The following is a 72089-nucleotide window of genomic DNA, read 5'->3' as shown; positions in this document are numbered from 1 at the left end:
TTCAACAATAATGATAACGAAACAACCTTAAAACAGAAAATTAATTTACCAACAAAATTATAAATACAAAAGTACAATCGACTTTTAAATTTCCTAGTTGACGATAAATTTAAAACTTATTGTAGTATGGCTAAAAGTAAACTAAGAAATTTAGAAGAACAAGTATATAAACAATGTTTCAAAAGAAATAATTTGAATCTAAAACTTAGAACTGCTTTATATGATTTAAATACAAAAGTGAAAAATAAAGAAATACTTATTTGTAAATCAGACAAAGACGAAAAGCTGATTGTTTTAAACCATGATGATTATAAACTTATAATGAATCGCGAACTGAAAACCTTTTAAAAAATAGACGCATTAAACTCAAATAACATTGAAAAACATTTTGAAAATATTCGTAATAAAGTTAAAGACTAAATGATTAGTTTACACAAACTCAATTGCATAGATGACAATATCCTAAAACACATAGTCGGAATAACAATTAAAAACGGAATCTACACCAAAATCAAAGGTACACTAGCAAAAAATTTTCAATCTAATGATCCAGCCTACCCTCTATTTAAAACAAACAAACTAAAAAATTTCAAATAGGTAAAACAAGAGTGCTTGACAATGTCAAGTTGACATACCCGTATGCCTAGTACAGTCTGCAGGTAAAATAACCATCACCAAAGTAACCAAAGCTTTTAGAACTATTTGTTGAACCGATTTTAAGTAATATTTGTAAATATGAAGTTTGAATGAATATTGCAAGGGAGGGTAGTAAAACATATTTAGAAGAATTAGCTAATTTGAAAAATAATTTAAGCAACACGAAAAATAACAATGAAACCCTTTACTTAGCAGCTGCAGACGTTGAAGGTTTGTACCCTAACTTGTGTCGATAACGAGTAAAAGCAGATATTTTTAATGCTCTTCAAAAGTGCACAAAATACATCATATAAACCAGAAAAGTTCTGATCGACCTCACAATTTTCTGACTTGAAAATATTGTAGCTAAAAACGGCAATTTTTTCTACAAATAATCGAAAGGAATTATAACTGGTGACAACAACTCAGTGTCAATTGCAAATATTGCACTTCACCACGTTATAATGCCGGTTGCAACTACAATAAAAACAATAAAACTCTTCAAATGCTACATTGACGATATTGTCTTTTTATCTGAGATATTAGATGTTACAGATACAGTGCTTCCTCGCTAATCCGGTCCTCGCTAATCCGGTTCCTCGCTAATCCGGCCGGTTTTAGTCGAAAAGTCGACTTATTTACTTTAGAGGTTTTAGCGTTTAATTTCATTTTACTTCGAAAAAGTATTCAATTTACGTTTTATAAGTATGCAAGCAATATATTGCTACGTCATAATAAAGTATCATTTGTATAATAATTTGTAATTATTTTTTTTCATACTTATCCCGCTCAGTTGTAACAAATTTGTTTATTATTCATTTGCAATTTTTCTGTCTTTGCTAAGCAAGTTACACTTTAGTATACTACAATCACCATATCTGGTTAAAAAATGGATAAGACAGCAAAGAAGCGAAAACGCGTTTAACTAACAATTGAAAACAAGTTAAAAGTTTGCGAAATGGCAAACAATAATGTGCCTAAAGCTGTTATAATGAGCCAGTTTACATTAGTAAGTCAACTTTAAATGACATTTTGAGAGGCGAAGAAAAGTTCTAAAAGTTTAAAGCCGAAAAGGAGGAGCTGGGACTAATTGGAGCTGCTAAAACGGCAAAAAAAGTAGATGGAGGCGTAGATAATTTGTAAAAATAGCGATATTTTGTTCTTATCCGGCCAAAGGCAAATCCGGCCGTATTTTCAAAAAATTCTTGCCCAACTTGGCCGGATTAGCGAGGAAGCCCTGTAATGTTAAAAGACGATTGAAATGTCCGTTTGAAGAACACAATCTAAAACTAGTTTTTAGAGAAATATTTACAAAAAATGATGGTGACGAACTGGAGTTTTTGGATGTCAACCACGTCATTGACAAGACAGAAAAAGGCGGCTTTTATGTAAAAAACTACATAAAACCATCAGCAAAAAATTGTGTATTTGTAAATGGAAAATCACACCTTCCACGCTCCATTTACAAATCACTTGTATTCGGAGAGTCAACAAGACTAAGGAGATTGTGCGAACGTGACAGTGATTATCTAGAGCTATAAAGGCTTTAAAATATAAATGTTTAAAGTCTTGCATCTGTAAAGCTTTAGTTGACGATATGATTAAAATAAAAGCAGAATGGAAAAATCGGTTTGGATTTCCAATGAAGAAGGCAAAAGAAGTTAACGAGAATATAAGTGTTTGGACGACAAACTTTCCAAAACTTTTAAAACCCACAAAGAAAGAAAGAGAGTTGAACCCGAATGTTTTAGTGGCATATAAACGTCCACAAACATTTGCGTCACTATTAACCAACTATAAGATCCAAGCCTATGAAAATAGTGCTGCAGTTGGTGGATATCAACATTGTGGAAAATGTTTACTATGCGACCGAGGGGGAGTAGGCGGAATGGTGAGAAAAAACAACTTAATAAAATCAAAAAGTGATAAAAATATTGAATTGAAAAAGAATTTGAATTGCAAAAATTTTTAAATTTATGCGGTTAAGTGCAATGTCTGTGATGATCACTATGTGGGACAGACAATTACGTCTTTTTCCCAAAAATGGTGCTCTCACAAACATAACTGGAAGAACATGACCACCAGCGAGACAAATGATCGAGCTGCACTCAAATTTCACGATGCCAACAAACATCCAACATCGAGCAAAACATTTGAAGATATATATTCAACCACTTTTACAGACTCAACAAGCAACCATACGAAATTGAATTATTTAGAGAGCAAATGGGTCAACTTATTACAATAAAGTATAAACATAAATAAAACAATACTGCCTTTTTATAGATAATGGCAAATTTATATAACCGATAATTTTACAACAACCAATTTTTTATTAAGATAGTTATATTAAAAATAATTTTTGTTTCAGAAAAGTTTTTAATCGTTTGTTTATTTGATAAAGTTTTTACTTTAAAAACAATACTTTAGGAAAATTAATTTGTTGTTAAAACAATTTAATTGAAATTTTTATTTAATTTTTTAAAAACTTAGGTTTTGTTTCAAAAAAAATATTTTTACTCATCGATATTACTGTTTCTTTAAGATGAGAAGTTTTTAAGATACAGTTTCTTATTAATATAGATTTTTATAATTACTTTAAGTATTGTTTGGGTAAAATATTTTATGTTTATTTCATCAATAACAGATTTCATTAGAGGAGTTTTTATAAATAACAGAGTTCTAATTGCCTACTGAAGAAGAATTCGAAAGTACTTTAGGCAATATAACGAATACTAATAAACTTGTAAATTTTTTTGTTAAATAAAAAAAACTTTTACTTAAAACGACTTACTAAGATAGTTTTTAATTTTAGGTTTTTATCGGAAAAGTGTTTGTTTTTATATTCATTTCATTTAAATTAACTTTTACATACAAAAATATCATTATAATGTAAAAAATCTTCTAGCCTTTACAAATTTAGTTTTCTACATAGTTTTGAATTACTACGTCATACTATACTTTTTCACTATCATTTACTTAGTTGCATAAATGTGTTTCAGTTCCATTAGTTTATCATAAGTTTACTAAAGACGGACTTTTGACTGAAAATGTTTTGAACTTAACTAATATGCAATAAATTTGTAGATTTTTCAAACTATTTTTTGATGCTTTCTTAAACAATCTAATAAGTAATTTACCTGTAAAACATAGACTAATTTGGTTTTCACTTTGTTTAGAATTCTGAATTTGAAAATTCTTTGAAATATATTTTATTTGAATTTAGAAAAACTTCAAAAGTACTTTTGAAGTGCTTAAACAAAAAGTTACTTGTAAATAAATTAAATTGATATTTTTGTTAATGTTTGTCGGTGTTTAAGATTGTTTGCAGCAGGGTTCCAATTTGTTAGCTGCAAACTTCCATAGTTTGAGTTTATGTAATATCTATAAACTATCTGTTGTAAATTCTATAAAACATTTAACTAAGATCGTAAATTATCTAATCTTTACAAACTAAGTACAAAAGTCTATAAATTTTAGAACTGCAACATTTAAAGTAATACAAAATAACTCAGCTTAAAAAAAGACCTGCAAATCTATTATGATTCGCAAATGAAAACTATGGTTCGAAGTATTTAGAATTTATTGAAGTCTCAAAGTACAGCAAGTCGTACGTTTTACTGAAAACTAAGTTAGGGTTACAATTTTAATACGGAAAACAAATGATTTTAGTTTTTTTAAATGGTATATCTACGAATTGACTTTTGTTAATGTAATAAAGCTACATTTAATTCTTAGTAAAACTGTTTACAGACTATAAAATTTTTTTAAAAATTGTCGTTTAGAAAAATCTATTGACTGTGCCCTAGACAGATTTAAGCGTTATATTTAATATATAACTCTTGTCTACAAACAGTTGAAATATTTATTAGGTTATGTAAGACATTTGTTTATTTTAGCTGTGCTAAGTACAGAAAAATTAAGAATACTTCAGTTAACTTATTTTTATAATAGAGAGTTAATCCTAAAAAGCCTAATTTTTAGTTATAAAGCGCTAAATTATTTATAAAATTAGTTTTTTATAACATATATCAACTCAATTTTTTGTTTATAGATATAACTATGTTTTTGATCATTAAAGATTAAAAAGCATATTTTTTTAAAAAGTAGGATTTTTCTTGAAGTATAGAATATTTAGAATAGTTTAAAAACAAGTAAAATATAGGCATTCTTTTATCTCGAGTACACGTAAAAATAAAAGTAAAAATATTATAAAAAACTAATTCAAATATGAACAGAATAATTTTATTTAAAATAGATGTTCTTAGATTATTTTTTTCTTAATTCTTTTTGTTTGAGACGTATAAAATTTTATCGATATAACTTTATGAGAATATAAAACAAAAATACATTTTTAAAAACTTACAAAGTTTAAAATTATTTTAAAAATACTATCAAAAGCAGTTTTGTTCATTAAGTAAGCTATACAAAAGGGTGATTTAATAATTTATAAACTTAAAAAAAAGAATTTAACAAAATAACAACGATGAATAGAAAGTTTAAGGTTTAAAATAGTTAAATAACTAATAAATATTATTATGCAATGCTAAAGATAAACTTTTAACTAACTGAAAATTACTTGCTCAAACACTTGAAATTAGTTTGATAGGTACTTTAAGTAAAAAAAAACTTCTTTGCCGCATTAGCTATCAAGTTTAACTTATATTAGTATTGATTTGATTGACACAGACTGCGATAATAAAAAGTCAGTAGTACTTAATTGATATTTTTCATTTATTTTATAAGTCCAATTGTAATAAGAAAAGTGTTTTGAGTACAGGATAAAGAAACCAACTGGAGTATCATACTTGTCACTGACATTCGAAAAAAAGTAATCTATTTTCTACCTAATTGTAATTTAAATTGAACAACAAAAGGTACGTTTAAACTGTTTTAATTCATTACAAAAAAAAATCAGAAAAAAGTTCTTTAAGTATAAAGAAATAAAACGATCATTTTAACCATTTTGTAACCAAAAAATTACTGTAAATTTGTAAGTATACAACTAAGTCAAAAATTATATGACTTATAGTAACTTTATAAATTTCTTAATTTTAATTTTTGCGTCCTTATTGTTGTTTTGTTTATTACTAAATTTAATTTTCACTTCTTTGACAACATAAACCTTTACTTTTATTATTTAATAAGTGACTGCTTTAAAATAAGACGAGCTTTTATCCGTTTGTTTTGTTTTAATACCAAGTAGCTTTTAATTAATATTTAATGTGATACTTTGATTTTAATTTATTTTTTGATTTAAATAGAGTTAAAAATTTTTAAATAAAATGTTCATACAGCCTTAATAAAAGTTTACGCTTTTGTAATAACAATGCTGTTATTACATTACAGAACTGTACTTATTCAGCTGAAATAGAAGAAACAATACTGAACATAGACTTTTCAAAGTAGCATTGTTGCTATTGTCTTTTACTACAAACTTATAATATTTTAAAAATCACATATATTTATATCATGTAAAGTTAAATGTTTAGAAAACTGAGTAATCATAATAATATTTTAAGAAGCAATAAAAAGATTTAAGTATAAACGAAATTCTTAGTTTGATGTTGTAAACACTATTTTGAATATTTTTTTTACAATTTGAAAACAAAAGTATAGTTTTTCCTGAACTTTCTATTAAGTAAAAGTTAAAAAAAGACTTACAAAGCACACACTGACCTTTCAAATTGAAGCAAACAGAAGCCTTGAGTGGAAATTCGGTGGTGGAAGGCCAGGACTACCCCGAATATCTGACACGAAAGTTGACCTCGCTGCGTTTCATCCGATATTACATGCGGGAACATGTGCACTACAAAAGTAAAGGGCAGAAGAACCAGACCCAAGCTGAGATTAATATAGCAAAGTACGTTAAGTGAGGAGTAGTTTGCTTTGTTGCGGCATCGTCCAATCGTTAACAGGAACAGTGAATTGAAAGAAATAGTCAAGCAAAAGGAAATCAAAATAAAGATTGACAAAAAAATGCTAGCTGCTTCGATGTCTATAATTTCAAGGTGGCTAAGACTTGAGGAATTGGTATTTGTGTACTTTTTTGTTACGTTTAATTCACTCATATCTTTATCTATTAAATGATTCGATTAGGACTAAAAACATACGAAGTTGCATGAATATAAAAATAATATTTAAGTTTTCTATAAGTAAGGTCTAGTTCAAAGTTTTCTATAGGTGAAAATCATAACGTATACACAAACTATCACAATAATCTTTATTTATTCTTAATAGTATAAGAAATATCTTTATAAATATACATTTTTTATAAAAAAAGTTATCAAGTTGTTAACACTTTTTTACTCGAAAATATTTTTAAGGTTTAAAAAATTTTAGTAATTTTGCTTAAGAAACTAATTTTTTTAAAGTGTGTACTTAATTAAACGTAAAATTGTTTAGAGCTAGCCATTATAAATTAAAATTCAACTTTGTTTTAATAAAATAGATTTCAAGATATTCTTGTATATATAAATTTAAACTAAAAACTGAATTATAGATCGTATTTTATGAAGTGTATATATATGTACGTATATTTATTTATACAAACTAATACTTTATACATTTTTTGATCAAAATAAAATAAAATGTAATTTGAATGTAGTAGAAAATCAAAAAATTACTACTAAAAACTAATCATACTTTGTAATCTTTTAAAAACTAGCTATGTTAAAGTTTTTTTTTTTTCAAAACGAAAACAAATGTTTAGATAAAAAACTAAAATATGTTTTTTGAAAAAAATTATGTAAGATGAATAAACAACATAAAAATCTAAGTAATAAGATAATATAGTTTTTATGTACTTTTAAACAATTTCACTAAAAAACAAACTATATTAACAAACACCTACATATATTTAAACTTTCATAAGTTTAAATAGCTTGCGTATTTAGTGAATTTAGATTATACTAAATCAATTACTAAGACTCAACCACAATATTGCAGTATATAAACATGTAAAACAAAAATCGATCAAAGCCGCAGACAAATTCTGTGTGAAGTGATATAAACAACAAAAACAAAAACAGCGCTCATTCTTGTAATGTTGAGAGACAAAAAATAAAAAGCTACTATTTTTTAACTTTTCTTTAACTGTATACGACAGTAAAAAATTTTGCTGTACACTTATGGTTCAACTCATAATTGGTTTAGTTTAACATATGCTGTCTACAAAGGTAAACTAATTAAAATCAAGAACACACTTTGTTACTGAATTGACTTATAAAAACGATTAAAATAATAAAGTTTTATATAGCTCTTTTAAAAGCTATAAGTATTAAGTTCAAAAATAAGTAATATACAAATTTATTTTACAGTTTATTATTAAATGAAAGTAAAGTTTTATAACATAAAAATCCAGTTAAATTAAAAATTTATCGCAGTTTTAAACTTAAAACACAACCATGTTGATTTTACTGTTTTAGTTTTCTATGTTGAACCTAAACTATTTTAAAGAATCTTGAACAAAAAATAGAAGTTTAAAAGTCTAGAGAATTTAAGAATATTAATAAGGAAGCAACAAATTTTCTAAAGAAATTTACGCAATTAATAATTTTTACTAATTCTACGGAATCTAGTTTTAAATACAAAAATAACATAAAGATTTGATGTTATAAGAACGGTTAAAAATTTAGTTTTGTAGAAATATATTGTTAATAAAACTATACAAAAAAATAACTTTTATTAAGGCATTTTTAGTTCTCTATGTTGAACCTAAACTATTATAAAGAATCTTGAACAAAAAGTAGAAGTTTAAAAGTCTACAGAGTTTAAGAATATTAATAAAGAAGCAATAGAACTTACTAAAAAAATTTACGCAATTAATCATTTTTATTAGTTCTACGGAATCTAGTTTTAAATGCAAAAATAACATAAAAAGTTAATGTTATAACAACGATTAAAAATTTAGTTTTATAGAAATATATGGTTAATAAAACTATATAAAAAGCTCTTTTAGTAAGGCGTTAATTACTAAATATTTTTTTACCTATTATCAAAGAAGAAGAATTTTTTTTTTAATTTTTTGACAACAAGCATTAAACCTTTTATCAGAAGAAAATACTTTAAAAATAGTATCTAATTTTGTTATAACATTCAAAGTAGTTTCAGTTAGTTTTAAAAAAGTTTGTTTGATCATTTTATGTAAAGCTAGTTTGTTGAGTTATATTGTGTTTCATTAAAGGTTTTTTTAATTAAAACTTAAAATAAAACTAACTAAAATATTAGCAAATCAGAAAAGCCTTAGATTTGCAGCTGACATTTATAAAATAATTTAAAAACTAGTATTATGGTTACTTTAATGTATTTTGTCATAATTAATTTCAACATCCAAAAAAATATGGATTCTAGTTATGTAGTAAAAATATTGATTTGTTTGAAAGTCGCCTACTAAAATAAACGATCTTAATTAAACAGTTGCTAAATGCTTGACCAAGAAAAGTATACAAAAAAATAATATGTAAACGGCAAAGATGTATTTAGCTGATTTGTCTGTAAAACAAAATAATTTTTTTATTTGACATGTTTATGCAAAAACTAAGAATAGAGATAGTTTTTCTAACACGAACAGCAACTGGACAAAAGTGAGCAAAACATGCTAAAATAGTAAGACTTAACAAAGTTTTATGCATGTTAGTAAAGATTTATACATACAACATATGTTAGTAGAGAAACTAAACAAAGTATTTTGTGGACCGGACTTGATAGAAAAAGTCTTTTAAGGTCACTTCTAATTAAATAAGTAATACTAAAAAGATAAAACAGAACTAATTTAAAGCAAAGTTGAAATGTAATTTATTCAATTGTAACCATTTCGTTTATACAGTCAAAATATTTAAAAAGAATTGAATAGATATTTGTTACAAAAAAGAAATATTTTAGTTATATTGAATAAGCTGTTTTAAAGCTAATAAGTAAACGTCGCAGGTAAAATATTTTTTGTTTGCAGGCCGAATCTGACCTGTTGGTCATGGTTTGCCAACATTCCTTATGTAAATATATATTAAAGTTTTCAAAAAGTACTTCTTACGAATTATTTCTTGCTTAATAACATGTAAATGATATATCTAAACTTTTTACCTAACTCACTTATTAGCTTTACTACGGTTCTACACACTACTTTAACTACAGTACACTACCGCTTAAGTACGCAAATTGAACCCGACCAAAAAATGCGTACTTAGCACGGGTAGTGCGTACTTTTTAAAGACAAAGTATAATATAAACTTTAGTTGTTTGTTTTCTTTCTTAAAACTAGCCACCAAATAATTAAGCCAAATAAACAAGTCTTTTTATTTTAAATAACATTTAATACATAATTCTAATCTGCAAAACTTTTTATTAGATTTGAAAAACATTAATTTGTCTATAAAAAGTTTCTACATAATTAATACATACTATTAATATAGAAAGTCAATGTCAGTCAATGGTATAAAAAAGAATATTAAGCCATATTTTGTTTTGTTAGAAGTAAAGTACCAAACTACATTGTGTTTACCAAACATTTTGAAAACATCAATGTTTGTACATTTAAATTAAGTTATGACTTAACTATGTTGTATTTGTAGGTTTTTTAGCTTTGTCATCTAGATTTATTAATTTAATAGCATTATAGCTCAAATATCATTATTCTTTTCACTTTTCTGCAACCACTACATAAGTATTTAGTTTATTAACATTTAGCAACAGGACTGTCACAATTGGCCACTTAGACTACTCAGGATTACTCACCCTAATTTAAAATTTGTGAAAGTCTTAGGCTAACTCAGCAGGTTGGCCATTCTACCTTTCTTGATAAGTGCGTACTTAAGGCGTGAGGCGTACCAAAAAAAGTGCGTACTTAAGCGGTAGTCTACTGTACTTCAAAGTTTAGCAACGGTTGAATTTTTTAGTTTTTAGTATAGTTGTAGTATGGTTTTGTATTATAACCAAAAAAAGTCAAATAAATAGGGTCAAGCTTATGTCTAAACTATAAAGATTTAAGATAATAAGAATATATGAAGCTAAAACTTTAGATATATTTCTTGGTAGCTGTCTAAATTGCACGAGCGTACAAAATTGCACGAGTGCACAAAATTGCACGAAGATACTTTTGCAAGAGGGGATAAAATTACACGAAGACACTATTGCACAAGCAGACAATTTTGCACGGAGAAAATATTGCACGGGTTGAATTTTTTAAAAATTTTGTTTTAAATGTTTTTATTAATTCATTAATTCATTAATTTTTTTTTCGTTTTTTTTTTTTCTTTTATTTCTATCACTGTTACCCCTAACCCTTACCCTCGGTCGGTAATTTTTTTTTGTTATTATTTTTAATAATTTTTTTTTTACTTTCACTGTTACCCCTAACCCTCAATCGGTAGCTTTTTTTTCTTATTTTTATTATTATTATTAGTTATTTTTTTTATAATAGTCTTTTCTAGTTATTTTTAATTTTTATTTTTACTATCATTGTTACCCCTAACCCTTACCCTCGGTCATTAACTTTTTTTTATATTAAATTATTTTTAGTTTTTTTTTTTCTGTTTTTCTTTCATTTTTTCTGTATTTTTTTATTCTCGTGCAAAAATGTAACTCGTGCAAAATTATCCCTTGGTGAAAATCGTCTTCGTGCAATTTTGTGCACTTGTGCACTTTTTTTCTCGTGCAATTTTGTCTTCGTGCAATTTAGATTCGTTCCCATATCTCTTATGTAGGTTATAATGAAAACTCTTTTTAAAGATTAAATTACATGAAGGTTGCAATAGCTCAAAACTATTTACAACTTCTTATATTTTTATATTTAGATATATAAATGGAAACTATAAAAGTTTTTTTCAACTAGATCAGGTGAGAGTCTTTGAAATCTCGCTTTGAAAAAGTTAGAAACTTTTATACTTTTTGTATTAAATTTATGCAACTACCATTTCAAAAAGTATGTTGACGTTAAGTATAGCATACATATACTTATTAATAATACAAAGATTTTATAATACTAATAATAATTTTACATTTAAAAGTTTTACATACCTTCGACCAACAAACAAGTTTTACAGTAGTTCTATGCTGTTACTGTTCATCTATAAAAAAAATTCTTTCACAACTAGTGCACGTTTTACAAGAACCTTTGGTTTGTATTTCTTACAATCAGCTTTTATTTGTTCTGTCTCTATCTTAAATGTGTATAAGCAGTCTGATTTAAACTTGTTCAAATTAGCTGACAACTAGAACAAATAAATAATTTATTTTTTACAAAAAAACTTTTTGTGTTTTTTATAACAGCATCTATAATTATTTCAGTCAAAATAAAAATTATAAATGAAAAGTACTCAATATACCTTATAAAAAAATTAAGTAAACATAAAAGCTTTAAGTTTTTTTTATAAATCTGGATAAAAAGTTATAGAATTACTTTAAGTAAGAGTAACTAACCAACTTATAGATATAGAAATAAATTATCATAAAATATAAGTATTTCCTGTACAAGATATTAAACCGATCCAAGTAGTGTAAGACTCGATAACCGAAAGGTTTTTTCGTATACTAGGTTTTTTAACAAATGTTTTTCAGCACTCTGGAACAATTTTTTTGTCGTTTGATAAACTATTTTTATTTCATATTTAGGAAGCTTACACTAGATCATTGACTCTTGAAGTTTAAAGTATTTTTTACATAAGATGCTAAAGAAAAAGTTGTGTGTAAACTATTTTTTATATTTTGAAAAAACACTCATTTTGTTATGTGTCATTTTTTTCTAAATTTGAAAGCAAAAAACAGTTGGAGTTGGTATTAATACAACTGAAATCCTCTTATATTTTACAATTATTATAATTTACAAAGAATCCTTTGTTTAATGTAAAGTAAAAAATTTATATACGTGTTTAAGTTTTATATTTTTTTATAGTTTATAAATATTGCACATGTAACAAATTTGCCCTTTGTTAAAAAAATATTTTTAGTTTTCAGCCATTTTCGTTATGTGTTGGCGGTTAATGTTTTTACTGTTTATAAAGTTGTTGTTAATGTAAGCTGTTTTTTATATAGTGCCAACTTTGCATTTGAGATTTTCTTCATTGGTGTTTTTAAATCATTACAATATTAAACTATTTAAAAATTTAAAACTGAATTTTTAAGTTTATTAATTTTAAATTAAAGTTGTAAAATAAAGTTTTTAAGACTATTTAGCTATTCTATATTCCCTTGTATTTAATATTTAATTTAATGAATATGGAGCAAGAAAATGTAGGTCAGGCCCACAGCACCAAACGCCCTAAGCGTTTGGCTGTTAAAAAAGTTAACAATAAAAATAAGAGGAGCTTTAGCTCCCTATCAAAAAGTATTTTGTTAACACAGGCCAGGGTTACACACATATATTATTTTTCTTATATATATACATTTAACTTCAACGCAATTATATTTTTGCATGTATGTAGAAATTAAAATTCTTATTCAAAAATAGATACAATAATCGAATAGTAAACACGTATTAGTTTTAGCAATTGTTGAACTAAAAATCTAAACTTTTACAGCAGTATACCTTAAGAATAAAAAAAAACAGGTTTAAGGATGTTTAAATGAGATTAATAGACAGTATTAACTAAATATAATAAATAAGTTTATCTACCAAAATACTCAGTTTACATAAAAGGAAAAAAACATAAAAAACAAGTTTCAAAGATTTTAAAAAGGGTATACAATATTGAGTGTGTTTTTAACATTAACTTTATAAACTCTAGTCAGGAGCTAAAAATTATAAATAAAAGCAAGGCACTGCGCAAACTTTAAATAAAACATTTTATTTGGAATAAATATTTAAAAACTAACATATCAAATTTATACAATTTATTCTTTTTAAATTTAACTATTAAACAAAGTTTCACTCCATGAGATCATTAATATTTAAGTTACTTAAAAACATTTAGTTTAAGTACTGATGATCTCGTTGAGAAAAACTTTGTTTACTGATCAAAATTCCAAGGAAAAATTGTATTGATTCCTTTCTTCAGTAGAGATAGCTGTTTATTGTTTTTAAAAACATCAAAACGTATAATACTAAGTTTATGTAAAATTTATAGTTAAATATTGAAATCAGCCAAATAAATAAAGCTAGTAAACATTAAAAAAATATTTTTTAAATTGTCTACTTGAAGGATTGTGTTTAAAAAATAAATAAACCATGATTTTATTATATTTAAACACTGAAACCAAACTCTTTATTTCATTTTACATCACTTAAATTTTATATTTTTTGTAGTCTACCTTAAATCTAAAAAATATATTTTTAATTAAATTAGATTGTCTTATTTTATATGATGTTCAGAGAATGTTGGTGATACGTTTTATTAAAGAGTTCATGATCTTTATATAAAAGATGCCTACATAGTAGTGTGACAGAAATTCTATTTTAATTCGTAACTTGAATTTAATTTTTAAAATTTTCATATTTTTTAATGGTTTTATAACATGGCTTGCAGTTTTATAATATAATCTTAATACATACAATGATAGCCGTTAAGGGTTTCTAAAACTCATTTTCGTAATTGCTCTCTTTAATAGAAAATTAAAAAAAAGCAGGTCTTTATAAATATATCGCCCCTATATTAGTTGAAAGTCCATTTACTTTTACGTTCCCTTATTAGTTTTTGCACCCATATAGCCCACTTGGGAGACTCTACAATATTAAAAAGTTTAGTTAAGATCAGGGGTCGTAAAAATACGACTCGTCGGCCAAATGTAAAGCAGAAATCTGCGGCAAGCTAAAAACATCGGATACTAAAGTTCTTATTTAAAATAGCTACAATTAGGCTTTTAATTTAGAGATTAATAGTTACTGATACTTTTTGCTAAATGTTGTATCATATTTTTATTTTTAAAAGTGTATTTTTTTTAACTACTATATCTAGTTTTAATAACTGTGGTCCACAGAATACTTATTATATTTATTGCAGCCCACGAGCTAATGTTTCTAGGGTTCTAAAATTTTTAGCTTAGCTTATTATCTTGTTTGAAGTATCTTAATAATTCAAAGCACTTTTTTAAACGTCATGTTAAGGATTCAAGTTGAATACCTATTTTGTTACGAGTTTAAATATTGTAAGAACCTAATAGTATCATATTTTTTTTTTTTAATTAATTTTATTTAATCTATCAGTTCAGGAGGCAAACCTTTAAGTTGAATATAGTCATATGAATGAAAAAAAAAAACAAAAAGTTACCAACATCCATATAGAACTTTAGCAGTTTTGTACTTTATTATTGAATATTATATTAAGTATTTTCTAAAACATTATTTACAATCATTGAATTTGTTAAAAACAGTTTCTAAAAGTTAATGCACCCAAAAACACTTTTTTTTTAAAGAAACGGAAGCTTTAACAGTTAATAATTCTATAAAAATTCATCATAAAACTTAAAGCTTCAAAATTATTATTTAACGTAAGTAAAACTAAAGTGGAAAACAAAGTTTGTGCAAAATAAGTTTTTTTGATCACACTGTTTCTAATTGTTAGTTTGTGTTTTACAGTGTTTGTTTTGTGTTAAAAGAGCTAAATACAACAAAAATTAAGATTTATCAATTGATGACCTATTAAGAGTACATATTTTAAAGTATTAATGTGTATTTTTTTTAAACAAAAATATTTTTAAATTTCATAACATTTATATAGTAAAAATATTAGCTGCATTTGAAACCATCGAAACCAGCAAACTTTAAAACTAAATTTATTTTCAAGTTGTTCCATTTTCTAATTTTTTCTTGAATCTTTTAAATGAATCATTTTCCATCAAACTCATTACACTGTTTTCTGCTTCAGAAAAGATTTCTGGTTCAAATCTTTTATTTAGTTTTATTTCAATCCTTTCTCTTACTTCATGATTAATATTGATCTAGTTGAAAAAAGATAAGTAATAGATGATTTCAGGAAAAACTTATTGAACATTTTTACTCTATAAAATTTTTTTTTGACGAAACTTTCTTAAATATAGTTTTAATTGTATAACTTTTTACTTTTTTCACACAATAAAAATCATTTTAAAATAAAAGATATATGTACTTAGTTTTACTACTATAATTTAAAAAAGTGTTATAAATTAGTACAAGTATTGTAAATTTCCAACTAATTTAGTATTAATTGATATACATTTGATTGTTGTTAGTATTTTTTTTTCAGATTACGACGCTTTTGTGCCTAAATTATCAAGATAGGTTGAAACATTAGGTAAGCCAACTTTAGTTTTATTTATTTATTTCGTGTCATTTTCCGTAACAGAAACTTATTAAAACTATATGCTGAAGATCAAATGATAAAATTTGAACAAAACTTAATTTTAATGTCCTTTTTTAGGAAAGGTTTTTAACATTTAAAATATTGACTTAGTTTTAAATACCATATTAAAAGCTAGGTCATATTCAATTGAAAAGTTTAAAGTTATGTTTTGCGTGATTTATATTGTTTTCATTTTCTTATACACCTTACAAATTATCCTTCTATTCTGTTTTTTTTTATGCTAATGTAATTCATTGTCAGTTATCTAGCTATAATAGTTTCTGTAATTTTTTTTAAACCGATTAGATGATTTAAAATAAACTGTTGCATGTAGACATATACCTCAAGCTCAGAGCCAGTTTTAATATAGCTATGATAAATTTCTTTTGCTTTTTCTATTGTTAATTCTCGTTTAAATTCTTGAACGGAAAACCAAAACTCTAAGTTTTCCTGGCTATGTTCTGATCTTAGAAATTCTCGGAACATCATTGTTGCACCTGCGTGTACATTTAAAGTTGTTTGTTTTCAATTAGGAAAATAATAAAAAAATATTATTTTTCTTACAATCATCTTTAGAATTTTTAGTTTTAATTGAAATAATAAATAAAACAATATTACTAAAAACACGCTATTTATAAAAATTTATAGATAGCGTGTTTTTAGTATTATTGTTGTCGTTTTTTGTCGTGTTTTGTAATGTATTTTTTATTTTTATTTAATTTAGTTTTAAGTAAAATTTCTACTATTCTGAATGTTTTTGTTTTAACAATTTGGTCTTATAAATAACTCCAAACCAGCAAAGTATAACTTAACTCCAATTTAAACCTTTTAAACAGACTTTTATACTTTATGACGTAGTTATTTTTAGCTAGACATTTCACAATCATTGTATATAACTAAATTTACACTATATTATTATCAGTTTTTAGCAAGAATATTCTGATGACGCGCTAAATAAAATTAATAAATAAACCTTTTAAAATGAGTGACGTATGTTTAATTTTTTTAGTTAAAACCAGTACAAAAACTAAACTATTTAAAATATATTTAAAATTAAAATATTGCTTATACGTACACTACATAACATATATTTAGTAAGTAAAAAGTTAAGACAGTTAATAATATTTGTGAAGTATTGGTAAGTTTTTATTCATTGTTCTATCATGAATATGATTTTTTATCTTTTTTTAACTTTAACTAAGCTTTGTCAATTTACTATTTTAAACTAACTAAAATAAAATCATATTTATGTGCATAAAATTAAACACCCTAAAAGTTTTAATTTTAAAAATCTCATTTAACAATTTAGAAAAAGTTTTCTGTCTCAATACAATCTAACAAGCAAATAAGAAATAGTTCTGAAAACTAAAAAAAAGAAAAGTCTTAAAAAATGTTTCTTAAATTTTTTACAACTAAATATTTTTTGTAATGATTGCAGATTCTTTATAAAACTTAAAAACAATTTTGGTAGTTTGTGTCTTTGTTGTAAAATAATACCAAAAAGACTTAAATTTAGAATATTTTGTTAATTATTCTATATTAAATATTAAAATATTAATTTTTGAATTAGTATTCTTTTTATAGTTTAGATTAGAATATCAACTACTGGTGAAAAATCTATAATGACCTATAGAAATATAGATTTTCCCCTAGCAAATCAAAAAACGGTTGATAAAATCACAAACCAGAGTTAGCGTATGTCAATCTACTAATAACGCATATCGTCAATAGGGTTTAGTCGCTTATACAATATATTTAAAGATTGTTACTAGAATAAAAAGTAAAAATTTTGAAAGTAAAGTTGAACAGAAAATTATAGAGTATTATTTAAATAATTTAAACTAAAAATATTCTGTTATATTTTACACAATAAACTAAAAGTGTTTAACTTTTTAAAATAAAAAAATGAATTTTAGCGTATATTTTTGGCTCTTTTTTAATAAGGAAACACTAATAAAAGTATTAAAAATAAAATACAGTTTAAAGTTACGTTACATATGTGTGTTGAGCAAAACTTTTTCTAGTATTGTTTTAAAAGTTCGCAACTCTTAACATATTAAAAAAAAACAAAATATTAAGGATGTTGGTACCAATAAATTTCATTCGATTTTTATTATACGTAACTTTTCAAAATTACACAATTAAAATAAACTATTGAATGTACAAAAAATAAAAACAAAGTGCTTTATTGTACTCAACTTGAAATGGAATTTTAAATTTAAAATGACTAAAGTTTTCCATATGTTTTCATTATCGAACAAACGATAAATTTAAAATATTTTTTAATGGTAGGTTATACATACATAAATTTTTTGTCTAGAAATTGTTCTTATAATAAAAATAGAAAAAATCTTGAGGTAAATAATGCAACTTTTTTTTTTTTAATTCTTGAAGTAAGTGATTTTAAAACGTTTTTTTATTTTTATTATAAACTTTTAGCCAAAACATAAGTTATTAGTTTAGTAGTATAGTAATTCTCGTTTTTTTAAACTTATAATTTTTCTTAAATTAAAAATATAAAAAAAAACATAGCTTACTTGAGGACTTAAGCACATCGTTAAGTGAATTTAGTATGGAAACATCAACACTCTTCCTAGTACTAAAACAACGTTATATTAGAAAAATAGTCTAAGTTTTGCTAAAAATGATAAAAAAATACAATTGTATATTGTATTTTTAGCTTGATTTCACACAGTTTAAAATATTTTTTTTCTATTTTTAACAGCAATAAAAAAATTTAGAAACAGTTTTTATGTTTTTTTAATTGTATTTAGTTACTACTTGTACTAATTTTTTAAGTTAAATTTTAAAGTGTATAGACATATACCTATAAGTATCTAAGTAAGATTAAAAAAAAATATAATGTAGTTTTATTTAGTTTTAAATAAAAAATTCTTGTATAACGTATTTTATGTCAAAACAGTACTTTGTTATATAAAATTAATAAATTCATAATTTGTAAATTCATAAAACACAGTTTAATCTATATTTTAAAATCTTAAATATATTTTTTTGTGTTGTAGCGTTTCTAAATAAATTTACTTAATAAATATATATAAAGTACGGAATTGTATTTTTAGACTAGCACTTAGAAATTATTAAAGATTATCTAAATAAATTTATTTAGAAACAGCTACTACAACTATAAATTTTAATTTTTATAACAGCAAAGCTTACCGTTTTCTTATAAGACGCTTTTTTAAAGAAGTTCGAAACACAAGTTGAAAAGTATTATTTAACATGTTGTACTTTGCACTTTCTTTTTTAGCTTTAGAATCTGAATTAAGACTCATACGAGAAAACTTATACCTAGTTTTTTCTTTAGTTTTTTCTAAATCAATTTCACTCAGACTGAAACAACTTTTTGTTTTCTGAAATTAAACATGTCATACAGTGTGCATTTTATATTAAAAAGTAGTAATGTTTTAATGAATTTATTGAAATTGTTGTGTAAATGATTAATTTTTATTAATAGTTTTGCATGGTTGTCATAGGTTTGTATGATTCACTTTAAATTTACAAACTTAAATGCTGAAAACACAAAGTACGTAGTAAAATTTATTATTTCTCATACCATAAAAAAGAGATAAAAAGATTAAGTTAAAAGATATGTTAACTTTATTCTAGTATTGTTTTTGAACTCGGTGTTTTTAAACAAGTATATAACGTTTTTGTAATTTGGTAATAAAGTTTATTTAAGTTTGTTGTTTTGTTAGTTATTTTTGACTTATTAATTTTTAAAGTAACCTGTGCTAAGTAAGAAAAGATAAAAATAAAATTAAATCCTGTTATAAACTTTTGCAGAACAACTTTTATGTCGTAAACTGAAAACAGCTTTTAATCAAAGAGAAAGGTTATCCGAAAAATAAAATCGAATACTTGTTTAAATAAATAATTTTCTTACTCACTCTAAGCGTTGTTTTTTGTTTTTTATCACTCTTCTTTTTTAAAGAAATTCTTTTAAATCCTTTATATTGACAGCTGCAGCTCATTTTATTTGAAAGAAAATTTTTATTTTGGAATAACGTTCAGTGGTTTTTACAATAAAACTAAAAAAAAAGCTAATTACTTTATTTATTAACTCCCTATGTTTTGTAATTATTAGAAGTATAAACTATCTAAATATTTTTTAACTTTCTAACATTTCTGAATTTACTGTTCGCTTTAACTGTTGTAATTTTAACTTTTAATAGTCTAATAAACACACAAAAAAAAATAGTATGATAATATAAAGAACAGCGTACTGAATTTTTAGCAAAAAAAAACACTAGTTAATGTTTTAGAAAAATTTAAGCTAATAATAAAGTGATAAACATTTAAAAAAACTATTGAGAGTTCAAAAAGTAAAGTTTTTAGTTAAGTAAACAACTTTTTGTCGTTAAAGAAAAAAGTATTAAAAAAAAAACTCTTAAAAATATAAACAAATAATCTTTAGTTGGTTTATAAACTGTTTTTAAAGAATTATAAAACTACCATATACTTAATTTAAGTTTCTAAGTTAAAGTTTGTCTGCCCTAATGTGTTTTGTAAAGTTAGTTTCAAGCACACTTGAGTTTTTCACTACAACTCACTTGAATTAGCCACATCCAGCAAGCATCTTTTCGTTTTCTTTTTCTCTATTCTTAACAATTGTAAACTCGATTTTAACATCGTTTATTTGAAAGTTAATTTGTTTTTTTTTCGTCTTTTCTATCGTAGGACTGTTAAGTGGAAATTTAAATTGAAAAATGTTTTAATTAGTCTTTAAAAGCTTGCTAAATTTATTATTAAATTTAGTTTTAATTTCAAAATATTTGAAAAAAAGTAAAAGTATTTAGAGTATTATAATTAATTTTAAAATTACCTTAAATCTTTCCAGCACAGTATACTTTTCTTTATTGGATTTCTTTTTTTCTTGATCGTAGTTAATTATTTAGGTATTTAGTGTTATAATTGTAATAGGTTTTATCAACATGCTTTAAATCAGTTTAAAAAAAGTTTTAATCTTTAATATATTTTTTAAATAGCATAGTTTGAAGTAAAGTATTAATATTTAAAAAAAAGTTATTTTAATATTAAATTTTGCAATCACAATACATATTTTTAAGTATTGAGATAAACATCATTTTATTTTTAAATTTAAAATTTTAAAAACTCTGTTAAAAAAAGCTTAAGTCCCATAAAGCTTTTTAGAATTTATTATTTATAACACGAAAGGTAAAAACAAATTATAATATGTAGTTTTTACCAAAAGTGTTTTATATAATTAGCTAGTAACACGTAACTTGAAAAAGTCTTACACAAAAGGATTTTATTTCTAAAATATCAAACAAATTTTTAAAACATAAAAATGGTAAATAAATTATCAAAATTATCGTTTGATTATTTCACTTATCATAAGTTCTTAAAAGTTACAAGACACAATTTCTTTGAAATATTAAATACTTTTTTTATTTTAAAACTTAGTTAAATATTAAAAAAAAGGCTAGTTTCTGAAACTTAATTAACTTCCTTATCAAAAAATTTAATAACTCACTACAAAATTAATTAAATAGCCCACAAATATGAGTAAAAACAAATAAGCTATTAAAATTATAAAACTATTAACCACAAAATGTATCAACTAAAACAAAAAGGGCCGTTTAAGTATAATAATAGTTACTCTTTGATCTTTTATCAGGACTTAGTTGAATACAGTTACCTTCCGCTTGAGTACCACTTTGATGACAGTGTGAAGTTGCATACTAAAAGCGTATTCTCAAAAAATGTTGATCAGAATTTCATAAATTAAAGCTTAACTAACTACATACGTTTAAAGTCTCTTACGTTTTAAGGTAATCATAAAAAATTTGAAACATAAAATAAACCTTCATCATAAACTTTATTTTTATTTATATTATTAAACTTTTAAAGAGTTGAATTAAAAGTCCTGGCCATGACATTTAACTGTATCTTGGTGTATGACTCGACAACTGAAAGTTTTTTTCGTACACCAGGTCCTTGGACCAAATTTTTGAGCGCTTTTTTTTTCGTTCAATAAACATTATCTTTATAGTTTTTATAACTTATATAAAGTTTTGTAATTTATTTTATTCCAAGCTCCAAGGTAATAACCTGGAGATAGACATGCGATTTGGAGTTATTGTAGTTTTCATAAACATGTACTAGTTTTTGCTGTTGAAGGATGTAATTCATTATATAAGATATAAAATGAAACAGCTTTTAAAAGAAAAAGTATTTCATTTAGATTCAAGTCTCGTAATTAGTAATACTTAAATAAACAACAAACTATATGAACTAAAAAACTTAAGTATTTTAAACAATGATATACATTTTCACAAATATTAGAAAACTACAAACCTCAATTTGCGCAAAAATAAGGGTTTATTAAAAAACTTGTTCTTAACAAACCTTTACCTTATTCAAGGTATATTGTAATATTTAAAGTAGATATAAAACTCCACAAGGAGTCATTTTTTAACGGATGTAGTGTTTGTTCTAGTCGTCACTTTTACGCGGCTGACTTTTTTTTGAAACGAGCATGAAACTAAGTTAAAGAAAAAAAAAAAGAATTGTAAACTATACCAAAGATTGCTAATGTAATCAAAAAAAGTAATATGAAATTAAATTAAAAATATATTTCATAGAATCTAATTAAAGCTCATTTAAAAGTATAATTAAAACTATACTGAACTTAAGTTAAATTTCAAACGAAAGTGAAATTTAATTTAAGAAATACACACGAATCAAAAAATATTTATTTTAATTTTATTAAATATATTTAACACCAACTTTTTAATTTTTGTTTTAATATTTATCATTTGTTTACTACCAGGTCGAAATATCTACACTGAGTCATTAGCAATAAATTTTTACAAGAGACTGTATTGAAATTTTTCAAGACAACTTGACTTCTGATACTAAAAGAAACTACTTTTTCCTAATGCTTGGTTTGGATTATATTAAAAAATCTAAACCTCAGTTCAGTGTAGTATTTGAAAACGATTTGCATCTTAAAATCATTATATGTTTTTTTTTTTTAAAACTTAGAGATTTTCGAAATGTATTCAACTACTTATCAAAAGTAAAAAAAAAAAAGCTGTTTGGAAGAACGAATAAAATTTTAACTGATTATGACGTAATTAAACAACCTTATAGAAAGCAAGCGTTTTAAACTAAAGTTAAAATGAAAATATTGTAATATATATAAGCTATCTTTCCATTTGCTGCCGTTAAAGTGTTTAGTTTCATTATTTCTTGTTCCATTAGCATTGATTCTAAGACTGTGTTTTTTAACTTTCGAGTATGCTGTTTTATAATCTATTTTAATTTTGTCAATAACAACTAAAACTTAAACAAGTTTTCCGAACAGCTTTACTTTAACATTTATTTTTGATAAGGAGTTGAGCACATTTCTCAAATTACAATAATATAAAGTTTTAATTTTTAAATAACATTATTAAAGTGAAAATGTAGTGGTTTTAAGTTGTAAATAGTTTTTTAATACAAAAAAAATCCTTCAGATAGAAGAGCTAATGTTAGTATTACTTTTAATTTCAAATACTATTACTTGTTATAAACATAAATAAAAAATAAAATAAAAAGTTTATATAGTTCGATAAAATACCTTTGATAATTGTTTTTTTTCTCACATGTCTTCAAAGTAAATCTACTTCAAGATAAAACTGATATTTGTTTAAATACAAACAAAGTAAGATACAAAAATGCAATAAAATACAAATCGAGACAAACACATTATACACTCTATGGCGTCACTTTTGCACTTATTTTGGTAGTAACTTTAAAAACTCTAATAAAAACACTAATTAAGCGAATAAAAATGAAAAAAATAAACAAAATTACAAGTTGAGTATATAAAGCTTTATGTGTCTTAAATGTTATTAACCAGCTCTTTTTAGTTATATTCTTTAAGAATTTTATAAACATACATTTCATGTATTTATTTTTTAGTACGTTAATCAGCAATTTTCTAAAACTATCTTTTTTATTTTCAAAGTACATAGCTTTTTGTTTTTGACCGTTTATAGTAAACGTAAAATATTTAAAACCAATTTCTAATAAACCTTAGAAAAAGTATTTAGTGCTAAGAATGAAAATAACTTTTATAAATCAAGTCTTTTACGTACTTTCATAAATTGAGTTGTAAATACTCGAAACATTTTAGATAAATCTTTCAAACTTTGATATAAGTATTTACATAAACTTTAAGTAAAAAATCTACTTGGCTTAATAACTTGACCTTAAATAAACAGTTATTTAAAGTTCATAGCTAGGCCTATAATCTTTTATATCTTTTCATGGGTATCAGTTTGCGTTCATTTGTCTTGAAAGCTAAAAACAGTTGTATATTTTCTTATTTGCTTAAACATTATAAATGTATTGGAGTGAAATGATTTTTAGTAGTCAAAAACAAGACTAAATAAAGTAGTTGTTTATTAAACAAAATTATAGCCATAAAAATCCTACCAAAAAGATAAACACTTTATGGGTGATTTTCTACAGTACTGCTGCAATTAAGTTGCCTATAAACTGACAGAACTAATAACATAGAATTACCTAAAACAAAACAAATTAGTCAACAAAAGTTGATGATAAACAAGCTTTGTAAGCAATTTTAAACTGCGTATGTATAGTATATGTTTTTGAAAAATAAAAAATGAGTCCTAAATTACTAATACTTTCTACAAAATTTCTAGCCTACATAAAACCGAAAGATGAAAATTTATCAGTGGTTTTCCTACGATGGTGTATAATGGCGGGTATCATGTTCAACTAACAAACAAAAAATCACCGATCGTATTTTTTGGAAGAAAATAAATTTTGTTTCGAAGTTAGAAATGATTTGTTTAGCAAGTTACTTAGTTTAGTAAATAAGTTTAACATTATATTATAATTTTTTGTTGTGCAATGTTAGACTCAGGCATCAAAACCTGAGCCAATTAAACAGGACAGAAAAATTAAACTAAAGTACATTTATATTCAACAAAAAATAGACATAAACAAAATATTAGTTACAGTTAAAATTATAAAAAACTCATTTATAAGTTTAAACTTATTTGCCTTGATATAAAAGTTGATAACTCAGTACATACAAATACATTTGTACAAAATTAATAAAAGTTAATTAATAGTCTGTTAAGGGGGAGGCGTAGGGAAATAAAATATTTAGTATTACAAAAAGAATAATGATGAAATCAGTAGTTAATTTATATGAGATAAATATTATAAAAGTTTTATTTTTTTTATTGTTTTTAGGCGAAAGTTACTGAAATTTATAGTATTCAAACTAAATCTTTTTAATTTTTTGCGAAAATTTTCTACCCTCTCACACGATACCACATCCTGTGGTAACTTGTTCCACATAGTCTTTGCTCTATGAAAAATGAACCTTGCCACTTAGTGTTGTTAAAATTATGTTTGCATTTTATGTTTCTATTATTTCCTCTTAACTGATATTTATTATTGAAAAAAATGAAAAATTTACTAAAAAAAAACCTTATATTTCTATATATCATTTTCCTTATATATTCATTAAAAATAAAAAATAATTCTATAAAGTGTTGATAAATCAAATTTATACATACTAACGACTTTTATATTACAAATGAACATTTATACGTTTTATTGAAAAAAAGAACAACAGCAAGCACATTGTACAAAAAAAATAACTTTTTTGTTTATATATTAAAAAAGTAAAATTGTACTGTAAAAAACTTATTAGAGGTCGGCAACATACGGCCCGTCATATTTTTTGTCTGAAGTTCTTGAGTTCTTGTAAAAAAAAAAAAATACGGGCTTTTTATTAAAAATATTTTGAATTATGTTCTTAGTCCAATTTAATCTTATGTTAGTAATTATTGATTGATTCATACGTTGTAGTTTTGATTTTTTAAATTACTTCTATAGTAACACTTTTCAAAAGTACGCCACCCAATAAGATTTTTTAAACAAGTCAGGCTTGGGAAAGAATTTCGGTGAACCTGGTCCGCTAATTAGAAAAACTAAGCTTGAAAAGTTGCTCATCTCTTATTTATACTTGTTTTTTACTTGATCAAAATATTTATATTGTAAATAAAATGCACTCTACCGTATTCCTTTAATTGAGTATTCAATATTCATTTAACACTATTTCCTAGTAATCAAAACTGTAGTTGTTTTGTAAAATATGAAACAAAACTTAAATAGTATAATATTTTAGTTTTTATCAAAAAATGAAGTTCTACTTCAAAAATATTCAAGATTTGTTAAATCCTATGACAGGGGTTGTCCTTGTTAGGTCTCATAAGGCAGGCGTAGTATACTATGCCTGCCTCATGAGGCCAAATAAGGACGAAACCGGTCGTAGGTTGGCTGGAATGCTGTTGTTGATAGTCATGTAGTGAAATTCATTGTTTGTTATAATAACTTTTTGGAAATAAAATTTTTCTTGAAAAACATTCTACTACGATTATTATGATAGTTTTGTTATTTTAAGATTATTTTATGCACAACTATAGAATTAAATACAAACTAATTATTAAGAAGCAAAAAAAAATAATTAGTTAGATTTCATTGAAAACAAGCTTATTAACTTTAAAAGTTTTTACAAAAGTCATTTAAATAATATTTCTCTTCAAACTTCAGGGTTCTCCCAAGAAACAGTTTTTAGTCTTAAGTTTATTTTACTTTTCAACTGGATGATTAAAACAACAAACTTCCCATTTTCGAAAAATACCTGAATTTTTTAAAACATTTGATCGTCTATACATCTTAAGTTGCTTTAAATTACTGGTTCAAATATCAAAAATTTTATTTTGTAACCTTTTCGATATTTTTTGTCATTCAACTAATCAGTTATAATCAGCTGTTGTTCAAATATAGTTATAAATTTAATAACAAAATATTTTGTATTGTGTAAAAACAATGTGTATGTTTTCAAAATCACACTATGAAGGTTGGCAGCATGCAAAGGTGCTGATGAAACTCAATTTTATAATTTTGAACGTTCTTCTTGTTCTCTTGAAGGCTCTTGTAAAGAAGTTTTTGCTCTTAGACTTTTTGTCATCTTTTGGACTATCACAGCTGAGAGGTGTCACTTTGTTTGAGTTTTTTTTAAATTTAAATAGTTTTTTTGGAGCGTAGTTACTTTTGTTTAATGAATCTTTCTTTAACTTTTGAGTATCCGATGTTAGCTGTACTGATTCTGTGCTGTCAAAATTACTATAAACAGAAATTAATTTGGAGCTTTCAACATCACAAAGGGTTGTTTCTACATCAGAGTCTTTATCATTATCAGTTTTTAGATTCTGTTCTGTTTTTGCGACTATCTTTCTTCTGCTTTTAACAAGATTTTCATCTTTTGAAACTTTACTTGCCTGAAACTTACTTATCTCAGTGCAAGGTGTAGTGATATTAGGTTCTGATTTGCAGCTGTTAGTAAGTTTCACAACATCACCAACTGTATTTTCACTTTTTACACTTGATTCTTTTGAATACAAACTATTGTTAGTGTAAACTTTTAGTATACAACTTTTTGAAGGTTTTAAAAGACTACTTGCCGTATTGCCACTTGATCTGCAGTGGTCAGCTACATTTGAGTCTTTTTTGGTTTGGTTTTTACAACTTTCTAGGATGCTTGGAGCTTTAATGGTCTCTATTTTAACATTGGCGTTAGATGCAGGAATTTTTACAGCCGTTTTGTTATGGCTGTCTCTTTTGTATGAACATATTTCTTTGACGTTTTTTTCAGAGCTTTCTTTTATTCTTTCTAATAAGTCATCAATTATTTTTTTCGATAACTTGTCAAATAATTCATCTTCAAAGTAGTTCAACTTATAGTTTTTTACTTCTTCTGATTGGTTAGAAGCTGATTTAATATCTGACAAGGCTTCCGCTAGGTTATTTTTATTTTCTTCTTCAGGTTTTGCGACATACCTTTCAGCTGCTGTCTCACTACCTTTTGATTTACAACATTCAACTTTTTTGAAAAAACTACTGTCCACTACTACTTTGCACTTTGGCAAGTTACTTAATAAATGTTTAATTTGAGAATCTTCGTTCTTAACTTTCGTATCATTATGTAGATTACTTACTTCACATACAGTGTCTTCTTTATCAATAAATAACTTCTCCTTTTTAACTACAACTTTGTTGTTATAATCTTTAGCTTTATTAGACAAAGTTGTCTCAGAACTGCTTTTTACCGAGTCGTAAACGTTTTCTTCATACTTTTTTGGTATTTCAAGCGAACCTTTGTTTTCTATCTGTTTACTTTGATCAACAAGTAGGTCCTTGACTGCATTGACTTTTGATAAATCTTCAGAATTTTCCGCACCAACATTTTTTGTTATACAGCAATGTTTCAGCTCAAAACCTTTATTTATCTTTCTGAAGAACACTTTTTTACAATCCGGTAAACCATTCTTCCTACAACCTTGACTTTTTTTACTCACAAAGAAGCTAGCGTCTACAACTTTACATTCCGGCAAACCTCGAACGACATCTTTATTTTCTGTGACTTCGTCCCAAATTTTAGCTTCGCTTTCTGAAACAAAAGCTTCATTGCTATTTATTTTCATACTCTCCGGTAATGCTTTGAAGTCAGCTGTATTTTTTGAGACTTGGTTACTTAATATATCACTATAATTGTGGAAATAGTTTCTTCCCAATTCTTCAACATTTTCTTCTACTACTGTGGGGGGAATTTTCAAACTTTTCATAGTTTCTTTTAAGTCAACGTCTTTATTGAAAAGGTAGTAAAGCTTGTGGCCCTTCAGGCTTCTTCTGTCGGGAGAGACAAAAACTGGTGGCTCCTTTTTTTGCTTCTTTTTGTAGTTTAGGTTGAAGGAATTGATTAAATCGGCGTCGTTGAACAGTGTATTTACTTTTAAATTTCCTTTTATTTTGTGTTTAGTGTTTCTTGCACTTGGTCTGAAAAGTCTGTTGGGTTTAAGCACATTTGTGTTCATTTTCATCAAGTTGTTTTCTATTTCTTTATTTTTATCTTCTTCTATTTCTTTTAAAACGGAATCTATAATTTTATTTAAATCCATTTTGATTTTAATCAAATCCGTGTATTTGATATTATATAAATTTTATAAAATATTTTTTATTGCCATCTACATAAAACTGACGTAATAATTAGTTTTAATGCTTTAGAAAACGAATAAAAAACTAAATAACTTCTTTTCGGTACTAACTTTAAATAAAAATTGGAGATAGAAATTCATTTTGCAATTTATTTATTATGAACTTAAATTTTTTTTATCTATGCTTATCAAAAGCTCATGTAGATAATTAAACATATTTGTGTAAAACAGTAAACTTAATAAAATTGTAACATTATGCATCATAATAGGTAAATAAAATTATATGTACAATGCGATGCTATTATAAAGTTATTTAACAAAATTTAATGTATAAAGCTAGAGTACTAGAAATTGAAAGCATTAATAGCAATTTTGATAAGAGGAAACAGACTTTTTTAAACTTTCTTTAAAAATAAAACTAAACAACAAAAACGAAACTTAGTAGCGAATTTACAATAACTTAAACAAATTAGAATTATAAACAATTTTTTGTTTGCATAAACTTGGCTTATTAGTTTTTATAAATAAAGATTCTAAAACACTTAAATTATACATATTACGTCCTTTACAAACAATAGAAAACATATTATCGTTATAGTTTTTGAGCATTTTAAGCTATTTAACAAATGTTTTCTAATGCCGATTGACTTTTTATTGGCTTGTTTGTTTCATAGGTCATCCAGTTTCTTAAGGCGTTGGTAACATGCTGGTCCCTTCTCTTGTGGAATCGTTGCGAAGTGTTTATATTGGGAGAACTTCGCAACGATTCCACATATATTTGACTGAACATTTTTCATAAATTTGATAACAGCTTTGATATGTTACTTAAGGTTTAAAACAAATTAAAATCCAATATTATTCGTAAAAGGCACTGTTTTAAAATATACGTACTATATATATATATATATATTGTTTATTGAACGACAAAAAAAAGCGCTTTAAATTTTTGGTCTTTTGACTTGTTGTACGAAAAAACTCATCGATTATCTAGTCGCACATTACGGATACCTTTTAATGTCTTGTCCAGGACAAGACCCTTTATGCTCGAACCTACAATTATATTTATTAAATAAGAAAATATAGGTTATAAACTTTTTTTAAAAAATTAAGAAGTAGAATGTTGTACAAAGCAGGGGTAAGAAAACTGCGGTCTTCGAGCCGGATCCATCCTACGACTTTTTTTAGTAAAAGTACATTTCAAAACAAATTTATTTTTAAATACTTTAAAATAAACTGACAAGATACTTGTATTTTTATTTTTTTAGACTGTAGAGCTAATTAAAACGTTTTTTTGTGGTTGAAAACTTTTTATTTTTAGAATATTTTTTTAAAACACAACTGCCTGCGACAAACGTTTTCTTTCAAGCTGTTGAAACAGCTGCCGACCCATGGTATAAAGCAGGGGTCGGCAGGCAGTTGGTGCTCGCGGGCCAAATTTCAAAATCTTCGCGGGCCACAGTTTTAGTGACATTTAGATAATCTATTAGTTTTACTCACACTAATAAAAACTTATATTTTTATTCAGCTTATTGTTTTAAATGACTTTTAGCTACACATAGAATGCTTTTTTAAATTATAAGTACTTAATGAAGTAATATTTACGTTTACTAATACACTTAAGTCTTGACAAACTACGTGCTGTCTTAACAATTTTAACTTAATATTTTTTTTTATTTTACTTAAAACCTTAATCTCTATAAAAACCTCTATAAGTCACTTTTATAATTTTTTTATTTTTTAAACTACCTTTCATATTTCTTTAAGTATTAACTGTTGAAAATAATTTTTGCGATTTAAATAATTTTCACATTTAAAAAAAATCAGTAACTAGTTTACTAAATAAAACTAATACCTATTTATATTGTAAAACAAACTAAAACCTTTTTTTAAATACTTGATGCATGAATAATTTAATAAATATCTTATTAGTAATTAATTAGTCTTTTTAGGGTGCCATTTTAAAAGCAAAATGTCCGAGTTTTACATCAAAATAGCCTAAGTTTATTAAAAATTAAAATAGCCAAAAACTTGCTTTAAAAAAACTAAAGCTTAAATACCTAAGTTATCATCATAATATGTAAAAATACTAGTGAAAAAATTACAATTAATAAACTACACTACAGTTATAAAAAGTATTCTGAGAATTTGAAGACTTATTCAAAGTATTTAAAATAAAGATTTTACACACACCTCAGTTTTTTAAAATGTCTTAAACAGGTTTTACCTAGTGTGATGTTTTCAAACTTTTAAACTAGCCTGTTTGTTTGGCAACCCTGTTTTAAATAAAGTTCACAAAGTAAAGAAATAACGAAGTTTATTAACAATAAAATTAATATTTACACAAAAAAGATATTATTGTTAGTCAGCTTGAATTAACAGTTAAGTTTTAAAAGTATAAAAGTTTATTAAACCATCAATGAAGAAGATAAAAACTTGTTTTTATCGAGCATTATAGCGATTGTCTATTGCTTATTTACAATAAAAATATTGCATTTAAAAAAGAGTAAATGTGAAATATAAGACGAGCTATAAGAATTACAAAACTTTAGTTAGGAGTTATTGCGAGAAACAAAAAACAAATTGCTCAAGTCAGTTTAAACAAACCACATGGTTATATTCAAGAACGATTAGAAACATTTTTCAAGGCAAGTTATAAAGTAGCAAAAGTAATTGCTCAAAAGAAGACACCATTTAGAAAAGATTTTTTTTAAAGAACTTTTGTTGGCTATAGTAAAAGTTTTTTGTTTATTTCTTTAATGACAACAAAAAGTCTTGCTCAAGAAACTTCTGAAAAATTATAAAGCCGCAGAGACCAAATTAGGACTTTAATCGATCTGTTAAGATGAAAGCACTGATACAACAAATACTGCTCATCTGAGAATATTTATTTGAGTTGTTTTTACTAACTTAAGTATTATTTTTAAAAGTGGTTTGAAAATGAGCTTCTGTACATTGGTGTGCATAGGCATTAACTTAAAAATCACAGAAAACTTGTAAAAAATCAAAATGTGTCAAAATAAAAATAAAATAAACTTTATTTTTTTTATAAAGTTATTTTAAATGCTTTTGTGTACTGTCAAATATAAGTTATACTGACCAAACATTTACAAGAGAAACTTAGGTATGAACTACACGTTAAAAACATACCTAAATTTTTAAGAAATTACATTTTATTTTATTACTGTGCATTAAAATAGTGAGTATGATAGTTTCTGTATAAGGTTTTAAATTCAATAAAACAACATTGTACTGCGAAACTATATAATTCTGATTACTTACAAGACATGTTACTGATAAAAAACTAAAATAGTTGGTCTTATACTTAAAACTACAATTACTACTTAATTTGAAAAAAAATGTTTTGTCCTGTATCGTTAAAACATAACATGTATCAAACCAAATATATTTGTGCTTTATTTAACCCCTAGAAAGAATGTAAACAGTTACAGGGTTGCCAAAGGTTTTTAAGAACTTTTTTCCAGTTTTTCTTAATTTCTTCCAGGTTTTTGAAAGTACAAGTTTTTGGGTCTATTTATAGTATAAAATTAAGTTCAAGGTAATAAACTGTATAAAATGTATAGCAACAATAAACAGATACTTTTAAGCTACATAAACGTGCTTTTAAAAAAAATAAAAATTGGTGAGAACAAAATAATTTATATGATAGATTTTGTGTGTAAAATCGAAGTTTCATTACTTTAAATGTTCTCAATTTAAACTTATTTTCTTGATATAAAGGAGATAACTTAGTACATAAAAACACATTTGTACAAAATTAATAAAAGTAAATTGATAATCTGTTAGAGGGGAGGCGTGGGAAATAAAAATAATTTATATTACAAATAGGAAATTAATAAAATTTGCTAATTTATTTAAAATGGGATAGATATTATTATAACTTTGTTTATTTTTTTTTTGTCAAGTGAAATATTATAATGAAGGGACTCAAAGCTCTTTGATAAAGAAAAGAATACTTAGAATTAAAACTTTCTTTAACTCTGAAAAAGGTTTAGCATTTTTAATTATTACTTTAAAATTAAAAGTAGCTTACTTGAGGTATATTTGTATTAGCTGTTTAGTGTAATTTCATAATAGTAAGTTAAACAAAAAAATTATAAAATATTTAGACATATTCAAAATTTCAATTTTATCGTTTGTTAATAAAGTTTTTAGGGCAGCAAATTCGCTGGAATATACAATAATAAAATTTGCACAGTACATTTATTTGACTGCTTGATTAAACATGTTGTGTATAAGGTGCGTATTAAGTATAGTTACAATGATTACAATATCAGTAATAAATATTATAATAAAAATAAGATTTATACTGGGTCGACGGCATGCCATTTTAAAGATAGGTAAACTGGTCATAATTATAATTTTAGTAATGTTAGTAAAAATAATAGCACTAAATTGTAAGATTTTGCTGGGCAGTATTTTGACAGGTATGGTACTATAGCATAAATTGAATGGAGGATACGCCAACAGTAACACCGGTAGTGCGAGTAAGATTCGCCAAATGTGCAAAAAGCATTCAAACTCAGATTTTTCATAACCGTTCTTACTTATTCATCATACATTTTGTTTATCACTAAAGGGTTTTATCTTTTCTTGTGAACCTATTTCGATTCAAATAACATTCTGGCTTTTTTCCTACGATAATTTAAAAAACAAATGTCCTTGTAGGTAAAAAATTTTAACTTAGTGAGGTCACCTCAGTTCAGCTTGAAATATTATTTAGAAAATCAAGATTTATTTTCTAACCATCATTCAACTTATCTTCTTAATTTATGACTTATGTGTTGTGGATTAATATTTAACGATCCCGATTTACTTATAATGTTACTTATACGCGAAACTAGTTATTATCTGACTCCTAGCGCGTTATAAATATATCGGTGATGTTATTCAAGCGTTTAGAAATGACTTAGCTAAGCTATTTAGCTAAGTCGGCTTAATGAATTACGAACTAAACTTAGACTAACTTTTAAGCTTAGTTTAATTAAATAGTTATATTGTTAGAATGCTTAACTAATTGTATATAAAGAAATCGAATCTAGAAACACAAATTGTATTAAAATGAATATAAACTGCGATACATGATAACAAAATATACAAATAAACTACTTCAATTCACAAGTTCATAAAAAAAAGTCGCCTTCGTACAAGAAGTACGAGGCGAACACAACCTTTTTAGAACGATATGTTATTATTACAAGCTAAAAACAAAAACTGGCCAAAAACTAGCGCTTTTTTTCAATTTAAGTGGTTTGAAACTTTGAGAGAAAAGGGAGAAAAAGAACACCGCTTTCGACTTTTAGCAAAACAGTGCTAACACTGTTACAAATATATAGTGTTTTTAGTAGGGAGGTATAGTTATATACAGTAAAACTATGTAGTTACACGAAACATCTTTTGCTTAATTAATATTATTTTCAGCAACTATATACATTTTATTGATTATATTTCGAATTTTGTAGTGAATGACTTGTGACCAGGATTGAAGGGATTTCTATATTCTTTAAAATAATTAATAATTTGTGTCTTTTTTATAGAGCCTGTTACTTAAAATTAAAAAAAATCAGTTTAAGTAAGGTTGCTTTTATTTGAGGGTTTTATTTAAAAGTCATTTATTTATACAAAGAATAAAAAATAGAACTTTAACAATTTAAAAAAAGGTAATATTAAAGTAGATGCCTACATAATTTTAACTATACATTTTTATGTTTATATTTAACTAGTTATTCAATTTATGTTTATGTTATGACATACATGTTATGTACTCTTTACTTTAGAGATCACAATAAAAATTCTCGATATAATAAAAAGAAAATAACCAACTTAAAATTTTAAATTTAATTGTTAAAAAATGTTTCACTCATTTGGATTAGCTTAAACGAAATCCTTAATTGAATAATAATATTTTGTTCAAATAGAGTTCTATTGTCTGAGACTTTGGGCTGTGAATGATTTAGCTGTGTCAATTGTTTCAATTTTACTCAAAAACGGTCGCTTCAGTACTTTATACTTAAGCCCGCTTAGTAAGATCACAACAGTGGTTTCTTGCGACTATGCCTGCCAGAAGAGTCCTAATTAGGACGAAACCGGTCGTAGGTTGTCTCGGATGCTGTTGTTGTTGGTCGTGTGAAGTTTACTATTTATCATTGATGGCGCGAACATCTCAACTTTGTTGATGATGGCCGAAATAGATATTTTTTAAATAAGTAATTTATAATATATAATAATTTTTTACAAGTTTGTATTTATTTACGTTACAAGCAATTCAAGTCTTTAGGAGTTCAATTATAAAAATATCCAGATTCGGATCCGGCCGGATCTTAGTTTGAAAAAGATACCCGGATCCGGGCGAATCTTAACTTAAAAATAAAACTACCCGTATCCGGCCGGATCTTAGTAAAAAAAAACTATTCTGATCTAGTAATATTTAGTATATATAGCATTTCGTAGTATAACTTTAATTTAAATTTAGTCAATAATTAACACTTATTAATTTACTCCTTTTTACCATTTATAACAGTCGCAGTATTTATCAATTACTAAAATGTATTGTATGTATCTCAAATTAACTATAAATCTATATTAATGAGGCTTATTTCAAGTATACACATATTCACTTACTTCATCTTATGTGTTACTTTTGCAGTACTTATTATCTTATACTCTACTTTGAAGGATTCCGTGGAACTAAACGAACTTGACACAGAAAAACATATGTTAGTTCAATAAATTAAAAGTGCTTGGCAAATGTTTTTATCAAAAAATATATTAAGTAATATATTTTATTGTAGCTCTCTTAGTAGTAATAACGAATTTGTTATTTCGTTTATCCTTTTAAAAACTTTTTTAAAGGTTATTCAATAAAAAAAAACTCGCTTTTTACTAACTTTAAATTTTTTTTTTACAAACTTTTGTAAGTATAATTATAGTTTAAAATTATATTTGGCACGAAAATAATAAATACACAAAAATTTTGAGTAGTTTTACGTAAAATTCTATATGTAAGTTTTGAATAAACACTCTACATTTTAAAATGTGTGTTGCTTTTCTAGTATAGTTTAGTAAAAAATATTTTTTAGCTTATTTTGAAACAGACATTTTTGGTATATAGTAAAAGCCAAAGATGCAGATAAGAATAAATTTTACTTTAATTATACTTTATAAAGTTGATACTGAGTTTTATACAGATTTCTATTAACTTTTCAGTAATTTTACCAGCTTTTACCAAATATGTCGCGTTTAAGTTAAATTTTTCTACAAAATTATATCAAAAAAACAACTTAATTTATGAAATAGTCAAGAAGTTTTCAGACAGTAAATAAAATTAGAGTTATGGATTTAACTTTATTTATAAAAACAAATTGTACAGTAATCTTTCTTTATTGTACCAAGATTAACTGAGTTATTCTTGTAATAATGAGTTATTATTTTCATAAAAAAACCCAGTTGAAGTGTGTTTTTTCGTTAACACACAGAAATATATGTTGGTACAATAAAGGAAGATTACTGTGAAATTTGTTTTTATTTATATTCCAGTGAACTTGTTTCACTAGAATCTTTTGTTAGCATAACTTAAATCTGTATTTTGAACAGTAACTTTACTTATATAAATAAATATTAATTTTGCGCCAAAATGTATTACTTCAAAGAAAGACTTAACAAAGAAAAAAAATAAGTTAATATATTGTATTAATCAGTGTTTGTTTTGGGAGCCGATCATTTCTAACCCGCTATCATTTCTAACCCGATCACTTCTAACCCGATCATTTCTAACCCGATCACTTCTTACCCGATCACTTCTAACCCGATCATTTCTAACTCAATAACTTCTAACCCGATCACTTCTAACCCGATCATTTCTAACCCGATCACTTCTAACCCGATCACTTCTAACCCGATCACTTCTAACCCAATCATTTCTAACCCGATCACTTCTAACCCGATCATTTCTAACAAAATCACTTCTAACCCGATCATTTCTAACCCGATCACTTCTAACCCGATCACTTCTAACCTGATCGTTTCTAGCCTGATCGATTCTAGCCCGAACGTTTCTAACCTATTTAACTTGTTAATTTACGCTTATTTTCTTTTCAGGTTTTTATGCAAAAACAAACAATTCTTAATAAAGTAATTCAACTAATTAAAAAAAGCTTAATTTTCAGTTTTTTATAAACATAATAATTTAATGTGTTACGTAAAAAATGTTTTTTGTATAACTTTTTTATTTTAGTATTAGCTTAACGTAATATTAATTTACATTTTTTACCTCATTTTTTGAGCTGTATAAACATCTAATAACTTATATTTACAATTAATATATAATGATTGCAAAATAACCTTAAGTTTTTGTGTTTATGGAAATCTGTGAAACAATAACTTTTAAAAGATATCATGAAAAATAATAAAGTAGTTTTTACTATTAATTGTGTAAAATTATTTCTGCAATTTTAAATTTTTTTAACTTTTACATTTTTATTAAAAATGTAAATTTATTTTGCTTTATATACAACATATTTTAAGGAAATATGAAAAAATATAAGTAATAAGTTTCCGACACTTAACTTTTATTTTAAAGTTTATTATATGATATTTCTTATCTAATCTTTTGATATAAATTACCATGGGCTAAAATAAAGAAAATCTAGTCTAAGTTCTAGTCAATGACAGGGTCTTTTTATAAAAAAAAATTAACGTTTACCTGTACTTTTTACTTTGTATTAAACAATATACACTTTCATTTTAAGAACTTAAAATTTAATGATGATAATTCTAAATGAAATTACCATACTAATTACGATTACTAAATTTTATTAACTGTATTATTATAAGTTTCATATATACTCATACTAATACTCTTAACGAATGGTATTTCGTATAAATTTTCCCTAAAATTAAATGCAACTTGCCAATCTGGTTTCCATACTTAAAATTTATACTAACCATATAGAATCTCTTCAAGAAAAAGTTAAGAATAGTCTTTAACCGTTGCATTGCTCATTATATTTCTTACATTGACGACTATCAAAACTTAATATTCAATCTTTAGAATACAGAAGACTTATACTTTTCCTAATGCTTATAAAACTACAGTTAATTTATAATAATTTTTTGAATCCTAATAAAATAATTAATTACCACGAGTATAAATCGAAAAATTCATGCAGTCATAAGTGCTTAAATTCATGTACTTAAATTCTAATAATGCTTATTTTAATTTTTCGATTATGCTTTGGCAAAACTACAAAAAAAAAAAAAAAAAACAATGAAATACCAAACTCTAAAAGTTAGGATGTGTATATCCAGTAGATATATAAACAAGAAGAAATTTTATTCATAAATTTTTCTAGGCTGTTTTAATTCTGACATTAAAGTATATTCTAAATTAATTTTATAAAAGTAATCCTGAACCTTACTTTATGTAAAAGTGCGTAACTCAGACTATTTTGCTGAGCTAAAATCATAGAAAAAATTTACTAAATTGTGTCAGTATGTATTGCTGAATTTTGCAGAGAAGGTTGTTTGTTGAAAAGAAGTTGGAAGTAAATTCTAAAATGAAAGATTGTGCAGCTGTGTTTTGTTTTGTTGGAATAAGTCTAATGCTAAGTGTTGACTTTTTATCCTGTTAATCTATAAAAATTAGATAGAACTGTAGTTTTTGATTATAAGGTATATAAATGTTTGTCTCTTCGTTATGTGCTATTTAGTTTAAGCGGTTCAGATTTTTATGTGTAGGTCTAGCGTAGAAAAAAAAAACTTCGAATAGCAATAAACATCAAAAATTAAATTTTCTAAAACTATTTACTTTTACTTTAAACAAAATAAACTAAATTTCGATGAAAAATAACTTTGTCGAGATTATTTTCTTTTTAAAACAAATACTTACTTAAATACAATAATAAATAAAAATATTAATACAGATCGAATTAATAATTTTCAGGTTAGAAATGAACGAGTTAGAAATGATCGGGTTAGAAGTGATCGGGTTAGATATGATCGGGTTAGAAATGATAGGGTTAAATCGGGTTAGAAGTGATCGGGTTAGAAATGATCGGGTTAGAAGTGATCAGGTTAGAAATGATCGGGTTAGAAGTGATCGGGTTAGAAGTGATCGGGTTAGAAATGATCGGGTTAGAAGTGATCGGGTTAAAAATGATCGGGTTAGAAATGATCGGGTTAGAAATGATCGGGTTAGAAGTTATTGGGTTAGAAGTGATCGGGTTAGAACTGATCAGGTTAGAAGTGATCGGGTTAGAAATGATCGGGTTAGAAATGATAGCGAGTTAGAAATAATAGTAAACCGTTTGTTTTATACTAAATATAATAATAATGTCAAAAGTATGGATTAAAAAAAAAAACATTTAAATCCGCATTAAAGATTGTGAAACCTGATAAAAAAATATTATTTTAAGCAAATGCAAGTATACTTTTATCAGAATTTTTTTCAAATTTAAGTGTTAAATGCTAGTTTTATTTATTTCCATATTTTAATTTTCAACAGCTTTATTTGTTCATTTAAATTCTTGTATTTATCCTATAGCTCTTTTTCTTTTTAAAAATGTTCCGTTATAAAAACAGTGTAATACATTGTTGTTACTGTATAACACAATAATTGATTATACTTAATACTTTTTAAAAAATAACTGTCAATTGGATACAACGCGTAGAGTTCAATTTAGGTGCTTTCTTATGATGGCGTAATAATACAAAAGTTTGTATCTACCTACTGATTGAATTCTTACTTTAAATTCTTCAAAACGCCTTTAAACATGATTCTGCATTAAAATTTATAAAAGAAAATTTGTGATTTCTAGTGAAAACATTTTAAACAATAAGTTTATTTTTAATTTGTTTGCAACTTCTTGAAGAAATAGAGATCCGCTATCTAATTTTTTTTTAATTATTAAAACTTTATGCATGGTGTTTTTTTGGTATTCCAATGTTTTTAAACATTTTAGTGTTGAAAATCAAAAAAAATCTGTCAAAAAGTATTTCAATAAAAAAAAAAAACTTTTATTAAAATATATATAGTACTCTGTGTTATTGGTATCTTATGGTATTTCTTTTATATAGTTATAATTGTAACTATATAAGACTTCTAACAACAATTTTTATGGATAAAAATAAAAGTTGTACCTTATAAAATTTTAATTAATTAATTATACTTTATTATGCAATAACTATTTTATTAAATATTTCTCGTATCATTAAAAAAATATAAGTTTCATTGTTTAAAAGCTAAACAATTACACTTATTTTAAATATAATAAATTATACTTGGTCCTTTTAACTTAGTTTCCTTATATTTAGTAAATTGAAGATTAATACAATACACAGTTTGCTAAGAAGGGAGGGGGTGCTCACGTGGCGATTGGCTAAATAAAAATAATTTTTGGTGAATAAAATAAACCAGGTGTTAGACATGTTTGAACAAAACTAGATAATTTGTTTTAAAATCTTTTTTTGTTCCTTTTTTGCTTCAATTATAAAAGAAGTAATGTAAGCTCAAATGCAACGAGTTTTTGCTTTCTTCTGCTAAAAAACTACTAGAAATTCTTCAAATACTTGTCGAAAAGTTACTTACAAAAAGTAGACAAAAACACTTATATATAATTAAACTTTTACCTATTTTTTAAATATGGTATTGGATTTATAAAAAATAAGATTACTTCTAAATGAACTTAAAATTTTAGATATTTTTAAAAAATTGCATTGAAAACGTAAACACTTGTCAAAATATTGCTTACAAAAACATTTTAAAAAATTGTCCCTGAAACAAAAACTGCTGTCGATAGTTTTTGTAGTTATTCTATTATATGTGCTCTATTCTGAAAAAATAAGTGAGGTTTGTATAGGAACTTTGAGTTATTTGACCATCAATACTTCCTAAAAACACCCCTGACATAAAATAATACATTAAATACATTCAAACAACTTATGTTATTTTTTAATGGGGCGTCGGTTGGGGTGGGACATTTGAGCTGAAGTTCCAACTAAAAAATGTTTATAACTTATTATAATACTATAAAACTTAATTTTTTTTTTACATAATTCTTTTTTTTGCAAATGACTTGTTGTAACTGTGGTAGTTTTATATTACTAAATTAGTTCTAGAAATATGAAGTTAAGAAGTTTTTTAGATACTTGAAAATTTTCTGCAACCTCTAAAAAAGTACCACTTATCGCCATTGCGTATAAGTTAAACAACATAAAAAAATAGACGTAAACAAGCATCTTTAAGTAGTTCTTGCAAGCTTTAATTTTGACTTAAATAAATATTTTTTTGGGAAATTTTTGAACAGAAAATAAACAAAACTTGGCACCGTTTCAACGTGCATCACATTTAAAATATAAAAACAGAAAAATAAACAAAAAAGTTTTTAAAAAGAACAAACACAATTCAATTTATTAATGTATAGCAAGACATTAAAAAAATCATTTACTGCTTGCCAGCCCACTGTGTAATACAAAAAAATTAGCTAGAATAACCATCATAGAGTTTAAGTAATGAAATAAACTATGTTAAATATACACCTTTTAAAAGTATGTTTTATAGCATACAGATACACTACGCATCTTTTTTAAAATGGTTGTATGTTAAGTTATTTGACACTATAATTTAACAAACTATTAGAAAAAAAAGTAGTAGTAGCATAAGTATAAAAAAATCAATTGTTAATTCATTTAACACACTATAAAATAATTATAACTAAATTGTTTTACTCTAATGAATACAAACATAACACAGTTTAAAAAAATGCATTGACATTAAAACAATATCTAAAACAATAACTAAAAGATATCAAAATAAATTGAGTCAGTTTAAAAAAAAAAAACAACTTAGCTAGATTATTATGAGTGAGTGTAAAGTTTACAAAATGCAAAATTTTTAATCAAAATTATGGTAGTTTAAAGTTTACTTGAAAAAAGAATGTTAAAAAGATCCATTTTATTGAGAATACTGTTGTCCAGATTTAACAGAGAGGTTAAAATTGTATAAAAAAAATTCCAATTTTTTTTAGTTACTTGAGAAATTACTTTATTTTTTTTTAATTTTGATTACAACTAATTATAGTTAGCTCTTTTTATAATATTGTACAACAGTATTTTAATCAAATAACCATTAAAAATATATTGCAACACAATAATTAACAATAATTTTTGTCAAGATAACGAAAAAACTAAACGGTAATTGGCTTATTATAAATATTTTTTAAGATGTAGCCAAAAGATAAATGCAAAAAAAAAAACTTTACTTAAATTAAAAAAGAGTTAAATAAAATTTTCAAACTTTGTTTTGTGGAAAGAAAGTATGGAATAAGTTAAAAACAGTAACTAACTATTATAAAGTTACAGTTGAACGACTAACGTAATAATTGTACGTGTTTGAAACCTGATTCATGACAAAAAATAGGGACCATACTAATGCTAAAAGACATAACCACCATAAAAAACCATCTCCTGCATTTTTAGCCATAAAGTTTGAGTACAAAGAAGTTATCATGGTTGTGTAAGCTAATATAAATCCTACTAAACCCAATGTTGCATGATATACTTTCAACTGGATAAGTTTCCAATTCCACCTTTTTGCCATAGTTGGATATAATAAAAAAATTCCACAAACTGCTTGTAATGTGATATACATGATAGTTATTAGACCTAAAGTACCATGCCATGTTTTAAAATGTGGTTTTTGATTATAGTTTTTATTAACTATTATGACTAAAAACCCTGTCCAAGCAAAAACTAAAGACAGTGATTGAAAAATCCAGTGAGCTTTCACTTTATTTTTTCTTGAAGCAACTGCTAATAAACTACTTTCAGGTGAGAAAATTAAAATAGCTTCGATCATAAACAACCCAAACCCCAAGGACATAGTTACAGGGTGCCAAGAAAACAAAGAGCTTCCAGGAGCAGAGACATACCAAATTAACACAATAAATATTCCAGAAAGTATATGAGTAGTTAGTCCACTAAGGAGCCGAAGGCAAGAAAGTACTCTTTCACTTTTATCTTTAACTTTGTAGTTCCTCATACTATATTGATTTTTACCACTCGTGTATCAATACTGGTATCAAATTGTATTCAAAAAATAGATTAACAGTTTTTATTGTCTAAAACAGAAGTTACTAGTTTAACTTTTGGTTAGTAACATTAGTATAATAAAACTTTTAAACTTAAGGTTTATAAAACATTTTTATTCAAAAATATTTCATGAATTAAACATAGGTAGTAGTAAAAGTATTTATTAGCAATTATTTTATTTTTGAAAAATATTATCTGAACATAACATTTCTTATATGAATATAACCGTTTGTACTTTTACTACAGTGATGCATTTTAGAAATGATCTATAAGGTCTGATTTTTTATTTTGAAATTAACAACCTAGTTGATTTATTTTTTTTCTAAACTTTTAAAAATAAATTAGACTTTAATATTTTGTTTGCTTATTACCGTCAGTTAGCCTGAAAACTTTTATATTCAACAGATTAAAATTACCAAAAAAGAAAATAGTTTGTTATTACTGATTTTGAATTAAACAAATTTTTAATGTTAGCAAATGCTATTTTTTATCTTTCACACTAATGAGAAATCTTACAAGAAACGAAGTAAAATAATCAAAAAATTAAATATATAGTGTTGAAAGACTATAAGTAGTATTTGCTGATATTAACAATCTTTTAATTCAAGATAAATTTTGTTAAGACTAGTATTATGAATATATAAGAGTAAAAAACATAGCATTTACTTAGTAATTGTAAATTATTGTAATTCTACCTCATACAATTTGATTTATTTAAATTATTTAATTATGTTTAAAATTTAATGTACCTCAGGCCATATTGAAATGTCGCATAGTAGCTTTGGTATTTCTAATAATTTATCAACTTATTCTGTAACTTACACTACAGATAAGTTAAGAATTGAGATTATAGAAACTGTATTTTTTTTTTAGAAACTGGTGTAATTTAGAAAAAAAAAAGTTTTGTAGTTTTGTATTTTATGAAAAATTCTCAAAATAATGCTAAACTAAGAATATTTAGCTTTAAGTATTGTTTAAATTAATTAAATATTTAAAAACTCCACATAATTTCTTAAAATTAATTATTTAAAACCATAAAGGGGTCCACTTTGTTTTTTATAAGTTGATATTATTTTGTAAAATTCTAATGCAGCTATTATTTAAATAATATACAATAGGGATCAAAACTGGTGAACAAAATAAGTTTCTTATAGAAAACACAAAAAAAGTACTTATTTATTCTTAACCAATACTAATCAAATTTATATAGCACACCCTTTTTGATTTAATATAATTGAAGGAGTTTTAAGCTAATAATTTATTTTATTTTACAAATTATGACTTTTAGAAATTTTGGACTGATATATGTTTTTTTTAATTATGTATCTTATTTTTTCTAAACTTTTCAAGGAATATATCCTAAAAAATTTAAATTTTTAGCACATAAAAAAAAATTAGACATATTTCTATTAAAATGAAAAAGTTCAATAATATTGAAAAAAAATTGTAGTCATCAACTTTTTATTACAAACTTTTTATAAAATTGCATATATTTTAAAAGTAAATTTAAACTCATATATCACATATAAATTGACTTATACATTGTAAGCTTTCAGAGCCAATGTTTGTAAATAATCTTTATCCCCTTCTCTATGGTCTTAAAAAGCCTGAGTAAAACAAAACAATATAAATAAAGTACATTTTTAAGTTGGAAATATTATTAAAGAATTAAACTAGACAGTTTTATAAAAAAAAAATTAATGGAAATTTAAAAAGTATAAAAAAAAACACTAACAAGCTAAAAAAATAAGATGCAAAACCTTATACTAAATTGAAAGCTACTATAATTATAAGCAAAATATCTTATACATAAAATCGAAATTTTTCTTTACAAATAAAGTTTTACCATACTGAATGCTACTATAAATTTAAGCATGAAACACAAATAATATGTTCAAATGCTAATTAAATCTAACAATTAGGCTTAAGCTTCTCAAACAACAACTTATGAACTTAAAAAGCCATCACAATTTTGAAAGTTATTACATTATAAGCTAAAACAATTTAAAAATAAAGATTACTTCCATAAGTTAACTCATACCTAAGCACTTAAAAACTTATGAAAACTTAAGTTTTTAGATAATACTTAATATACTTTAAAGAACTTGTTATTTTGAAAGGTACTATAACTATCAGCAAAAAATTTGCCTTAAGCAAAAAATATTTTAATAAAGCTACATGCAAAATATATGAAAAAACACAAGTTTGGTACACAACAAAAAACTTGACACACAAAATTGCCTTCTAATATACTGTAAATTGTGTTTTTAAATTTAAATTTTTAATTAGCTGATGTCATAATGACATAACTATTTATTGGCATAAATTAACTGAAATTTGCAATTACAGCAAGTTTTAATTTTAAAATTTCATATTCTAAAGTTAGTTTTTTATTCATAACATAGACGTTTACACCTAATAATTTGAAAAATACAGACTTAGAAACTTTAAAAACACTGTTAATTGTAATTATAATAATAACTATTCTCTTAAGTTTTTAAAGAAAAGTTTTTCTAAATGTAGATACATTAAAATCAGGTTATTTTTTACTCAAGTTATGTCTTGAATTGACTATCTCCATCTTGTCAAGACTACATGCGCTACATTACATACGTTATACAACTTCTTTACTCTCACAGTGTGGCAAAGAATGCTCCAATAAGTTTTAAGTTTGAAATTTTTTTTTAAGTTATACTTTTATTAATCAGTGTAAACTTGTTTATAGATTTATAGACCTTAACCTAGGGTGACCATTGGTTTTTCAAAAAATTTTTCCAGATTTTCGGCTTTTGCAAGTACAAGGTTTTTTTAGGTTCCAACTAAAGTTTTAGTCAAAATTCTAGGGAAATCCATAAAAAAATAGCAAAATCTAGAGAAAATTATCAAAAAAAACTTATCTGGTAGATGGTGTTAGAGAAAAACTTTATTAAGCTACTGTTTGTATTCTCCTTTAACTTAATTCTAATATCAAAGTATATATGATACCACTGTAATTTTTTATCAGAGTTAACAATTTCATTTTATACTATAGAGTTTGATGTTTCATAGTCTTTATGTCTATTTTATATAGTTCATACTTTGGACAGTAATTAAACAAATCTGACAATAATGTCTACCTGAGTTTTTTGTAACTGCATATTATATTTTTTATCAAGAGAAAAGTATACTAACTGCTACCTTGAATTTTCATTGAAAAAATATTTTTGCATATAAAGCAAAGCCAAATTGCAAATGTATGAAACTTTTTTAGATTTCATTTGATTATTTTTAGCTATCAAACTATTGTGAAAAATAGTTTTAACAGGGGTCCATTAAAATTTCAAAAAAAAATTATAGAGAAATCAATAAAATATAGCAAATTTATAGGGAAATTATCAAAAAAAAAACAATGAATTTTATACGTTAATAACATGTTTTTAAAATACAAAAATTAAATATGTCATTATCAGTTTATAAGCACATTCTTAATAAGAAATTTACGAAAGTTAAGGGCTTTAGAGCTTTAACTTTAGTTAAATAAGCAAACTATATATAGATAAACTGTATTCAATATAAAAAGGAAACATTTTATCCACTAGGTGGCACATCAGAGTCACAGTTTTATCTGAGATTGAAAAGATTTTGATTATTTTTTTTTAAATTATATTTTAATGTATATCTTCACCACGCATTGTTGCTGTTTTGGCTTTCAAGTTTTAATCACCAAGCAAAAAACTGAATTTCTATGGATTTTCATATACTTTTCAATTTTTTCTAGGGATTTTTCATAATATTACAAGTTTATAAGAAAAAGAAAACCTTGTTTTAAATAGTTTGAGAGATCCTTGATAAATTAAAAGAAGAGTTACCCTCTAATGTTCTTAATTTCTAACAAACTTTTGCTACCTAAAAACCTTTAGTAGAAAACAAACTATTCAGAAGGGGAGATGAAGTTGCAGATGATTAAAATAATTTTGTATAATTAAATTTCTACCTTTTTTTGATAAGCCATCTGATGTTTTTTTGAGTTAAATTACTTAAAATGAGCTTGTTTACCTATATTGGATAACCACCCTGTAAATCTACACTATAGGCAAACAAATTCATTATCATCAATTTTTTTATCTAAGTTTTTAAACTAACCTCATCTAGCCACAAATCATTATAACATGTTTAATAATGTATTATAGCCACACTGATATTTAACTGGTTATACTTTTTTTTTCAACTTCCAAGTTTTCAAATTTTAGTCAAATTGAAAAAAAATCATTAATAGAGTTATAAATTATAATCACTATCTATGTTTATCTTAAAAAACTACTAATTTGGAGATATTAACAACTGTTATCTAACTTTACTCTTGCAGTTATAAAATAATTATAGAATTTATTTTTGTTTAAAGAATAAAAATTAAAATATTAAAAAAGTGGTGTTTAACTAAGAATTACTTAACTTTTCTAAAACAAAACTTTTTATTTAACCTTTAAACTAATTAAAACAAAATTAAATAATAAGTTGTTTAGACTTTAAACATGTATTAAGCTTTAAACAAAAAGAGTATTATTAATTTTCTAAGATAAGGAAGTATTTACTGAGTAAAAAATTACCAAGTTTTACATTTTAAATACTTTGAATTTTATTCTTTATTCCCTTTACAAAAAAGTAAGTTAAAATTTTCAAAAACCTAAATAGAAATACTGTATAATTTGCTGCTAATTTTTTGAAGTTTTAAAACTCTACTTTATTACAGCTAATATAATAAATCTTAAAAATAAACAAAATTTAAAAAAAAGAAAAAAGCTTATGCTATCACAAAAGTTTAATACTAAGCAAATAAAAGTAAATTATAAGGAAATCTAAACATTTTTCAGAAAATTTCAAAATTCTAGAGGAATACAGGTAAGTGGGAACTATTTTTCTTGTCACTATATTGTATAAAATTAAATCATAGGTAAAAAAAAAAATTACTATAAAATAACTGAAAAATACTGTTATGATATGTTTAATAATTTGTGAAATTTTATTTAATTTATAATTTGCTTCAAGTTTATATAAAAGTTATATCTTATCTAATCTTTTTTTATTTATTTAATCAATAAAATTGTTATTTAATTTTTTTTTTTTTTTAAGGTAGAAAAACATCAGAAAATACCCACTCTCCCCTCTGCAATATTTGAGGTTTTTCCAGAATTCTGTATTTTTTTCTACAAAAATACAGATTTTTTTAAAGTATCAAATACCAAGATTATTAGAGATTATTTTTCCTAAGTTTACAAACTCCAGCTTATTTAAGGTTTTCACCTTATTAAAGATTAAATGGCCACCCTTTAAAACATAACCAACTACTTTATAAACCATATGTAAATCCATCAAGTAGTACATGAGCAAAATACAAACAGAATACTGATAAGTACTAGAAAATTGAAAAGTTTAAGCACAAATACTTAAAAAATTAAAAAACTTTTATTTACTGTATAATTGTAAGTTATAATATACTTTTATTGTGTGAAAATTTCATTTCAGAAAATATACTTTAAACATGAATGAATAAACAGTTGTGAAATACTTTTACTATCGTATGTGGGACGCTCCCTAACGTCTAGAAATACTTAATTTTTGAGTATGTGTCGACCAGAGATGTTATTTGGCAACAACTTCGTGGGAGTAAACTAGTTTTCAAAACGAAGTCGTTTTAAATTTGTATTGTTAAGTCTATTGGTTCAAAAACTTATGATTTTTTCTGTTCATTTATAAAACTAAACCCATGTCAGTTTAAATGCAGAAACCCTTTGCAAATAACAACAGCTAGGTTTACTAAAATGTATAAGTATACTTTACATAACTTAAGTTTTACAACTAACTAAGTATTATTTCACTTTCTATTTTTCATTCGGATAAGAACTAAAAAATTTTTAGAAATTTTGCATAATCTTTATTTAAATACTAATACTACCATTTTCAATTGAAAGCTTTATGCAAGTAAGTGGACTGTGGAGTTGAGAACTTGTTTTTATAAACAGACTTTTAAAAGTTATAAATAATTTTTGAAATCATCAAGAAATATTTATTTAAATTTAGTTTCAGCTGTTTCAACCTAGAACACAGCATAAAAGTGAAAATTCTTTGTATTTATGGTTTACTTCTTATACGGCATTTGGTTGTTTAAATTCTTATATTCAACATTTTTAAATTAAGCAAAAAAAAAACAAGTAAATTTACTAAAAAAAAAAAAATCGTGACTTGGCAGTTTTTTAATTAAAAAATATTTATTATTATTATTATTTAGCTGTAGCATAGGCTCAACGCTCAAGTAAACTAGTCTTAACAAACCCTTGGTATGTAGCATTGTTGAAAACAAAAATTCAAAGTGGGACCGGAACTGGGAATAGCCTAAAATAAAATTCTTCTACTTTTATTCGAAAATTTGTAGGTAGAAAGACATGCTTTTAGTGCTCCAAACTGGACTAAAAAATCCATTTGTAACAAAATCTATCCTAATTGGCGTAAAGCAGTTAGAAGAGTTTTTGATTAGTTTAAATCTTGATGTCTTAAAAAATTAAAAATTAATGGTTTAAATTAAAACTATTAAAAAACTTTTTAAGCAAAAGAATATTTTATTGCTATTTTAATTGCTTGAAAAAGGTATTTTGAAGTATCATTTTATTAATTTATTTAGTATTTTTATGAAAGTTTATTAATTTAATTTTGTTAGATTTAAATTTAAAATAAATTAAATAAGTTTTTTCTGCATGTTTTTTTATCGACATATTAATAAACTTTTTAAAACTAAGGAATATTTGTGCGCATGGAAAAAAATTTTGATATATTTTTAAAATCCTCAGATTTATTAGATTAAAAGAAAACTAACAATTTTTTTCCTAGTATACGGTTTCTATTAAGAGAGAAGCATTATAAAAAGAATTAGCCGATGTATTTTTTGAAAACACCCTAAATAACCTACTTTTAAAATATCAATTAAACAAGTATAGTTTTATTATCATTTTAAGTTTTTTATTTAGTATCTACTAAACATCCACAAGCAGTTAAAACGAATTTGATTAAAATATAAGTTCAATTTTCCAAAGTTTTGTTTTAAAAACATAGACACTTACAATATAAAAAATAGCACAGAGAAAAACCATTTTATAAGAGCTATTACTTAAAGTCCGATAATGTTTGTTCTATAAGGAATTTTTTATTTAGTTTGGCTTGTACAATAGATATAACCATAAATTACATTAAAATCAATTGTTTGTTTAGATTTAAAAGTATTATTTTAAAGAAAAAATATCCCCTATTTCTAGTTTTACGCGATTTGGGCCCACTGTGTAATTCAGGGTTTCCCAAAGTGGGCGATATCGCCCCCCTGGGGGCGATTTTAGTAAGTCGGGGGGCGAAAATTTGTAAGGGGGCGAAAGGGTGGGCGATAACTAGTAAGGGGGCGAAAAGGGGGCGATTTTAAAATTTTGGGCTGTCATAAAATTTTTACTTTATATCTTGATATTTTACTAATTTTAGCTTGCTATTTAAATATTTGACCCTGAGGTAAAACTTAAACAAAAAAGTTTATTTTGTTTATGTAAAATATAGAAAAAAATGAAGTGCTTATGACTCCTACTTTTAAGTAAATTTCATATTTTCATTCATATATTTTCTTATATAACAATTACATAGATCATCGACGATCAAAATCCCTCTCACCATTTTAAAACCTGACATATATGTTATTTGGGTCATAAATGGTTTGTAAAAATCTATGTTATCTATTATTAACTATCACATCATGATATATTCAATTTGTTTTTGATAAGTCACTAAGTTAGAATAAGAAATAAAACTAAATAGGGTTGCCAATTTACCTAGAAACCTAAAAAAACCTAGAATTTGACAATTTAGGCAACAAAACATCTGGAATTTTTAACAATTTTAACATATTAAGTAGTAAAATTTCGATTTGACACTAAATTGCTATTACTTAGATAAAAACACAGATCCCTTCGAGGCAGATCTTTTTGAAGTAAACGACTTATAGAAAACCTTCTTAGACTTATTAACAGACCTTGAATTTAAAGTAAATTTTTCTAATAAATGATACAAAAACTTTTGGACTTAACAAAAACTAAGGAAAAAGTATCAAATTATTTGAGAGGAATTTAGATTATTGTTTATAGCTTTTCCGTCTAGCTATGTTGTTGAGAAAGTTTTCAGTTCAGTTATCAACATCTTGAGCAAAAGATCTAATCTAGATATTTGTAAACGAGGTGACTTGAGGCTTTTTTTTACTAATTGAGAGTCAGATTAGAAAAACATGCAAGCATTTATGAACCTCATCCTTCACATTATATTAGACTTCAGTAGCAGACAGTATTTTATGAAAGTTTTTTCTACTTTGTCTGATCTTTTAAAATATTTTTTACTTAACCTGGTTTGTATCGTATTTGAGTAATCTTTTCATAATAACACTTATCAAGTTATTTATTCTACAACAAGTTTGCATAATGCCTAATAAACATTAATTACGGTAGACTCACCCTTGAGTTCGCACTTTGTACCCAAAAAAAGTGCAAATTTATATTTTCTTAAATTTAACTTAAATAAAGTCTATTACTAAATAAGTATTAATAAAAAAAGTAAAATATAATTTTAGATAGCTTATATAGATCTATTTTTTTAATGAATGTTTGTTTTATGTTTTAGTGGATTTAATGCTTATTCATAACATTATTGCATATAATATATTGAAGTTTGTCATTTTGTAAAAAAAAAAGGTATTAATTCTTAAGTTTGTACTTTTTAATTTTGTTCAAAGTGCGAAATCAAGCGGAAGTCTACTGTATTTGTAAATGATTTATGTTTTAAAGTTGTTAGTAGTTTTATTTTGACCTGGTTAATTTTGTAGTTTATATTTGTCGTTTTAGTTACACTTAAAGTTTTTTATAGCATAGTGATTAAAACATTTGTTTGAAAGACATTTATTTGACAGATTTCTGTTATTACTTGTTTAATCTGTATAAATTAAAAAAAAAACTTGATAACCATTTAAGTTTTTATTTCAAAAAAGATTTTTTTGGTTTTAAAAGAGTATAGATTTGAGGTCTCTATTTGAAATGACTTCAAGTTTTTCATGTAAAAGGTTCTTAAACTCAATTTTATTTTCTAACTTGATTTATTATTATTAAAAATCTATATCTTAAGGAATTTTAAACTATTAATTCAACTGTTTTTTTTGTTTTATCTTAATTCAAAATATATTAGCAATTAGAATGTGTTGTTTATTTTAATAGTTCAGCACTAGCTTTTGATTTTTCACTATTTTCCTTTGTTAAATTATTATAGGCTAACAGCTATGAAACTTTTTTTAAGTAGAATTAAATAAGCCATCAAAAAGACTGCTGCAGTTACAAAAAAAAATTTTAACCTAATAATTTTTTTTTTTTTTGATTACTTTCTGTTCACAGAATTAATTGTAAAACATTTGATTTTTTTGAATTTAAGTTAAGAAAAAAAAAAGTTAGAATTAAGGTTTATATTCCTAAATGTTATTCCAAGTCAAATACTATTTCATGGTGTTCTACTACAAATCTTATAGTTTTTAACTTTACAACTAACTTGCTTATAATATATCTTAGCATAAAAATTAATAATTTTACTGCATTAACTGAAGCTGTTGATGAAACCACTTTTCAAGTGAGATAATCAATCAGTCGGTCAAACTTCCTCAAAGTAGATCAGAAATTATGTTTGTTATTATTTTATTATGTGTAAAATTCACTGTTCATTCTTTTATAGTTTTTTAATCTCTGGAATAGTAATTTTAGAATATTCCTTTTTACAAAATAATTTAAGTATTTTTTGCGGCTTAAATAAGTTACTTAGTATTCACTTCTAAATGTCCGAATTTCGTTATATGAGAGATTATTATAATGCCTGGTTTCAGTTTAGTTTTCAGATAAGTAACTTACGGTTCAGATCCAGTCAAATTTCGAACTGCTAAGTAACTAGAAAACTACTTGTGCAAAATAGATAAATTTAATTTTTTGATGATTAATATTTTAAAAAACGCTTTCAATTTGATTTTCAGTTCACAATAGTATTTCCTAGATCACAATAATACTAAATCATTTTATACTAATTTTGTTCGAGTTTTTTAATATTCTTATATGTTATTTTTTTAAATTAGGCAGCCCGCAATTACAATTTTTTAATGAGTTGAAACTAAAAAAGATTTTTTAGTAAATATGAACTGCTGACTACAAAAGTTGTCCACCACTGACCTAAAAGTTTCATTAGTTTCAAGACAATTCATATTTAAACAAGATTGATTACATATTACACGAGGCTTTTTAATAATTAAGTATTTTAAATACACTTTACTTGGCTTTATAGAGAATAACTGTAAATTAATTTCTCAAGCCGTGTAAACTACTTTGAATACAGCCCAAAAGTGCGTTCTTAAGTAGTACCACACTAAATTACATTTCGAACACAACTTTTTTGGCTAAAAAGTTTGTACTCAAGAGAAAAACTTCTTTGTAAAATCGTGGGGGGCGATTTTTTTTCAAATTTCTGAAAAGGGGGCGATTAAGTAAATGAGTTTGGGAAACCCTGGTGTAATTGCTTTATACACACTTAATAAAACGAATAACTTTCATTACACAAGCGTAATTTATTTTTTAAACAAGAAAAAAGTTTTTACGCTTTTAGACTCAATTGACATACTATTAGCAAATCTGGCTTTAGTATGAAAATAATCTATTTTGACTATTTCAACAACTCTGCAGAGTCTGTGAAGGAATAATATATATTAAAAAAAAAACATTAAAGTTAGTGTATTTTTTTATTATGTATATTTACTATGCATCTACAATAAATTTAAATTAAACTAACTTGATAAAATATTTAAATCTAAGTTTTATATCTTGATTTCAAAAAATATAATTATAATAATTTAGAGATAAAGCAAGTTGTTAATAAAAAACTATACTGTTGTTGTTAAATAAAACCTTAATTTTAAATGATTTAACCTACTTTATATTATAGATAAAGTTTAACAGCTAGTTTTTTATTTACGAAGTAAGATTACATTACTAGCATTTTCACATAACTTTGCATAATTTTGTTGATATACATCAATCTTTCATAGATTCTGTAGAGCTTTTTATGTTTTATATCCTGGGCAAGACGTTTAAAGGTATCCGTGGTGTGCGACTGGATAACCGAAAGGTTCTTCGTTCACCAGGTCCAAGGACCAAGTATGTAGAGCGCTTTTTTTTGTCGTTCATAAACTATACTATACTATGAGCAGCGAAACGCAGTAAAAATTTAAGTTTTTGCGTATAATTTTATTTCCCAAAAGTCTATGCTTATTTTGAACTTTAGGATTTAGCGTTTTGTTACGTTTTATCTTGTATTTCGATTATATATATTTGTTTATGTTTTTAAATTCCCTTGCTTATCTGCTCTAACTCGTACGTCAGTAGTATTTAACTTTAAGTTGTGTTTTAATACTTCTTTAACAGCATATACTAAAAAAATTATGAGCTAACTAATGATTTTTCTAACTTAGTAAATATTTTGAAAATTCCCCAAAGAAGTATATAGATGAAAAAACAAGAATATGTTAGTTTTATACAACCTAAGCTTAAAAAAAAAGAGGTATCAATAAAAAAATAAGCCTTTGTAATTCATAAATATAAAAATAAACAAACTACTACAGTATTTTGTTAAGCGTTTTAATATATTTGAACTGTTTTCCATCAGAAATGTACTGCAGAGTACAGACTACTTAATACAAAGGATTAGTTTTTTTAACTAAAGACCATAAAAATTTTGAAAACTAGTGAGTCATTGATGAGAGTAATACAACTAAAATAGTAATCAACGCAAAAACAATTATTAAACTGAGTAAAATACAAACGATAAAAAAGGTTATCTGTTTTAATAACTAAAAGCACTTTATAGCTTTTATTTTTATTAACTTGAGTTTACTTTAAAAATATTATGATAGCTTTTAGTCTAACTAGGTCAATTTTTTTACTACAGTGGTTAGTTGCTAACGTTAAATCTAGACAGCTTATAGTCATTAGCACAATCAAAGTTCTTAATAAAAAGCTGTGTTATGAATCATGTTTTTGTAGCATTGGTACTACTTTAATCTTACTGTCTATAAATTTTTATAAACATTTAGGTATATGCTATTTATCCTTGTTTTGAGGTGTCTGGAGGTCTGCTCAATGTAAGTTCTTTCACAATTAAATCTGTATATGAAACAGCTTTTATCTAAAGGGGATATTTGATCCTTGAGCTTAAAAACTTAGAGTTGGGTCTAAAATATAAACAACTCTGAGTTTTATCTGGTTGAACATTAATTGTGTAAAATGTTTTATGTTATTTTTAAATAACTATGAAAAGCTACCATGCAAAAATGGTAATTTAAGAACCTCAGGAAATTTCTCCGGTCAAAACAACTTAGGTTTCTCAGAGTTGTCATCATGCAACATCAAAATTTAATTTATATAAATAATTTTTTATTTAAATTAAAAATTTTCATGGTATATTTAATTTAATTGTTTATGAAATTGATTTAAAGAATTTAATTTAAGAAACATCTAAAAAAGTTAAAAAAATAAAAGGTATAATAATAATAGTAATAAAACATTAATTTTTTACAGAGTACATTCTATAAAAAACTTACAAGCACAGCGTCGAAACGAAGTAAAGTAAATAAAATAAATCAAAATAAGTAAGAAAAATTTTTTGACTATCATTTATTTTCTGCTTAGGTTTCTTAAAGCTTCCTTTCTTTCTCTCAGTCTTATTTATTTAGATGATCGTAATTTGTCGCAGTCAAAAGCAAACTTTTTATAACTCATCAGTGCTGATATCATGCTCTTCAGGTCACAATTTCAGACGTCCTTAAAACATAGTTTTGGACGACCGCGGTTGTGTTTGCAAACGATGAGACCACCCTACAATTTTGTTATTTACTCGTTACCCATCTTTAGAACATGATCAAGCCAGCGAAGCCTACGCTGACTAAGGGTAAATTATAACTTTTCTTGTTGCCATCCAATTCTAAGGATACGGATGAGGTTTTGTAGGTAAAAGGTGTTGATTTTTTTTTCTCATGCACGCTAGACAGTGTCAACGTTTCGCTAATGTATACCAAAGTACTTCACAGAAAGGCACAATAAATGTTAACCTTTATACAAGCATGAATATTGCGGTCTATTAGAAGTACAAATTACTATGAAGTGCATACCTTTCAAAATAACAAAAAGCAATAAACTAGATGGTTAATTAAACCAAAACTCTTATTATTCTACAAAAAATTTTAATTTAAAAATTCTAAGCATGTAATGCAGGAGTCGATAAACTGCGGCCCATCAGTCAATTGTAGCAAACACTTCTGACCTGCGACGTGCTTTTTAATCAAAACCAACTATTGTAGAAGAAGTAGGTTCAAGTTTATTTTATTACTCAATTGTTCTTTTATGTTATTTAATTTCCTTTTTGGTTTTTAAATGAATTTTTGATCACGAAATTGGTCAAAACTTATAACATAATTGTTTTATATTTTATTTTATTTGATATCGTCAACTTTGAAAAAATACCGTGCTTTAAAGTTACTTGTGTTAAAATTTTTATCTATTTAAATAGGTTATTAAATTTTTGTGCAAGCTAAAGTACAAACTTGTAGATTTTAATTTACTTGTATAAATTTGTAAAAAATATTTCAAAGGTAGTATGTAAAAATAAATATAACCTTATTACTAATGCTGAAGTTATTTACATAATATTGATTTTGATTTTTTGATTTAAATTGATTCAAAGATGCACAAACATTGTTTTAGAAACTCAAAAATAATCTGAATAAAGTATGTTTTTAAACTTTTATTAAACCAAAACTATAGTTGTAGTGTAAGTTTCAAAAAACATAGTATAAAGTATAACGTATAAAGTTTATATTATTGTTCAAAAAATAAAGTTTTTTTTTTTCAGAAATAGTGATCACAAAGTCTTGTATTTTATAAACGTAGCAATTTAAACCATTTTATTAAATTCCATCAAAAATTGAGTTCATACCATTAAACGTGACGTCATCTAAAGGGTTGATTCATTCAAACAATATTACCATAAACTTTGTAAACAAACCTTGTAAAAAAAATTCTAAAAAATTACTTTAATAGAAACTTATTTGATTTATATTTACGTTGTTTTGAAAAGATATTTCAAAAATGTTTATTGTGTAACTAGTTTTGTCTTATATATCGATTAGTTTTATAACCTTCAAAGAATAACTATGTACAATTTCTTGCTCTAAATTCAATAAACCTCTAAAGAATGTAATAGAAACTACATACTAAAACAAAATTATTAATCATTGAAATATTAAAGAAGAATACTTAATATTGCTCTGTAAAGAACTTTTAAAGGGAACTTTTTTTAAAGTTTAAGTCACATTTTTTATGAATTTAATGCAAAGGTTAACAAACTGCAGCCTTCTAGTTAAATGTTATCCCAGCAGGCAAACATTCCTGGCCATCAAAGTGATTTTGAACTAGAAAATAACTGTAGCAAAAGAATCAAGTTAAATCAATTTTATAGTAAAAGTTCACAAATATGCTCTCGTTTCGATTTGAGTTTTTTTGAATTTTCTTTTAGTACTCAATTGCTCTTTTATGTACATTACATATGTTGTTATTTATTATAACAAAAGTACAATAAGAAAGCAAAATAAAAGTTTCAAAAGTATCACGTGATTTATCTTAAATTGCAGATTTCACTTTACCTTTTTTTTTTTTTCAATTAGTCGAAAAAATTGATTAAGCATTAAAAATATTGGTTATTTTTGAATTAATTTTTTGCTCACAACTGCTTATTTTTAAGAAGTAGTTACAACCCAAAACTAACTGTAATTTTAGTTATACCCATCTATTAATTTAGTTAGAACATAATATTTAATACTATGAAAGCATGTTGCAAAAGTTTTTACGAAAAACTACTGCTTTAATTTTGATAACTTTTTCTCTATAGGGAAACTTTTGTTAATTTTGAAGACCTATTATGACACAAAATTTGAAAACAATAAAGACTACAGACTTATGAAAAAAATTAAAATTAAATACTACCAAATTCCAGTTTATAATTTTTAAACTATACCTAAAATGCTTAATGTGTTCTATTATGAATTAATTTCTAGGTATATGTTTAGCATGAAAATAAACTTATAGATACAGTCACCTTTTGCGAATTTACGCATTCGTTTAATTACGCACTCATTTGGTTACGCACTCTCGTTTAGTTAAGCATTTTAGAATTCTTAAACAACCCAAAAAAATATTTAATATTGTAAATTTGTTGCATAATGTTGTGTTGCAAAAGTGAGGAAGTTTTTAACTTATGAACACAGGTTTATAGTTAAAACACTTACTATAGTAAGTTTTATCAACGCATTTAATAAAAATAATAATGTTCTTTTTCTAACTAACTTAATTCTATTTTGTAATTTTATATAAACTTTTTTTTTCTTAGCGCAAAAATAATTTACTATGTGTTAGTTAACATAAAATAGAATCTTTCATCTTAATTTAAGTGCGTAAATAGTATGTTTCATTGCTTTTTATTTTATCTCATATCAAATTAATTTTTAATTTATCGTTTTCGAATAACATACTACATAATTGTATGAAGTATTTTAAACTAAAGTAAGTCGTGACCACATACTGCAATCAACAAGCAAAAGATATAAAATAAAGTCAAAAGATATTTACAACTGTACGAAGTAGAATTTGATAATAAAATAGAAGAAAACAGCCAGCAAAGTAGAAATACTTGCTACCTCTCGTTTACTTAAGCAGTTTTGTTGTGGACACAATTTGCCTAGATTCGCGAGAGGTGACTTTACAAGTAGTTTAGCCAAAATATACTTTGACTTGACAAATTAATTCTTAAGCTTAGTTTTATATATCTTTTAAACTCAAAATACATGAGTTATTCACTTGTTTTATTCTTTTGTTTTAAGTTTTTAGCTTTATTTGTGACTTTATTTCATAATTCTATTAACTTTGTATTACGTTGCGTTTATCAAAATTTAAAAATGTTTAAACCATTTGTGTCAGACTTGTTTAATCTTATTGCAGACAAAAAATAGCTACATTAGTTTTTATAAAAAACAGTTTATTATATTAGACTCACGACTAAATTTTGGTGCTATGAACCTTATAATTTATATATGCTAACTTGAAAAAATGTTTCAAAGGTGGTGTGTATAAGAAAGGAGCTTTCAAAGTATGTTTGTTACTTAAAGCGCAAGAACATTGATTTTAGAGCAACTTGGGAGGTGATTAAAAAGAGCAAAGCCTATAGTCGATGGTAACAACCCTGTGCTTAAAAGAAGTTGTGTATGCGTTGAAAAAAGAAGCCTAATAAAGAGAAGCGAATTGGTATCGCCTTGCCGACATATAAAAAAACAGCTCTAAATGTCGAATAAATATTAATTGTAATTTATTAGTTCTTTTGTAGTTTCTAGTTGTAAAAAAAATCATAATTACGTCATAGCATTTTTTTGTATAATATGTTTACTACTGTAATCTAAAATCGGGACGGGTCAAATATACACGAACGGTCACTTTTGCACGAAGAGTAAATTTTGCATAAGTGACAATTTGGCACAAGAATTAAATAATAATGATAATAAAAATAAGTAATAAAATACCGACCAAGGGCTAGGGGTAGCAGTGATACTGAAAAAACGAATAAAATAAAAAAGTTTCAACTCGTGCGAATATGTACCTTCGTGAATTTTTGACACCTACCTCTACAATCGAGTCATTTCGAATTTAAAATGCTTAGGATTATAACAATAAGCTATATGAAACAATTGTACTGTACTTTTTATTTTTTGAATTTTACACTTTGAAAAAATTATATATGTATACATTCTATAGTATATATAACAGGACTAAAATGTAAGACTACAAAATTCAAGACTAAAAATAATATATTGTCATGTTTCCCGAAAAATGCGAACATTTTTCGTTAAACATTAGAATAAATGATATGGAAAAGTTATGCATTATATGTATAACGTATGCAGAAACTTTATATTCTGTCAAAAAAACGTCTTTTGGTAAACCATTCTCGCAATATCTTTTAACTACTTACTTTTCATTAATTTAGGTTAATAAAAATTATATATTGCTACAGTATTTTTTAAAAGCCTAATATCTTCTCTTCCTTGTTTTTTGAAGTTCTATAACTAAGAGCTAAGAATGCTCTTGTACTTAAAAAATCAAACAATAATTCAACTTGCATACATGTTAAAAATAACTTACTAAATTTAAAAAAACGAACTGTTTTGTTGTAATTAAGTAATAAAAACGAGTTACTTCGTTTAAATTTTTTGAACTAAAACAAAAAAACTATTTTTTTTTAAACCATAAAAAATATATTGTATAAAAGTTAAGTGCTAAGATGCAGCTGCTAGTTTTTAATCTTTTTTATTACATTTATAGTGCAAATAAGCACACAAAACATTATCATTTAATTTTATAAGTAAAAGTTTATGTTGTAATAAAACTGAAGCAAATAGAGTGCTTATGTTAAAAATTTAAAACTGTAACTTGCATAGGACACAAATGCTACGACTTTAAAGCTTTACAAGATTAAAAATAAGTTTTATGTAAAATTTAAGAAATTCTTCATTATCAAAAACCGTTAAAAAATATTAGTTACAATTTTTCGCATAACTTAAAAACAAAATGTAATTATCTAATATGTTTAATAGCTTAGTTTATCTATTAGTACTAACGTAATACTAAATACTGCATTAAAAATACTTAATGACTTATAACTACAAAAGAATAGCTTTAAACTTCACAAAAAATATTGATTTTATAGTACATTAACTAAACTGGCATGATTCAGCATTTAAACTTCGTTAACGTTTACTTTACAACACTTTGATACAGTAAATGGAAGTACATTATCAAAATTTGAATAAAATGTAAGGGTAGAATAGCTAAAAAGACGTATGTGTCTATTCAAACTTAAGCACCAGTCACTCAGTGGCGTCACAATGATTTAAGTTTTAAGCTTAAAATTAGCTTTTAGCAAGGTGCCAACTGATTAGCATCATCTTCTAAGCCTGTGTACCCGCTTTCGTCACCACATTGAAAGCTCACTGTTCCTGAACTTCCATTGGCTATCAACTGGTTGACGTACTGATCATTGTTTTTAAGTAGCTCAGCCTGCTCGAGTCGTACTAAATCGTCAACTGTCATTCGTTCCAATTCATTCGTTTTCGATTCAGATTGGTGTAAATCGTTTCCACTGGTCTGTTGAGTTGAATGGTGCCGCCTTCGTTTGTGAAAAATGAGTGGCTTGCTGAATGGCAGCAGAATATTGGAACCTGGGAAGCTGAACTTATGTGATTTTACGAGACCACTGTTGGTGCTTGATACATTGCTGGTATCGTGACCGTTTGTGTCATCAGATGATGCTGATGTGGACTCGATAAACGGCGAAACTGGAGCTCCATTTAACGCATCACCGGTTGCACGTGTCAATGAAGTATCCTGAGGTAATAAAGAATAATTATTACTGTTTGTACTTATTTGTACAGTATACAAAACCAACAGAAATTCTTAAGCAAAATTTATAAGGTTGCAATAGTATGCAAAAAAAAATTAAGTTACATTTTTTGTTTGTGAATGATATGCTGAAGTTACTATTTGTAAACTAAAAATATATGTGTTGTTGAAAAAGACAATTACTACTACAAATAAAAGTTTTAGTTTATCTTAATGTAAAATATATATCAGCTTGTTTAATTTATATTATATTTAAAAAAACTTAAAAGTACTAAAAGAAGCAAATGAAAATTACTTACGGTAGGTTTAGGACGGTGGGTATCGACAGCTGCAACATCTAGAGGAAAATATTCTCTTTTACAGCCATAAGCGGTGGGTGTGAGCTTAACAACAGTATGAAGCGGACACTTGAGGTATGGCAAGTTTCCTGTTGTTTATACAAAAATAACAAAACTGTAACAACTTTTCAAAGTCAATGGTCATAGAAAGGCAGACACCAATCAATGGTTAGTGATTAAACAAATAAATCAAAGTAAATTTAGTAAACATTATTTTTTTTCAAACATTAAACACTTAACCTACTGAGTTTTAGTAGTTTTAAACTTAGAATGCTCTTTGATAGATTTAACTGTTGATGTTTTAAAACATTTATTTTACACTTTTAACAAAATAAAGTAAAACAATTGTTTTTTAAGCTGTTTTGATTTCTTACAAAAAATTAATTAAAAAAAAAATTGTTTAACTGCTATTTAAATTTTGGAAAGCATGGATTTTATTTAAACATTTATAACTTCAAAATAACATGTTTAAACTTTTGTACCCGTTTTTTAAGTTAAAGCTTGATTTATAAAAAACAAATAATTAAAGGTTTGTATACTAAATTTTATCAGATGTTAAAAAGATTTATTCAATCAATTCGTTTTTTAACCTTTTTTTTCGTCGAAGTAATATGCAAGGACACATCGCATAACTGCTTGATGGCAAACAACTAAAACATTTTCTGATCTTTCCAGCTCCTAAACAAAACAGCTTATTCAAAAACAAAACCACAAACAAAAAAAAAAACCTTAAAGTACAACAATGAACTGAAGCAAAACGGAAGTCGACAAATACTTGCTAAAAAATAAGTTTCATTCAAATTACGTAAACATCAGAGAAAATATTTTATAGAGCAAAACGTACTTTAAAGTTTATTAAGGCTAATGAAATATATACATAAAAAATAACTAACCATCATAACTGGTTCCAAGCGAGTGACTAAATCGTGGTACGACTGCAAAATATTAACAAATAAAAAATAACTAAACTGATTTATTTTGCTTAAACTTTACAAACCTCTCCCATCGGATACCTATAAAAATATTTGTCTTGGTCACGAAGTGCAAACTCCTCTGGGAAGTTTTCCTGTATTTCAGCATACGTCATAGTTTCGCAAACTCCCTTTATGTTAGTTTTTGTTTAATTTAGGCTTTAAAAAAATGTAATTTGTTTTGTCAATTTGTTTTTATACATTTCCAAAAAAGTCAATGTTAAACTTTCGATAGTTTTATTAAAGGATTGTAACACAGTGTTTTAATTTTATTCAACTCAGTAAGTAAAAATCGTTAAAAATAATGTTAGTAATAATAATTTTAACTTTAATAAGTAGTATTCAGAAGATAAAAAGTAATTAAAAGTATTATTCAAGAATTTAAGCACTTGAGCTAATTTTAAAGGATAGAAAAATATTTTATCTTTTAATTAATAAAAGTGTCTTTGAGTTAAATAAATCTTTTTAAAATAACATAACTTTACTTTTATATAAACGTTTAGATATTATAGTGAAAAAATCTTACAGCATTGATTTCATTTAATGCTTTCCAACTTTCTTTAGAGGCCTCAATGTGTGCAGCTGTTTGAGCAGTTCTTTTTAATTCACTTGTCCATACTTTTAGGTCAGTTATACTTTGAGACTTTATAAATTCAGCCAATTTTTCTGAGAACTATATAAATGGTCAAGGTTATTAAAAAACTGAAAAAATTTAGTATTTAAAAGCACATAATCATACTTTAAGCTTATACTAGTAGAACAATTTTGTCTAAAAAGTAGATATCTAAAATATGAGATAGTTTATAAATATTTGCAGGAGTACTAAACTTTGTTGTTTAAAAAATCAGTTTATACTAGTATTTAAACATTATTTAAAATATAGAACTTTAGATGTATACGACATATTACATATATCAAAACAGTACATATCAAAATACTTTCGATTTTGTAGTAAAATTGTGTTTAATAACTAAAATTTACTAGGCTACAGAATTTATTTGTTAAATGTTCATCATCTATGTTTTCAAAAACTTTAAGAAAAATACAATGTATAAAAATTTGCATGATTCAAAACAGCTAGCGTAAAAAATATTAGATACATTTATTACTTATTAGTAAAATAACATTGAAAAGAGAAATTCAAATGAATAATCGACAAATTTTATAAAAATATGAGTCAAACTTTGTTTATACATGACTAATAAAATATAAAAATTAAATCTATAATTTTTTTTTAATACTGAGTATACAGAAACAAGGTTGTGATCAAACGAACTTCGAAACCACGCGGAGACAAGTTGCTGTCGCCACCAATTCTTTGCTTGACGTTCATTTCGCTTTCACCATGCCTGCACAAGTAAATGCTGCGCGGCGTAATGTGAATGTTCATCAAATAGTAAACTATTCTGCTCTGTATGTGGTCGGCCACGTGGTTCACTTGGAACTGGCGTCCAACGTCAATTATTTTGATGTATGACAACTCGCTAAAGATAAAATTAGTGTCACACCGTGCTACTTGATATATAGTTTCAACTAACGATGTTGTCATAAGAAAAATAGAAGACTTTGCAAAGCAGTATCTACTTAACTTATATCTAAACTAAGTTTTAGTGAGTCTTGTAATATACTTAAGTCAAGAATACTAAACAAGCATAACAAAACAATGTACTTTTTTCTTGCTTAGTTTCTTAATATAAACCGACATCTTCTGAACAAAAGAACGATTTATAGCAGTATTAAAAATATTTTATTTTACATCTCGTTTGTAAGTAGGTTTGATGTCAATGTTAAAAATACTTTTTAAAGTTTTTTAAATGTAATATCATAGTTAAAATATTATTTTCAGCAAATAAATTCATTTCTGAAACAAACCAGTCAATTTTTGAGTCAATCGTCTGGTAAGCACTTTCATAATGAACAATTCTTTCCTTAAAATCAGCCATTGCAATCTCAGGGTCTTTATAACAATAATCTGGTCCGTTCACTTTTACTTCAGCAACATTTTGTTCAACAACTTGGGGGTCATCGCAAATTGATTCAATAAAAAATACCTGTAGCAATAGTTTTACTAATAAAGAAATCTTATAAACAAGAGAAAAAAAAATACCCATAAGACATAAGTAATCAAAAATTTTCAATAAGAGCTGTTTAATTATTTTAACTTTAAAAAATATATAAATCAACTAATTTAAATAAAAAAACAAACTCTAAAGCAATGTTCCTCGGCAAAAGTCAATATTCTGTTTCTACGCTTCCTCGTTGTATTTGTGGCATCATAAACCTTTAAAAAATATTTTATTATCAGTTTCTACTAATATTTTTAAAAGCAATGCAACTTACAGCAACCATTCCAACACCATTCAACCAATTAGCAACATCTTTTAGTGCGTCGGTTGCACATTGTCTATTTTTTGTATATAAATTAACATTTGTAAAATACTTAAAATTAAAAACTACTTAAAGTTAGTCTAAGAGTAAAGCTAAAAACCGAAAAATAAAACAACTAAAAAAAAAAATTTAAGTTTGAAATTTATTCTAAACAAACTTACGATCTAATTTTCATTGCTTCTTCGTTGTCTGGTCTAAAAAAGTCTGCAGATGTATTATTGATTGCTTCACGACGGTATTGGCCAACGTTGAAAACTGAAAATAAATAAAAGTTTTTCACAACTAAACTTATACAATCAGGTAACACAATGTAATAGATTCATAGCTATTAGAGTTTTAACTGATTTAATAATAATTTTAAATATAAAGTTAGTAACTCTTTATCTAAAAGATTTTATAAAGAAAATAAGTTTATTCAAATAAAGTACATAAAGTATTCAGTTAAAATAATCTAAATCAACTAAAATCATTTTAAAAAATATCTAGACATATTTTATACGTTATTACTTTTAAAGGTATATTCTACAAAGAATCATAAAATTTTATTTTAGATTATACTTACTGCAATTTCTAATATATTTGATGTACAAGATAGTAAATTTATGTTAATAGTTTGTATACAAAAACGAATTCTCTTAATTAAATATGAACAACCAATACTTTTATATTTTTAAACTTTTAAGTTTAAACAAGTTAAACAATAGTTTGCTAGAAAATAACTTAACTAAAACTTTTATAAAAACTTTATGTTTAATTAATTATTTTGTTTATGTGTTTAGTTTCATTTTCTAACTTTAACAACCTTTTGTGTTAACACCCATCCAGTTTAAATATCTTGTAAGCTTTTTTGAAATATAAGTTTTGCCTCTTGCTGGTAATCCAACCATAACGATTATTGTTGGTGCATTGCTCAACTTCGGACCACATCCTACAAAAAAATAAGTATAATTTAATAATAAAATATTTAAGTTACAGTTCTTTATCATTAAAACTATTACATTTAAATTTAACCTTTAAACCTAATGTAAATACAGATACCATAGTTGAAACCTAACCTGAGTAAGTAGGTAGTCTTTGTTTATTTGAGTTGCGCATAATTTTAATTTTTAATTAAAATGAATGATAAAGATGTATGATATCTTTAAAAAGTAAAAGATTATAGTTTTTTTTAATATATAAACTAATTTAAATAAATTTAAAATACGTGCTAAGGAAACAATACAACTATAAACATAACAAAAAGAGTACTTAAAATTTTATATTATTTTTTATTTTTTAAACGACTAAGCCAGTATACAAACTCAGTATTAGCTTATTAAAACATATTTTTGATATAAAGTACTAATAACATCAAAAGTAAACATATTAAAATTTAATTGTTAAAGTTTTAAATTTTAAATATAAAAATTTAGAGATCATTGAAATACTGCAAATAATAGTTAAAATTTACGCGAATAATTTGAATATAAGTCTAAAGCAACTTAGTTACAAACAACATATATTTACTTCTTTTTAAAATAGATAGACTTCTTTAAAAAGATGGACTTAATAAACTGTGAGTTAGTTTTATTTATAATATCACGCTTAAACTAGTAATACAAACCGTTATAAGCACAGAATATATAGTTTTGTTTTGTACAAGTTCATTTTACTAACATATTTTTTATCAAACCTATCAGATTATCTTAACTTCATTAAAAAATTAGAACCTTTTTTTAATTTAAAGTCGGGATATACATCAGAATCAAAAAATACTGTACAAAAAACAGCAAATACAACTGTATAAATAAAACTATTTTATTTTTATTTTTTAAGTTAATATTTTAAACACACAACTTCATAGAATCCAAATTTATTAATATTTAAAAAAGACTTAAACTGAATTTTTAGAAGTTGGTATATTATTTTAGTATTTCATAAATTCAAAGTGTTAAAGTTTGTTCATAAGCTATTTAAAGCATATTTTCTATTGATTTAAGGAAAAAAATTCTAAATATAAAAAAACATGATAAATTTCCAAAATCTTAAAAATTTCAGAACAAACTGAACAAAATAAATTTTCAATAAGTTTATACCAGAAACTTTTTACAGAAAAAAATGTTTTCTAAAAATTTGTTATAAATTAATAGTCTGCTAAATATATACTACTTAAGCTTTCTAATTAAAAAACAATAAAATATTCAAGAAAGTCTCGCTACCTGTCTTCACTATACTAATCAAAACAATGTACAAATTATAAGACTAACAAAAGTTTTAACAAAATATCTAGTAACTCAGATTAAAAACATATAAAAAACATACATTTTTAAAATTCAAACAATTAATAATCTTAATTAATTTTAAAATATTAAAACAACATAATACATTTGTAAATTAACTTTCATGTTACAAATAAACAGAAACAAATAATAAAATATAAAATTATAGTCAGTCATGTGATTTATAAGTACTATATGAAACTTGAAAACTCAACAAAATGTACTTGTAACGAAAAAAATAGTACCAAACAAACATTGACAGGAGAAATTCTTAACGCCAAACCAAAAAAGTTATAGTTGAACACACACTATACCATCCTATGCACAAGCCCTTTATATCATAAACAGTGTAGTGCAAAAGAGAAGGATAATAAAAATTAAAAACAGCTTTAAAGCACGCTGTTACCATGCAAAGAACCACAAGCGAAAAGCGTGACACAAATACGAGAGATACGTCGAATAAAAATAATTACCATATGATATCAGCAACTACAATTTACATTTCCACGGTTGATCATATCTTTTTTTACATGGCTGTTTAAATAGAAACTGTAGGTACAAAGTGTAAATAATTTTCTAATAAAAATAAAGCTTAAATAAAAATTGTCTAAAGTTAATTAGTAGTAGACATACAAAACTATTTAAACAAGAAATCATAACGGAAGACCAATACCATAATAATATAATTCTAAATTCGATAGAAGTAACTAAGTAAGATTGATTTATCATCACGATTTACACTCTATTAAAAGAATTATCGTAATAAGATATTTTAAGACAATATCACATTAAAAAAATACCTTAGTTTCCATCATAAATTGGTATACTTATTAAAGTATTTCTACGAAATTAATTTATGGTTAAACAAACGCAGACAAAAATAATATCTAAAAGCTTTGTTAGACTAACATCAAAAAGAAACATTTTGATTTTTAGTAACAAGTTAAAATGAATGATAAAGATGTATGATATCTTTAAAAAGTTTTTCAATATTTTCTTTGCTAGGTTCTAATAATTGAACCATCGTTGAAAATAAATAACTTTTTATAAATTTTAAAAACTAATTCAAAAAAAAATACTATGGATCTAAACAAGCCCAAAGTCTACTTCATAAAAATATTATTAAATAACGATATATTTTAAGTATGTGTCTTTTAGTTTGAGGCCACTAATAACTAAAGTTTTGAATATTTTTATAACCATCTTTTAAATTTCAATTAAAAAGTATATGTAATTAGTGAAAGTATTTATATTATAACCTAAAAATTGGTAATTTAGTTGCTGACTTTGGCAAACCCTACTTTATAACTTACTTTGAAGTATAAGAAGAACAAATAATACTAAAATTTACTCAAACTTAAAAACAACTAAAAATTCGATATGAAATTGTTTTATTCTATTTCAGTAAAATCATATTTAAAAATTTTTTTTAAGAAAAAAAACTTAAAATACTCTTATAATAATAAATTATAATTTTTTTATTAAGGACTACGAAACAGAGTAATACTACTTACAAAAGAGTTATAGCACACCTTGAACTAACGATTAAATTCAAATAAATACCTTAAACTTTAACAAACTACAAATCTGGTAAACAAATGAGCTCTTATTAAATACGACCAATAAAAGTTTTGGTAACCCTATATTCGATTGTTAAAAGAGATTTTTGTTTTAATGAAAAATTAAACTATCTTTGAGAATTGTTTTAAGAGACAACTTTGTAAGTGATTGACTAAATAATATAATAAAAGAATTGTATTGAAATACTATGTATTGAAATACTAAATTAAGATAGTATATGTTTTACATTTGATCACAACTCTAAAGAGCGCATAAAATTATTGATTGTTTATCTAAAAAAAATTTTTTTATTACAAAATTTGCTAGCTAAACAGATAAATTTATTTTACTGTAAAGTATTTAAGTTTTTTTGTGTTTATATAAAGATATTATAAACATTAAAGCATTATATTATGATCCGTCAAAAAACGTTTATATAATTCTAATCTCGGCATTTATAAATAAATCGAAAAATAAACAGTTTAGCTTTAGTTGTTATACTAAAGACAAAACATAAATATGTATTTGAATCATAAAACAGAAAACCTTTTCTGACTGATTAGTACTTTAAGACAATTTTTGTTAAAAAATATCAAGAACATTATTTACAAACGTTTAAAACAAAACTTCTTTTTTACAAAGATCTCAGTAAAAAATTATTACTTAGTTAGACAGCCTGTAACGACTTATAATAAAAACTTATGAAACCTAAATAAAAACTGTTCAAAAATATATAAAACTTGTAAATAGTTTTTTGACTTAGGTATTCATAAATTTAGTATTTTAAAACATATAACTAATTTTTAGAAATATAATCCTCATTTAATTCAAACCTTATGTACATTTATTACAGACTCAGAAAAAATTAACAAAAATTTACCAGTGTTAAGAAAGTATAACGTTATTTGCTTTGCATAAAAAATAAAATAAACAAAGAATAAAAACACTGTATGTGCATGTACAACAGTTTTGCTTGAAGTTTATGAAATTTGAAAGCAACAACCATTAAACACTTAAGTTTTAATTAGATAAGCCAGCACAAAAAATTCAGGAAATTACAAGTTCAATATGGTAAAAATATATACAATTAAATTTTAATAAAAAAAATTACAAACACTTGTTGATTTTAACAAATCTATAAACTTTGACATAAATTTAATAAACATTGTTTTTTAATAGTTAAATTGATTTTTTTTGTAAATTTTCAGTTGTAATGTAGTTATCAGGATTAAAAATTACAAATGAAAGACCTGAATAATAACTATTAACTTTTTTTTACTTAAAACAGCTAAAAAAACTTTATAATTTATTTGAATCGTATGACTAGGTGCCCAGAACTAAAACGTTGTAACACAAAAAATCTTTAGTAGAAACTTATTTATAATTATATAATACAACATTGCACAATAAACAATATAATAACTATAACAATTGTTTTAATACCTGTGTTTAGGTTTGGCTTAGAATTTGTATTTAGAAATACTTTAGACCATAAAGAAAAAAAAAGTGTTTCTTTATGAACTATTCTTACAACTTTAACTATATAATTCAAAAAAAAAACGGAGATTTCTTTCCAAACCGTTGATTGAGCAAAAAAAATTTACAATTTACTTCGTGAGTGTTTAATAGTTAAAAATCCTTACTAGTTATACTGAATATTATTTGCGAAGCTTAATGAAAGTAAATTGTACTATATTTTTTAAGTGAAACAGAAATAATGATTGTTAAGTAACTTTATGTTTAAAAACTTTAGGTATATTTAACTTTAATTTAGTTTTGTTGTAAAAACTGTGCTATTAAGCCAACTAGCGGAAGTTTTTTGATCAGAAAAGCATTTTCGTTATCTTAAAAAAAAATTATGATAGATGCAAAATGTTAAAGATAATTATTATAACTTTCTGTTATATAGCACTATGATTAGTTTTATAACTTACAGAATGTAGATTTCAAAAGTAAGTCAAATTATGTAGCCAGGTTTTTTAAAATCTAAATTATAAATTTTAAAAGCATTGCTGAAAGTTTTTATTTAATGTAAGTTTTTCAGTGCGATAAAAATACATATAGTAAACAATACAGACATCCATAGCCTAAATATAACAACATAAGGCTTGAGATATAAAAAATTGCAAGTATTTTATTAAACTATACTTAAATTGCAAAGCTATATAAACACAACAACAACTTTATAACAGAATTAAAATTTGATCTTAAAGCTATGAAAAATATGGTACTTTTATATTTTAATACCTTTAAGTTTTTTTTTTTGTGGTTATAAAACAATATTTTATTTAAAATGAATATTTATCTGACCAAAGTATTAAATAAAATATTGGTCAGAGAAACTCGTCAACCAAAGAAATGAACATGCTATAAACTCGTTTTGTTTTTCTGGTTGCTTTGCTTAAGTAATTAAATATATATACATAACATTACAATTCACATAAGAATTTAAAAATCGAATTCTAAAACAATGATAAATAATAAAATAATACAAATACAAACTGAAAGAAATTAAATATTTTTTTAAATCTCGTTTTTTACTCAGTTGTACTAGTACAAATAAAATAAAAAGTATTTTATAACACAAATATATTTCGACAATTTCATCAGTGTATGTACGTACAATTGCATTAGTACTTAAAAATTTTTGTACTTTTATAGACATTTAAAAAATAATAATTAATTATTTATGTTTACAAATATAAATTTGTGTTTTCTTGTTGGTTTCAAACGAATAATTTTGATGAAAAAAGAAAGGTATTTATATGTAGTGCTTCAAACTTTAATTATTTAGATTCATTTTTAAACTTTTAGTACACTTTTTATATGTTATATAATTAGGATACACAACTTCTTTAGTTGGTGGATTCAGTATAGTAGCGTTTTGTTCATAACAGGCGAGATTTATTTGTCATAGACTTCTTTGGGACGCTTTACTTTTGTAAAAC

At 24.8% G+C, this 72089-nt stretch overlaps 3 protein-coding genes across 6 annotated transcripts in view; all 3 read right to left on the bottom strand.

Annotated features, from left to right (window-relative positions):
• Window positions 1-15049: 15049 nt before the first annotated feature.
• Window positions 15050-19928, bottom strand: LOC145838548 (uncharacterized). Its single transcript, XM_082946162.1, has 5 exons — window positions 19793-19928; window positions 19062-19255; window positions 18422-18483; window positions 16227-16381; window positions 15050-15504 (listed from the first exon to the last, which is right to left on the bottom strand). Exons 1-5 carry the CDS (start codon window positions 19874-19876, stop codon window positions 15346-15348), a joined length of 654 nt encoding a protein of 217 aa, XP_082802288.1. The 5' UTR covers window positions 19877-19928; the 3' UTR covers window positions 15050-15345.
• Window positions 19929-42066: 22138 nt separating this feature from the next.
• LOC145838290 (transmembrane reductase CYB561D2-like) lies at window positions 42067-43075 on the bottom strand. Its single transcript, XM_082945860.1, has one exon. It carries the CDS (start codon window positions 43002-43004, stop codon window positions 42312-42314), a length of 693 nt encoding a protein of 230 aa, XP_082801986.1. The 5' UTR covers window positions 43005-43075; the 3' UTR covers window positions 42067-42311.
• Window positions 43076-60503: 17428 nt separating this feature from the next.
• Window positions 60504-72089, bottom strand: part of LOC145837739 (6-phosphofructo-2-kinase/fructose-2,6-bisphosphatase 1-like) — a 14975-nt gene continuing 3389 nt past the window's right edge. Inside the window, exons 1-13 of one of the 4 annotated variants that reach the window (XM_082945175.1) lie at window positions 67836-67855; window positions 66126-66251; window positions 65485-65578; window positions 65276-65339; window positions 65142-65216; window positions 64808-64986; window positions 64212-64419; window positions 63462-63608; window positions 62962-63066; window positions 62858-62899; window positions 62555-62642; window positions 61926-62053; window positions 60504-61611 (exon numbers count right to left, since the gene is read on the bottom strand). In XM_082945175.1, the coding sequence (XP_082801301.1) occupies window positions 61144-61611; window positions 61926-62053; window positions 62555-62642; window positions 62858-62899; window positions 62962-63066; window positions 63462-63608; window positions 64212-64419; window positions 64808-64986; window positions 65142-65216; window positions 65276-65339; window positions 65485-65578; window positions 66126-66210 (1683 nt within the window). In that variant the 5' untranslated portion in view covers window positions 66211-66251; window positions 67836-67855 and the 3' untranslated portion in view covers window positions 60504-61143. Of the gene's footprint in view, window positions 61612-61925; window positions 62054-62554; window positions 62643-62857; window positions 62900-62961; window positions 63067-63461; window positions 63609-64211; window positions 64420-64807; window positions 64987-65141; window positions 65217-65275; window positions 65340-65484; window positions 65579-66125; window positions 66252-66378; window positions 66474-66926; window positions 67006-67835; window positions 67856-72089 lie in introns of those variants that run through there. The other 3 variants (XM_082945174.1, XM_082945172.1, XM_082945173.1) reach the window with 3 other exon arrangements.

The sequence above is a fragment of the Thalia democratica genome, chromosome 6 (genome assembly GCF_965202585.1).
Source record: "Thalia democratica chromosome 6, ktThaDemo2.hap1.1, whole genome shotgun sequence".
Lineage (NCBI taxonomy): Eukaryota > Metazoa > Chordata > Thaliacea > Salpida > Salpidae > Thalia > Thalia democratica.
Note: the sequence above shows the minus strand (reverse complement) of the source record. Positions and strands in the feature narration are given on the sequence as shown.

Coding starts and splice junctions, on each gene's coding strand:
- LOC145838548 (XM_082946162.1), bottom strand. CDS start 19,876: ATGAGCTGCAGCTGTCAATATAAAGGATTTAAAAGAATTTCTTTAAAA. Junction 19,256..19,792: donor AACAAAAAACAACGCTTAGA/GTGAGTAAGAAA, acceptor GTTTAATTTCAG/AAAACAAAAAGTTGTTTCAG. Junction 16,382..18,421: donor CGATGTGCTTAAGTCCTCAA/GTAAGCTATGTT, acceptor ATGTACACGCAG/GTGCAACAATGATGTTCCGA.
- LOC145838290 (XM_082945860.1), bottom strand. CDS start 43,004: ATGAGGAACTACAAAGTTAAAGATAAAAGTGAAAGAGTACTTTCTTGC.